A 72,089-nucleotide genomic window follows, 5' to 3' on the forward strand; every position below is an offset into this window, starting at 1 on the left:
ATATATATATATATATATATATATATATATATATATATATATAGGTTCTATGGAAAACAAGAAACCCTATAAAAACCCTAAAAAACATAAAAATGCATAAAAAATACTTAGACATCAAAAATCTTTTTATTATTTTATATTATGATTTTTTCGTAGCTTTTTATGTATTTTCGCTGATTTTTTTTTTGAAAAAAAACCAAAAAAAAAAAAAAAGAAATCGACTTTTTTATTTTTTTTTCGGCGAATTTCTAAAAAAACCTACAATTTTTTGGTATATAAATTTAAAAAAAAGATTTGTGATGTCTAACTATTTTTTATGCATTTTTATGATTTTTAGGGTTTTTTTAGAGTTTTTTTGTTTTCCATATAATCATTCCCTATATATATATATATATATATATATATATATATATATATATATATATATATATATATATATATATATATATATCAGCCCCATATAAGCTTAGGTGTGGAACCTATTAAACCACGTCGTTTTAGGGGTGATTTACAAATAATCAAACAACATCGGAGCTCAGAAGTTTTATATGGCGATGCGATTACTCAACTGCTACTTCTTCCCTAATAAGTTCTGGTTCAATTCTATTTCTCTCCCACACCAACATCTCCTACAATCCCCTCGCCAATATTCTACCCTTCAAAAAACCCTTTATCTCATAAGCTTCGGTGTGCTCGTTGTCCCCTGGAAAATAATATGACGATTGATTCCTCCTTACGATATCTTAATCACGGATTAACTAAAGGTTAAGTTCTCGTTATCCATGTTTCAATTTTTTGCTTTCCTTGATATGAATCATTTTAGTCGGTTAGGTTTTCAAATATGAATTACAGGAAAAGTCAATTGCATATTCATGCTTCCAAATTCTTGTTTGGTATTGGATTTTCCACCAAATTTGACCAATACACACAATTTGGTTGCAATTCAGACAAGGCAGGACCAAGCCATAGGCAATCTCTCACAGTATCTCTATCGGTCTAGTTGATTATTTGTATCTTCTCTTGCGCTCTATCGTTCCCTGATGCCCCCCCCCCCACCCAATTGCCACCTTGCAATCGTCTGCCTCTGTTCATGTCCTCAGACCTTTCTTCTAGCCCTGTACGATATCCTTCTCCCTTGAGTCCTCTATTTCTATTAATGTTTTCGTTTTTTAAGGACCAGATGCTTTTACAATAGTTGTATTCAGATCTATCAAGTTTCTTGAGGTATTATGATTTGTACATGCTTATCAAATTTAGGGTTCACATGTCTTGTTCAATTAATAAAAGATGTTTACTTTTATGTCGGTTTGAAGTTCTAAAACCCAATCAAATGATGTAGACTCAAGTAATGAAATGAATCTGATAAATTTGAAGTGTTTGATAAATTTTTAAAAAAGTAATGACAAATTGTGAAAGTGCTCTGATTACAAAAGCAGGTTAATAATTGGTGTGTTATCTTCTGTTTGTTAGAATCCTATAATTCTCTTGTCAATGTAATACAACTTATGTTGTTTGAAAAGAAAATGACTATGTGTGTATGTATTATTGATAATGAATTTACAGTTTAATCGTGTGAGATATATGTACATATTCCACAAAATTATTTTGATGATGTGCACTGAACATTTATGAGTTCTTGTTGTAGAGAGGTATTCACACCAATTAGCACCTATGACAGTATGACCTAAGCATTTATTTATAACCATTGAGACATGAAGAGGAAGCATTGTGAATTGCTTGTTTCACAACCACTATGTAAGTCCCCAAAATTGCTTGTGTATCAATCAGATCCAGTTGATGGTGCGGAATCCCGATCAATTGGATGATGTCAGATCAAATAGAAGAGAAGGAGAAGAAGATGATGAATCTATGATGTATTGAATGAATATGATTGATGCTCCTTACAATAGATCCACACACACACACACACTTCGTCTCTCTAACTTTCTCTCTCTTCTCTAGCCTCTTCTCTTCTCTCCTTACACTCCCACATGTACTCCTCTATTTATATGGACCTCCAGTCATACACATGTGTACAGCCGCACACCCTGTGTACGGCCGTACATACAAACCGCAAACACATACAATATTACATAAAAATATATTTTCCTAGAAAAGCAAAGTATAAACCATATTTTTGACCCAACAATCTCCCCATTGGTTTATAGCTTTCTTTTCTAATTGGCCCAACAAACTCCCCCTAAAAAGTAGCTGGCTTTTTCTTGTTAATCTTCATTGGGAGCTTGGCTTCAGCATTAATCTTCAAATTTCTTCACAGCATCAAGATGAACATATGAATCTTCAAGAATGACTTCATCTCGAGCGGTTGGGCTTTTCTTCAAGATTTGACTCTGACGCACATTGGGTGAGGAGGCTTGATGAAAAGATTCTTGAAAGATAGAACTTTCAGCTTGAGAATCTTCAGAGAGAACAACAGAGAGAAATAATCTTCTGGATCACTTCAGCAGGTTCATAGATAGCAGCAAATTGATTGAGGAGACTTCAATGCAATCTGTCACATAATCTTCAAGTACAACTTCACCTTGCTTCTGAGGTTGAAAGATTGAATGATGGAAGAATAGCCTTCATTTCTTGCTCCTTCGAATGAAAATTCTTCGATGCTCACGGATGAAGCCTTGGCTCAGAAGATCTTCAATACAGTCTCCACGAGTCTCATCTATGCCTGAAAACACTTTTCAAGACAAAACAAAACTAAAAGAAAAATTAGCACACAAAAAATATATTTTTGGATTTTTTTTTTTAATATTTTTTGGTAAAATAAAAACATAAACAAAAATATTTTTTGGATTTTCTAATTTTTCTAAACAAGAAATAACACTATTTTTGGATTTTAAATTTTCTGATTTTTGTTTGATTTGTGAATTATTTTTAATTCTCCCCCTTCCTCTATGCACAAATTTAACAAAAATACAATGATATCTAACTTTGAGAATGATTTGGGATCAAATTTTTTAGACAACCTTTATCTGCTTGTCGGTACCTTCCATCTTCACGTCTTTGTCTGGTCGATCGCCGGTATTATTGTCCACTTAAACACGAAAAATTGTGAAAAAATTAGGACACACTATAAGTGACAAGACAATGTGATCCTAAATTCCTAGATATTATATATGATCCTAAGTTTCTAGATACTATATCTTAAGGACCATTCATCTGACGACGACCAGGGATATTGTTGTCCACCTAAATTGAGCAGCGAGATCTATAGACAATCTTTGAGTGTTCAATTTTAATTGTACTGGAACATGTTTCGCGCTTCCAGATATACCCCGATAATCAAGGACTTCCAGAGTACTCCTTACATCGGATAAGCAGACCATCATTAGGGGAGAAGATAGATTCAGAGTATTATCATTTATGGTGCATATGCTGTGTACCAGGTCGGATTATTAGTCACGCAAAGGAGACAGCATATGGCTAACAGATGAGAGGAATTTCATATGTGTGTGTGTGTATATATATATATATATATATATATATATATATATATATATATGTATAATATGCAGAGAAATAGAGTTGAATATGTTACAGTCCAGGTCGGATCTCTTCCAATCACGCAGAGGAGGTAACATATGACTAACAGACAGAAAGAAAGAAAATGATTTTCTACAGACCTAATTTATCGGAATTTACCAGTTGCCCAATCAATACCGGAATTAAGGACAGAATCCGCACATGGAGGAAAAGTTAAACCACTGTTCCAGATACGGGTTCAATTAATGTGACGAGCAGATTCCCATATATATCTCCCTGCTCAACCTATCTGAGCGTCGTATTGTCAGGCTGAACATATCTAACTAGGTCAAGATTTTTCAAGTCTATAGATTCCTTAAGTTCATCTGCACCTAGTCATGTCCATTTAGAATCTTTCGTGCCTACCGACGCATCAAATCAGAGCATAGACCCTTCAACTTTGGGTACGTTACACAGACTTAGATTGCCTGTTATCACTTGATAATATCACTTCCCGAAACATCTCCTTCAAGCACATTCCATAACCGACATAATATTATTTTTTTTTATTTTTTTTTTAAATTTTCTAATTTTTGTTTTGTTTTTATTTCTCCCTCTAAATTTGTGCATAAGAGAGAAACGAAAGTAAATGCGCAAATTTAAACTATCCTAAAACAAAAATTTGTCTTTAAAGCGAATCAGCTTAAGAAAAACTCAGGAGTATAGAGAAGAAAACTCAAATCGTAAGTCACCGATTGAATTTGCATCCAGAAGGTCTGAGAACAGCACGCGTAATCTCATAACAGATCCGAAAATTCTTCATGTCATTAAGCACAAACCCCGTGAGTGATCACTTCCTGTCTTCCCTTCCCGCAAAGGACACATACTCTCAAACAAATGTCTGAATGTTGTACAGTTGAGAGATGTCCCCTATCAAGTGCCAGGAACAGCCACTACCAACAAACTGAAGTCTGATGATATGCCTCCATAGCTGCTCCGACATAGAGCGGGATTAGTTGGACTTTGGAACCCAATCCATTTTGAAACTGGGTCAACCTTTGTCATCTTTGCACGATACTCTCTCCCTGACATATCCTGTTTATCACAAACAGAAAATGTAGAAATATTAGAAGCATTAGATGATTTGGGAGATTGCACCTTCGGTACCCATCTGTAGTTGGGTTTAACCCATTTCTTTTTCGTGCGGATGGGTGCCTCGACACTTGATTTTGAACTTGAAGCCGATCGTCGAGATGACTTTGATTTTGGCTTCACGGGAGCATCTCTTGGATTTGGCTTCTTGGCCAACATTCCCTTCTTGACCTTGGGAGTTGATTTCTTGGCCTTGTGGGGTTGATTTTTGGCCTTCGTGGCATTGCAGTCGCTATTTTCTGAATGTGGCCTTGAGGGGTTTCTTTTGGAGTATCTCCCTCTTGGTGTTTTCTGCCAGCCATGTGCGTAGTAGGGAACGTATGCGCGATTTGGACAATTTTTGGCAATGTGTCCAGGTGTTCCACAGTGAAAACATGTCTTTTTCTTCACTATGGAGTTGTTTCTTCCTGCCCCTGGTGGCGTGTCCATGCCTTATCTCTTGTTGTTCCCACATGCACACTTGCAACAAGAACTTTGTTGCGTTGGAATTGGTGGCCTGTATTTCTCAACGACAGGTTGATCAGAAGCAGTTTAGTTCGAAGCAACAGATTCAGAGTTCAAGGGGATGTTGGTTTGTTCAATGGTGTTCTCCTTGTTCTCATCCTCTGCTACTTTACCTGCACATAAAGTAGAAGCATTAGTATCTTCAACTTGAATACCTCCAGACACAAATCCAGCTGGTTTGCCATACGAAGATGTGCCTCCCTGTCAATTTCGTCATGTGTCATAGGGATGGATGTGTAGTTATGATTGAAAGGTGGAGGAACACTATCATACCCTAGACCCTTGTTTTGATTTTCTTTGAATTTTAATTGGGTTTCATATAAGGATTCGACTGTCTTACTTGACACAGTGTAATTTTTGAAACTAACATCTGTTTTTCCACACTTTATTTTCAAAGCGTCAAGTTCTTCAGTTACAACATCAAGTTTTTCTTAATGTGATCATAATTTTCACACTTGTTGCTGTAATCTTCTTGTAATTTCCGAAAATCCTTGATTTTTGTTTCTAATTGAGCTTTTAACGGTTTCTGTCCTTTCCTAAGAGTATAGCCTTCGTATTTGAGGTCCTCATTTTCTCTTTTTAATAAATCAATTTGTTCACGAAAAAATTTAATCGTAGCTTTACAAGATGGAGTACATGAAACTTCATTTACCGGAATTGATATGGAACTCATTTTTTTTAAGAATTTTTTTTAATTGCCCTTTGACTTAAAAACCGAGAAAGTCAACCTTAAAATTCAAATTTAAAAAATCAAACTTAAAAGTCAAACTTGAAAAGTCAAACCGAAAAGCTAAATTTGAAAATTTAAAACTTAAACAAAAAAATAAAATTAAAAAAAAAAATCAAAGATTAAAGTCAAAGGTCAAATTTGAAAATCAAAAGCAAAAATTTTAAGGTCAAAAGTTAAAAATAAAGTCTAAAATTAAAATCAAATTTTTTTGGGTGAAAATAGAATTTTAAAATAAAAGATTTTGAATTTTGGGCTAAAAATGACAATTTTGTGAAAATAGGGGCGAAATGGAGTCGTTATGAATTAAATTTCGAAGGAAGTAAACATCTAGCAAGTTGTTCAAGATGGTAAGGCACCGGTTGTGTAGGGGGAATGCCCGGGTTCGAATCTTGGCAGCTTCAATTTCCGTTTCTATTTTTTAATACAAGGCTGCTGTGCGAGGTTGCTGCTTGGAGCCAAATGCGAGCCGAACACGCTGTTGATACGAGAGCGAGGCAGCTGAGCCAAGAATCCAAGGCGAGACCGAGCCGCACACTCCGAGGAGTACACCGAGACCGCAAGGCAGCTGAGCCAAGAATCCAAGGCGAGACCGAGCCGCACACTCCGAGGCGTACACCGAGACCGCACATTGCTGAGCCGCACACACCGAGGCTGCTGAGCCGCACACCTTCAAGAGCTCAACCGCACAGCTTCAATTGATTTGCAAAAAAACGACGTTTTTCACCCTTTTTTGCTCCAAAACTCGATCAAAAACTCGTTTTCATGAAAAATGCAAAGAAGTAACCCCCCTTATTTTTGCGAGATCTATCCAAAAATGCTATTATCTTTTCAAAATAAGATCAAATAAGCTCCAGATCTGAAAAAAAAAATTGATTGATACAACCAAGCTCTGATACCAATTGTAAGTCACCAAAATTGCTTGTGTATCAATCAGATCCAATTGATGGTGCGGAATCCCGATCAATTGGATGATGTCAGATCAAATAGAAGAGAAGGAGAAGAAGATGATGAATCTATGATGTATTCAATAAATATGATTGATGCTCCTTACAATAGATTTTCACACACACACACTTCTTCTCACTAACTTTCTCTCTCTTCTCTAGCCTCTTCTCTTCTCTCCTTACACTCCCACATGCACTTCTCTATTTATATGGACCTCCATCCATACACATGTGTACAGCTGCACACCCTATGTATGGTCGTACACAGGGTGTGTGGCCGTACACACGTGTACGGACGTACACACAAACCGCAAACACATACAATATTACATAAAAATATATTTTCCTAGAAAAGCAAAGTATAAACCATATTTTTGACCCACACACTATGAAGTGACATTTGTGCCTTGACTGAGAAATATGTTGTCTTGATCAACCGGTAAACAAAACTAGAATTCAATGGGTGGACTCATGGTGTTGGATCAATGGTTTCGTGAGAAACAGGTAGCCTTTGAATTCAATGGTTGGAATGTTAGTCTTGGTATGCAATGACAAAAGTGGTGGCCTTGGATGAATGGACAAGACACACTTGGGTTGACTTAAAGACCATCAAGCGTGAGTAGGTTAAAATCCAATGTTAACTAGAATAGCAACGTACTTTGATTTTCTATTAGAAATAGCAAAGTTGTTTGATTTTTTACGATAATTAGCAATGTACCATTACTTTTCATCAGAAATAGCAATCTATATACGTATTTTGATAGAATCTACTGTTTCTTTTTCCACTTAGATTTCTCTATGATTGATATAATCTTGTATATCTTTTTCTAATTGCAATATAAAGCATGACTCCTTCAATCCAGTTATGTACACAATGTGCAATCTTGCAAAGAAGATAATAAAGTTTCAATTTTAAATAATTATACAAAATCAGCAACGTACTTCTCGTTGTTAACCGGAATAACATGTTCTGACTTTTTATGGAAAATAGCAATTCATATACATATTTTTATAGAATCAGCAATCTACTTTTCTTTTTAAGCCCATGGTAGCAACGTACTTTTATTTTTACCCTATATTAACAACCTACCTATATTTGTAGCACATCTGTGTTAAAAACAAAAACCATCCAGATGTTTCATACACCATTTTTGTCCAAAATAAAATATAATTACCGCAATTATCCAAAATAGGTTTTCATACACCATTTATTTCCAAAACATAAAAAATGTGCCTATTTAAAACATAAAAAAAAATCAACTATCCAAAACAGAAACCATCCAAATTTCTCCCAACGACAAGACATATCACCATTGTTTCTCTTGCAACAATTCATCCGCCTGATACATGAAAAATAAAATAATTAATATAATTATTACACTAGTAAACTCATGACAATATAAAGTGATATTACAACTACCTTTCTTTTTGAACAACTAGTGGCGTAGTGACCCAATCCTTGACAGTAAGAGCAAGTTCTTTTCTTCAGCATTTCTAATGAAGACTTAATTCTTGTAGCATTTTTAGGCCACCCTTTTGTATTAGTTGGACCAATAGGATCCCGTACAAACAATTAAGGCATCGTATCTACTTGTGAAATTTCCGTAGAACAACCTTGAGGTGCATTTTCAAATGCTTTAGGCTTTTCCTGAATCGTTAGATCATCTGAAAGCTTTATCAATATAGTATTGACTTTATCTATTTTTAAAGGGGATTCCTTTGCTTGTTCAATAACTTTGGTAAAATTTGAACGGGCACACCACAAAGTGAATGCGCTCACCCCATTTTCATTATTCATTTCCTCTAGTCCGATACTACTATTACCCACCTTATACCTAGCATTAAGGGTCCACCGTGGTAAAATATAGTGATTCGGAAGTGTTTCAACATGCCTCTTCTTCATAACATACAAGCAATGCTTACATAAAATCCTACATATTTCATACTTAGCACATGAACATGTGACATTCATTTCACTCATAGAGCGGAAGGTAATAGTTCGCCAATATGTTTTATCAACGTCAAGTTGCCCAACTCGGTATATAATTTCTTCTTTACTTTTGCTTAACATCTCATGAGTTTAAAGTGTTAGTGGCTTCCATCCATTCATTTTTAAAAACCTCAAAAACTTTTCTAGTGTAACACTCACCTGCTTTTGCTTCGATTGGATGCACAGAAGAAAGAACTGCCCTCGAGTTCATAGTCTTGAAGTCTTCATCTTCTTCGGTGGCCCTTCGAGTCTCTACTGCTATTTCATATTGTAGTACAAATGCATTCAACATGGTGTTGGAATTGACAAATCCATCAAAAAAAGAATTAATACTCTCACTTCGTCCACTGGTTGTCATACTGGCCAAGAAACTATCTTTGAAGAAAGGTTTTGCCCAATGTATCCGTTGGTTATACATTTCACTTATCCAACAATTATGTTCCAGGTTATACCTACTACGCATAACTTCAATTTTTTTTTCATATTCTTCAATGGTGTCACTGTTTACCCAATGTCTATAAGATTCCTGAAAATCACTATAACGGGCAACAAATGGGCGAATGTGTTCCGGTTCGTGCCTTTCAATATGCCATTCACACAAGCGGTGTCGAGTGTTTGGAAACACTTTTTTTATCGCATTACCCATCGCTTTGTCTTGATCTGTAGTAATTGCATTTGGATGCTTGCTAAACATACACTTTAGGAAATTCTCGAATAAACATACAAATGTTTCTTATTTTTCGTTTTCTAGCAATGCTCCACCAAAAAGTATAGATTGCCGATGATGATTAACCCCTACAAAGGGAGCAAATGGCATTTTGTATTTGTTTGTCATATAAGTGACATCAAACACAACATCTCCAAACTTAGTATAGGCGTCTTTTGATCTTCCATCAGCCCAAAATATATTCCTAGGAGAACCATCATGTAACACCGAGAATTTCAAAATAATTTTTCACATATTATAAAAACATTTTCATTTAATTTTCATAAAAACATCAATGTTTTAAGACTCCAATCCATATCATACAAAAATCCCAAGATCACATATCATAAAAATTCCATGCGTGTGTAGAGATCAAGCCGGCGCCTTCCCACGGTCATCACTAGTACCTGAAACAAACAACACTAACACTGTAAGCACAAAGCTTAGTGAGTTCCCTAAAATACCACACATAACACATAATAGCCACTCGAGGCTATAACTCTGTGGGTCCGTAGACCCTACTCTGTGAACCCACTGGTTCTAACTCTGGGAACCTTCTGGTTCCAACTCTATAAACATGCACAGCATAAATCACATAGAAATAATGCAGCACAACACATAACATACATATAGCATACAAATACTCTATCACATAACACTGATTACATGCTCAAGGTAAAGTATAGTGAGAAGACTCACCTCGCGTATCTCGGTAACACGCAAATCCCGGAAATCACTCGCGCTCGATCCTCCGAGCTATAATCCTCCTATAACACAATATATCTCTAATTAACACTCTCTCAACTAAGGTTGACTACCCCCCATCAAGTCAACACTGGTCAACTCTGGTCAACGGTCAATGGTCAACTTTGACTGGACTCGGCGAGTGCACTAGAGCGACTCGGCGAGTCTATACGCGTTGAGTACTTCCCTGACTCGATGAGTTCCACCTGGCATGAATCGTGGGGCCACCACGACTTAACTCGCCGAGTCTCAAGAACAACTCGGCGAGTTCCAGCTTGACTCAATCCATCTGTCAACCCTCTCTAACTCTCCCTGACTCACTGAGTCAACCCCTTAACTCGGCAAGACCACTCGCTGAGTGGTTAAGGACAATCTTCATGCTACTCGCCGAGTCTGTTCTTCGGACTCGGCGAGTCCATGCCATGCATCAACTCAAACTCGCTCCTGAGGTCAGATCTGCTCCAACAACTCATAGATATAGTCCTCCCAAGCGCATTCATCACGTAAAGTCACAATCTTGGCTACCATGCAACGCCTACAAGGTTTCTTTTGATGAAATGTCATCTAAAATGGTAACCTAAGTCTCCAACTCAAAAGGAAAGGCATAAAGCATGGCATTTGGGACTCTTTGGACCTACTAAGGTCCAGATCGAGGTATCATTTTCCCATGGGACCTCTCACAATCCAAATATAAGGCAAACAAGGCATGAAGAAACCCTAGATTTGGCCATATCAACAAAAACACGAGAATAAGCTCTGAATATTACCTCAAATAGCTTCCTCTGCCAAAATGGGAGTAGATCCAAGCTCCCCAACTCTCCTAGCTTGGCCTTCCTCTTCCTTTCTTGCAAATACACACAAAAATGGTGAATAATGGCCTCTTATCTCACTCACAAGGACTCTCAGCTGCTCTGGTGCTCTCAAGGTCGAAGGTAGCCGCAATGAAGGGCCATAAGGTCCTTTAAATAGGGCTCAGGACCGGGAAATTAGGGTTTCATTAAACAGCGCGGACTCGCCGAGTCCATTCCTTGGACTCGCTGAGTCCAGGCGCGAACCCGCGTCCAAAACCGCGATCCTACTCGGCGAGTTTGAGCTCCAACTCGCCGAGTCCCTTCACGAAACACCAAAGATATATGAATAAATACATGGGAATCCGGGCTGTTACAATTCTCCCCCACTAGAACTAGACTTCGCCCTCGAAGTCTCGCTCTGCAAATAACTCCGGATGCTGCACACGCATCCCACGCTCCGGCTCCCAGGTCATCTCGGACCCCTTCCGATTCTGCCACTGAACCAAAACCAGGGGTACCTCCTTGTTCCTCAGAACCTTGATTTTTCGGTATTTGATGGCCACTGGTCTCTCAGCATAATTTAGGCTCGCATCCACCTGAATATCCTCTAATGGAACCACTGCCGACTCATCGGCTATACACTTCCTCAGCTGTGACACATGAAAGTGTCGTGAATCTGCCACAACTCTGTTGGCAAATCTAAACGATAGGCTACCCGACCTACCCTCGCGATCACTCGGAAAGGACCAATATATTGGGGCCCCAACTTGCCCCTCTTCCTGAATCGAATCACTCCTTTCCAAGGATAGACCTTCAGGAGTACAAGGTCGCCGACCTGAAACTCAAGCTCGGACCGGTGTCTGTCTGCATAACTATTCTGTCGGCTCTAAGCGGTCAACAACCTCTGTCTGACCTGTTGGATCTGCTCTGACGTTTGAAGCACGATCTCTGTACTGCCCATTACCCGCTGTCCAACCTCTCCCCAACAAATAGGGGTCCGACACCTCCTCCCATACAACAACTCAAAGGGCGGCATACCAATGCTCGAATGATGGCTGTTGTTGTAGGAAAACTCTGCCAAGGGCTAATATGCATCCCAGCTACCCCCGAAATCCAACACACATGCTCGGAGCATGTCCTCGAGCGTCTGAATCGTCCGCTCACTCTGACCATCTGTCTGGGGATGATATGCGGTACTAAAATGCAGTCTAGTACCCAACTCCTCATGAAACTTCTTCCAAAATCTGGAAGTGAAGCGCACATCATGGTCTGAAACAATCGAGATGGGCACCCCATGCCGAGATACCACTTCCCTCACATACACCTCCGCCAATTTCTCTGCTGAAGAACTCTCGCTGATAGCAAGGAAATGAGCGCTCTTCATCAATCTGTCCACAATCACCCAAATTGCATCAACTCCTCTGGCAGTCCGTGGCAATTTGGTGATGAAATCCGTAGTGATCTGTTCCCACTTCCATTCGGGAACCTCCAATGGCTGCAACTTACCATGCGGCCTCTGGTGCTCGGCCTTAACCCTACGGCAGGTCAAGCACCTCTCAACAAACCACGCGCCATCCCTCTTCATACAGGGCCACCAATACTCCTTTATCAGATCCAAATACATCTTAGTGGCCCCCGGATGGATCGAAAATTTCGACCGATGAGCCTCCTCCATCAAAATGGTACGCGTTCCTCCCACAAACGGCATCCAGATACGCCCCTGAAATGTCATAAGCCCCCGACCATCGGTAACGAACTCTGAAACCAAACCAACAACCCGTTCCCTCTTCTGCATCTCAGGTTGCACAGCCTCGGCCTATGCCCCACGAATGGCGTCCAACACTGGAGCTATCACGGTCAATCTCAAACATACATCCCGCAGAGGGGTGCTCTCCGCCCTGCGGCTCAATGCATCGGCTACCACATTAGCCTTGCCTGGGTGGTACAGGATCTCACAATCATAATCCTTGACCACATCCAACCACCTTCTCTGACGCATATTGAGGTTAGGCTGATCCATCAAATACTTCAAACTCTTATGGTCCGTGTATATCGTACACCGAACCCCATACAAGTAGTGACGCCAAATCTTGAGTGCGAACACCACTACCCCCAATTCTAGATCATGGGTGGGATATCTCGTCTCATGAGGCTTCAGCTGCCTCGATGCATATGCTATCACATGCCCTCTCTGCATCAGCACCGCTCCCAACCCCAAAATCGATGCATCACAGTATACCACAAAGTCCTCCATCCCTTCCGGGAGGGCTAACACCGGGGCTTCGCACAACCTTTGGCGAAGTGTCTCAAAAGAGGCCTGCTGCTCGGGGCCCCATGAAAAAGCAACACCCTTCCGGGTCAATCTGGTGAGTGGCACTGCGATCTTAGAGAAATCCTTGATAAATCTCCGATAATACCCTGCCAACCCTAGGAAACTCCTGATCTCGGAGGGTGACCTCGGCACCTCCCAACTCATCACCGCCTCAACCTTTGCCGGGTCGACCAATATCCCCTTCTGGTTAACGAGATGTCCTAAGAACTGGACCTCCCGCAACCAGAAATCACACTTGGAGAACTTGGCATAAAGCCTCTCCGATCTCAGAACTTCGAGAACCTCTCTCAAATGCTCCTCATGCTGCTCTCTAGATCTCAAATATACCAGAATGTCGTCAATAAATACAATCACCGACCGATCCAGCATCGGCCTACACACTCGGTTCATGAGATCCATGAACACTGCCGGGGCATTGGTGAGCCCAAAAGGCATCACCACAAACTTGTAATGTCCATAACGCGTCCTGAACGCTGTCTTCTGGGCGTCCTCATCTCGCACCCTCACCTGATGATATCCAGACCTCAAATCGATCTTGGAGAACCAAGATGCTCCCTGCAACCGATCGAACAAATCGTCGATCCTCGGCAACGGGTAACGGTTCTTGACCGTCAGCTTGTTCAACTCCCGGTAATCAATGCACATCCGGTGTGGACCATCCTTCTTCTTGACGAACAGGATAGGCGCTCCCCACGGCGAGCTGCTCGGCCGAATAAACCCCTTCCCCAGCAGCTCCTGAAGCTGCAAGGATAACTCTTGCATCTCTGGAGGTGCAAGGCGATAAGGCACCTTAGCGATAGGCGCAGCCCCCGGAACCAAATCGATACTAAACTCCACTTGCCTCACAGGAGGCACACCCGGCAACTCCTCGGGAAATACATCCGGGAACTCACGCACTACCGGAACCTCCTCAACTGAACTCGGCCTCTCGGAATCCACCCGCGTATCCATCACATACGCCACAAAACCATTACAGCCCTGCTGTAGACACTGCCTCGCCCTAGCGGCCGAACAAAACGTTGATCCTGAACGTGTACCCTCACCGTACACCGAAAGAACTCCCCCGCTAGGGTCTCGTATGGTCACTAGCTGTCGCTCGCAGTCGATAACCGCACCAAATCTGCTCAACCAGTCCATGCCCACAATGACACAGACATCACCCATCGCAATAGGAACCAGATCAATCGGGAACTCAACACCAAAAATCTCGACTACGCACCCTCAGAGAACCTCCGTGGCATATATCACCCTCTCATCAGCTATGGAAACTCTCAGAGGCCGACTCAATGCCTCACGACTAACACTGATATGTTGACTAAAAGCCAAAAATACAAAAGACCGACTCGCACCCGAGTCAAATAACACCAAGGAAGGTACAGTATTCACAAGAAAAGGACCTACGCATAACATAATATAACCATAATATCTCAACATCAAAATAAATACACGAAAGAATACATACCATCCACGACATCGGGCGCTGCGCGGACCTCTTCCGCGGTCAGCTGAAAAGCTCTCCCTCGTGCTCTCGGCGCCTCGGCCTTCACTGGCCGACTCTCGGTAGCTCTGATGGCGGCAGGGGCAGATCCCTGAGGTGCTCCCTGAGATGATCCTCGCAACTGCGGACAATCTGCCTTCCGGTGTCCGTTCTGATTGCAGTGAAAACACATCGCAAACCCCTTGGGGCAGTCCTTGGCCATGTGCCCCTCCTTGCCACACTTGTAGCAAGATCCCGCTCTACAGACTCCATCATGACCCTTGCCACACTTCCCACAAGTGCGGCGCTTCTGGCTCCCTGGTTTGGGATCAGCGGGCTTGGCCCGTTTGGCTGCCGGCTGAGACTGTGCCGGTCGCAGATCCCTCCCCTGAGACTCCGCCTCCTCTCTGGCCTGAGTCTCTAGCTCAATCTCCCTCTTCCGGGCATTTGCCTGAAGCTCAGCAAATATCCGGTACGAGGAGTTCGCCGCGAACTCCCGAATGTCTCGCCTCAAGATACTCAAATATCGACTCATCCGTGCCTGCTCAGTGGACACGTGCTCAGGGCAGAACATCGCCCTCTCATGGAACATCCTGGTAATCGCCGTAATAGACACAGTACCCTGCTTGAGGGTTAGAAACTCCTGGGTCAAACGCTCCCTCTCCACCTGGGGAATGTACTCATCTCGGAACATGGCAGTGAACTCTCCCAGGTCACTGCCGCAAGCTCAGCAGGCGTAAAGTGCGCCGTCACAAACTTCCACCAGTCCTTCGCTCCCAAGCGAAGCTGGTTCAGCGCGAACTGAACCTTCAAATGCTCAGGAGATAAGCAAGTGAAGAAACACCCCTCTATGTCAGAAATCCACCTCATAGTTGCCACCGGGTCCTGGGTCCCATCAAACTATGGTGGTTTTGTGTTGCTGAACTCCCGGAACAGCAACGAATCACCACCTTGCGGCCTCGCGGCAGCAATAGTTGCGGTGGCTGCTGCAACAGCCGCCTCAGAAAGAGCGGCATAACGCTCATCGAAGGTCTCAATCAGCATGGTCTTAATAGACCCGAACATCTTTGGTATCTCTGCCCTAATGGCCGCAGCCACCTCCTCATGGATGATCCAGCGGATCTCCTCATCACTGGTATCACTGCTCTCAGGCATCAAACGTGTCCTCAGCATGATCTACCTTTGAAATACAACATACGATAAATTAGAATCCATTCGAGCATACTCACACTCGACAACTCATCCCTCCTTGATCCTTGGTATTCCAAAGATTCTTACTTGGGATGTACACCGCTCCGGTGCTTTCAGTAGTACGGGCCCAATACTACTGTCCGCACCGTATCAGAATACACCCCAAGTCCTCCTCTCCGGATCCCAAATTCCAAGTACTCTATCATGCATAGGCCACTCTCTAATAGATCTCTCATAAGCCCCTCGCTGCTACCTACTCACTCTCAAGCATCTCATAGCAGCTTACCTCTTCCTAGGCTAAGGCATCACAAATCAGGCCACTCTAGTCCTAATAGGAATACCTAGCCTACTCTAGCATGCGAATACATCATATCAATATCAATATCACATAACATGAGGGTATTTTGGGAAATCACCGTTCAGGCGCGGACCGATCATACACAAACTCTGCTCTGCGTTTTTCCAAAATCTTTTACTCTTTTTGAAAATACTTCTCAAATCCTCAGTTTGAGTTCAAATACGCCCGAAGGTGTACTCGAATCCCTCAAACCAAGGCTCTGATACCAACTTGTAACACCGAGAATTTCAAAATAATTTTTCGCATATTATAAAGACATTTTCATTTAATTTTCATAAAAACATCAATGTTTTAAGACTCCAATCCATATCATACAAAAATCCCAAGATCACATATCATAAAAATCCCATGCGTGTGTACAGATCAAGTCGGCGCCTTCCCACGGTCATCACTAGTACCTGAAACAAACAACACTAACACTGTAAGCACAAAGCTTAGGGAGTTCCCCAAAATACCACACATAACACATAATAGCCACTCGAGGCTATAACTCTGTGGGTCCGTAGACCCTACTCTGTGAACCCACTGGTTCTAACTCTGGGAATCTTCTGGTTCCAACTCTATAAACATGCACAGCATAAATCACATAGAAATAATGCAGTACAACATATAACATACATATAGCATACAAATACTTTATCACATAACACTGATTACCTACTCAAGATAAAGTATAGTAAGAAGACTCACCTCGTGTATCTCGGTAACTCGCAAATCCCAAAAATCACTCGCGCTCGATCCTCCGAGCTATAATCCTCCTATAACACAATATATCTCTAATTAACACTCTCTTAACTAAGGTTGACTACCCCCCATCAAGTCAACACTGGTCAACTCTGGTCAACGGTCAATGGTCAACTTTGACTGGACTCGGCGAGTGCACTAGAGCGACTCGGCGAGTCTATACGTGTTCACTAACTCCCTAGGATCCTCTTTTGACACGTCGAGTACTTCCCTGACTCGACGAGTTCCACCTGGCATGAATCGCGGGGCCACCACGACTTAACTCGCCGAGTCTCAAGAACAACTCAGCGAGTTCCAGCTTGACTCAGTCCATCTGTCAACCCTCTCTAACTCTCCCTGACTCACTGAGTCAACCCCTTAACTCGGCAAGACCACTCGCTGAGTGGTTAAGGACAATCTTCATGATACTCGCCGAGTCTGTTCTTCGGACTCGGCGAGTCCATGCCATGCATCAACTCAAACTCGCTCCTGAGGTCAGATCTGGTCCAACAACTCATAGATCTAGTCCTCCCAAGCGCATTCATCACGTAAAGTCACAATCTTGGCTACCATGCAACGCCTACAAGGCTTCTTTTGATGAAATGTCATCTAAAATGGTAACCTAAGTCTCCAACTCAAAAGGAAAGGCATAAAGCATGGCATTTGGGACTCTTTGGACCTACTAAGGTCCAGATCTAGGTACCATTTTCCCATGGGACCTCTCACACTCCAAATATAAGGCAAACAAGGCATGAAGAAACCCAAGATTTGGCCATATCAACAAAAACACGAGAATAAGCTCTGAATATTACCTCAAATAGCTTCCTCTGCCAAAATGGGAGTAGATCCAAGCTCCCCAACTCTCCTAGCTTGGCCTTCCTCTTCCTTTCTTGCAAATACACACAAAAATGGTGAATAATGGCCTCTTATCTCACTCACAAGGACTCTCAGCTGCTCTGGTGCTCTCAAGGTCGAAGGTAGCCGCAATGAAGGGCCATAAGGTCCTTTAAATAGGGCTCAGGACCGGGAAATTAGGGTTTCATTAAACAACGCGGACTCGCCGAGTCCATTCCTTGGACTCGCCGAGTCTAGGCGCGAACCCGCGTCCAAAATCGCGATCCTACTCGACGAGTTTGAGCTCCAACTCGCCGAGTCCCTTCACAAAACACCAAAGATATATGAATAAATAATACCTGGGAATCCGGGCTGTTACACATCATCACACAAGTCCACAACAAAATACTGGTCATTATCCACTAATTCTTTATCTTGGAAATGCTTTATAAGTCCATAAAACTCCTTTCCCATATACTGTTTTCGTTGCTCGGATAAGACATCAGCACATTGCTTTGAAGTAACATCGGCTTCATCTGAATTTTTCATTGCGTTAATAGCCTTTTTAATTTAAGAAGGCTTCAAACCTGCTTGACCAAATTGCACCATAAGAGATCGGCATTTCATAGTACGGTGGAACTTCCCATGCGATCTATTCTTCATTACCTTTGTTGGTGTCAAGCTCAAGGCATGATTGTGTTTGTCATTAAACTTGTCCACAATCCATTTTTCATCCTTCTGTTTTGAAATTTGAATCATTGCTTTGCATCCCGTTCTTACTTCTCTACGACGTTTTATCACTTTTCCACTTGAATTATTAACTTTCAAGCATTTGAAACCTTCTTTGTTGCATACATATGTCTTCCGATAATGCTCATTTGTTGTCTTATTCTTAAATTTCCAATGAATACGTATACCAAATCCATGTAAAAATGTGTAATCATTATAAAATGTATACGCATCATTGGGTGTATCGAAAACCTTTCCAATAATACTTTGATCATTACCTGCACCTTCGTCACATCCAAGATTGACACCATCATTATTTATTTTCTCCAATTCAGATGTCGATCCTAAATAACCATTATTTGTATCAATATCTTCATTTATCTGTTTTTCAAAGGACTGATCTGCTTAGGACTGTTCACTAATTGGATAAAACCGAATTGTCCAATTGGACAATTTGGAGCGGACTATTTGGTTTGGATATTCGGATTTTTGGATTGGTTTTTAGCAAAAAACCGAATTATTATTTTGGATTTCGGATTGGTTTTGGTTTATAAAATAAAAACCGAATAGTCCGAAAAAACCAAATTGAAATTTATTATTTTGTTCTTTTTAATATATATCTTTAATAATATATATAAATTTACTAAATTGTTCTTCAGTATATTAAATTTTTTCATCTATTATAATAATTTAATATGTACTTATAAAAAAAATTGTCTATAAAGTAGTAAAGTATAATATATTTTTCTTGATAGTTATTTATAAGTTTTAATTCACAACTAATTAAACAATATTTTTTAGTTTATATTATAGAGTAAGTTAACACTAAAGTTATATATTTGTTGAAATGTCTTCATTCTTGAAAACCGAATTGTAAAAAACCGATCCAACCGAATTATAATTTGGTTGGATCGGATCGGATTTGAATTTAGTTTAGACTATTTGGATCTATATTTTGAAAACCGAAATTAATTTGGATTCACTTGATCGGATCAGATTAAACCGATTCATCCAAACGAACACCCCTAGATCTGCTACTTGCATTTCTGAATCTATAATGTGGAATGTGACCTGCACCAAGAAAACCACACATTAATGTCATTCTACAATTAAAAAAGAAAGAAACAATTTTGGGTAAAATGGATTTGAGATACATGTTATGTATATTTAACCGTAGAAGTATAAAGACAATATAAGAGATTTTATATGTTTATGTAGATTGCAAGTATATTACACAGTAATATGTTAATTTAATGGTTTATGAAAATAAAAGATAAAAAGAGCACATGTGTCGTCAACTACACAGCTGATATCAATTTATTCATAAGGATTCTGTAAAGCAACAATTGATATCAAATTAATCATAAGGATTCTATAAAGCAGACAATCAAAGAAACAATGAATACTATGATTTCTTGCATTGAAAAGTAATAACCAAAAACCCAATATATGTTTATTAAAAATTATGATTACATGTGATCGACCCCACTTTCTGCCACTAAATCGATTAAATATATTACTATAGTCTTGGCCAATTTGATTTGGATTTTTAATAAGGTCATCCGTTATACCCACCACTAACCACTATAGTGGTGGGTGCCACGTCATTACCACTAACCGTCACTAAAAGGTTGGTATAGTCACCACTATATCACTTATTTTTTTTATTTTAAATAAAAAAATATATACATTTTATTGAAGAGAGAGATAGAGACAAGAAGAGAGAAGAAATGAGAAGAAGAAATATGATTGGGCATGCTCTTCCATTCTCCCCACCACAAAAAACAACGACCACTAAGAACCACAAAGGTCCGGGGTGGTGTGCACTAACCACGATCGTGGTCACCTAGACCACGACCCATTTCGTGGTATGCATACCAGACGGTCTAAGTGAATCAACGGAATCAATTAGCAATTCTAAAAACAAGTAAAACATGTGTTTATCCATAATCTGTCGTGTAAAAGGCGATTGGTTGTGAGGTATTTAAACCGCATATAATGAAATTAGGTGTGTAAACTTATTGTGAATTGAATGAATACGGACATACGTAATACGCACCTGTAGGTCGCGGGGAAAAATGATGTTTTCTTCAATTAACGTACTTAGGTTTAAGAGGTGAGAAGAAGATGATGTTTTTTTAATTAACCTACGTGATCATGTAAGACATTAGATAATGTTCGGCCAAAAAAACAACGTGGTTTAATAGGTTCCACACCTAAGCTTATATGGGGCTGATATATATATTCACACAATATTTGTTTTTTTATAAATGATCATAACCCTATATATATATATATATATATATATATATATATATATATATATATATATATATATATATATATATATATATATATATATAGGGTTAGGATCATTTATAAATAAACAAATATTGTGTAAACGTGTGACTGAATAACAACCAATCATTTTAAAAGAATATTATGGTAATTTAACTCAATAATTAATTAATCATCTTTTTAATTAATCCAATAAATTAGGTAACTAATTAACTACTATCATAATTTATATCATTCTCTCTTATCTCTTTATACAAGACACATAAACTTTAACAAGCATGATACCTTTTTCTAAAGAAATGATTTTCTCTAGTAAACTTTTACAGCCATCGGTGCATAAAAAGGACCAGATTCACATTACTTTGATGATCGATTGAAGGAAAGGAGTAATCGGCTAATCGAATAGCAATAATAACCGACCTTGTTTTTTTCCTTGATCGATTAAATGGGTAAGGTAATCGCATATCAGGAAGAATATACCTCTGTTTGATTCTTAAAGAAAGAATTCTTATTATTAAAGAAAGAATTTTGATTCTTAAAGAATTACAAAGGCTAAAAGTGGCAGTTTGTGATGCTGAAGTCTTGATCGTGTGTTTTTATGTAGGTAGATGTCATGAGATGATGGTGATGCAGTTGGTAATCAATATTGATCGCATAAAGATGAAACATAAAAAGTTTTAGGCATTGTATAATTCAAATATTCTTTAAGAATGATTGAATTCTTCAAGAATTAGAGTCGTTCATGCTGGTGGTTTGTGACGATGATTAAAACGGAAACACAAATTTTTTTGGGCATTATATTCTTTAATAATTTTTGTATAAAAAATGGTGTTGTAGAATTAGAAAACTATATATTCTTCAAGAATTACTTCATTTGTATAAAATATTTGTGGTGTTATAGGTAAAACACTTCAATTCTTCAAGAATTTTTCAGTTGTATACAAAATGAAACATGTTAAATCATTTATTAATTATAAATTCTAGAGGAATATTTGATTGGTTGTTAAGTTAAACAAGTTATTTATCCTAAATTCTAAAAGAATATTCGATTTGTTGGTATGATCGACTTATTCTGGGTCCTTACTTCTTAAAATCAAGTTAAAGTGGAAGTTAGAACACTATATTCTTCAAAAAATTCTTATTAATATTTCTTTAAAAAATATCACATTATTTTTCCAAAAAAACGTTAGATTCTCATTGTCATATTATATTATCATTTGTATTAACTTTTTATTTGATTTGATTTTACTTTTTAATTAATTTCACTTAGTTGCCTACAATATAGCTAATATTTAATTGTCTTTCTTAATAAAATGTCAAATTTACTACTATAAATAATGAAGTGCAATTATCTAGTAAGTGACATCCCATGTTAATACAATGTATCCAAAATCACATCCATTCCATTTCTTTAATCCAATTGATAGAATTTGGCCATACATTCATACACTATTTATGATTCACATTTGATCCTAACCATATATAGGGAATTGTTCAAATGAGAACCAAAAAAGGTTAAGAACCGTAAGAACCTCTAATTTTATATGTTTATAAAGGGTTTAGGGTAACCCTAAACCCTTTATAAACATCCTAAACCCTAAACTATTTATAAACATCTAAAATTAGAGGTTCTTACGGTTCTTAACCTTTTTTGGTTCTCATTTGATATATATATATATATATATATATATATATATATATATATATATATATATATATATATATATATATATATATATGATTTCCTTATTCACAATCTTTTTTATTTTCTTAATTGAATTTACCTCTCTCTCTCTCTCTCTCTCTCTATATATATATATATATATATATATATATATATATATATATATATATATATATATATATATATATATATATATATATATATATATATATATATATATATATATATATATAATTGTATGCTTGTATGGATGGTTTTTGGGCGAAGATGGCAGGATGGGGCGGGGTTGTTTTGATGGATCCATATTAAATGAATAAAATGATTAAAAAATAGGACGATATAATCAAACTATAATGACTTAACAAGTTCTATCGATGCTAGGTAGAGATATCAAAACTAATTTAAAAGAAAAATATCAATAAAAACAACTATAAAAAAATTCATTGAAAGACTAAAACCAATTAAATAACAAATTGTAGAGATACTTTTACAATTTGTTCAAAAAATTTACATAGTTTTAACGTTGTGTATAAATAGTTTTAACTGATTTTAAAATAATAAAATAATAAAAACACCTTTTAATAGGAATAATGTTAAAAGAAACACTATATGTTAAAAACTATATAAATATATCTTATTATATCAACTAGTTGTGAGACCCGTATAATACACGGGTTGATTAAAACAAAATGTTAAACACAGATTATTAAACGGTAAGTTTATTTGAATTTAAAATTTAAAATAAGTAAAATTATGATTTTTTTAAAACATGCAAAAAAAAAATTAAAGTTATGTGTTTAGTTGTGAAACTCGTGTATTAAACGTGTTAATTATAACAAAATGTTAAATACAAAGGTTTCAACTGTAAATTTATTTAAAATTTAAATTTGAAATTAATATAGTCATTATGACATGTTTAATTTATAGAAACTAAATTAATGATATATTGAAAAATAAAAATGAATTAAATGACAAGTAGAAAATAAATATCTCAAAATTACGCTAAAACGACATATAACATAATGTATGAGAGAATTACATGGAAAAAATTATTTTCATTTAATAGGGACAAGAAGATGAAACCATGTATTATTTTGAACAAAAATCATAACCATAAACAAATGATGCATTTTTTTAACTGAAAATTTCATTTATATCCTTCTAAACTTTAAATATTACATCTATATCCTTGTTAAAATCAAAATTACTTCTATATCCTTATCAAATTATAAAATACACCTCCATATCCAAACTCATAATTTTATTAGGCTTAAATTAATTTAATATAAAAAAAGTTATCAAGAAATCACAATTCCATGTGATTGTACTAAAATACCCTCCTTATTTAAGATTAGCATTAAACCAAATTAATTTACATTAAACCTAATTAAATATTACAAAGGTTCATGCACGCCGTTTACTTGTTGCTGCCATTTATTCCTCGTCGTAGGTATGCTTAAATTGTCGACTAAACTCGTTATATTCTTCTCGATCGCAAACAGGTGTATTAATTCTTTATATCAGTTCTGGTTTATGTATTGATTAATTGTTGTTCTGCATTCATTTATTTGGTTCGCAAACAAAGAGTTTCTTCTCAGCCTTTTTGATGGATGATGATGATACACCGAGATGGGAGATAAGTGTTCACTACCCTATGATTGAGTAAGTTTTTACCAGCAAGATGGATTATACATTATGTTTACCTTCAATTTCATTAAATGTCTTTTTTTTTCATTGTGGTTATCAGACAATCAAATTTCAGAGTTCCTCGGCACCAACTCAATGGGAAACTACAAATCTAAAGATCTTACGACTTACGTATATTACTTATTCCTAAATAACAAAACCCCATATCAATTCATGAATTTCATGTTCAAAAAAACACATATCATATCAACAGACACCACTTGCATAGAGCTACAAAACCGCATTTACAAATGAGAGTGAATGTAGAGATGTTTAGTGTACGACAAAGATGATATACGAAAAGACAAGATACCTAGCCTAATCTTTAATTTAGGATTTAACTTGGGAAGGGTATTTTGGGAAACTTAATAAATTTTTAAAGTTTAAATAAGTTTTTTAATATTAGATTGATATAATTCAAATTAACATTTAAGTTTGGATATAAATATAAATTTTATAATTTGATAAGGATATAAAAGTAATTTTGATTTTTACAAGAATATAAAAGTAATATTTAAAGTTTAGATTCTTTTTAGAAAAAAGATATGAGAACTTTTTTGGAATGTATGACTGTAAGACCACAAAAAAAATGATGGATTGTAAAGGGCAAAGAAAATTACGTGCATTGGATGAAACCATGATTGCAATTTGCAAGAATTCTATCTTCCTTGAAACATCATTCTTGATCTGGCTAAATAAATTTGGATGTTACATAATAGAATTCATAGAAGCTTAATAAACCTAAAAAGCATAATATATATCAATATGACAACAGCAAAAACAACAACAACAATAACAAAAAAACCAACATCGACAATGCATATTTAATCGTAATAAGAAAAATAAATCTGTAGGAGTATTTAAAGGTCATCGTCACGCATAAGTTCTGAATTAACTACCCAAATTCATGCTATTTTTCCTATCATGTAACCACCAAATACAAAACAAAAAGGTAAATAATTTTTGGTGTTGTTTGGGTCGGGTTGTTGACCTGGGTTTTCTTTGTTTATTTCAATTTTCTAAAAACTTTAGCAATAAACAAGGTGTTCAAGTTGGACTACAAAAAAAAAGTTTTATATATATATATATATATATATATATATATATATATATATATATATATATATATATATATATATATATATATATATATATATATATATATATATATATATATCATAAACACCAATCGATTAAGCTAAACTTGGATCTAGATTTAATCAAATTAAACGTTGAAATGCTCGTAAGAAACAAAACTGGGCACCTTTTATTCCGATACACCACCTCATTTCGGGATTTTCCAAATCATCCAAAAAGTGGAATAAATAAGAGATAATTGCAAATTTTTGATTTTTTTAATCACCTGTATTCACTTTCAACATATCAATTAGATTATATAACATTATAAAAAGTGAAATCAATCACAATGCTTTCTGGAGTTTGGTGCATATACTTTAAAAAAGAAATCTATATACATATACTTGTACTTCTAATTTGCATTAACTAATAATTTTTTTTTTTGGATTTTAATTTAACTGTTATATTTTATCAAACTTGGTAGCCAAAGGCGCTCTCTTTGGTATGTTTCAAGGAAAAGAAAATTGGTCTAAAAATAAACGAAATCAAAATATGTTTAAAATAAAAATTAATCATTGTCATTATTTGTAGTTAAGTAACGATCAACTATCAAAAGGTCAATGGCCTAACGATAAGGAGTGACTCTCTCATATGAGAGATCATATGTTCAAGTTTCGATGGAGATATAGATGGTTATTTAGAAATAGGTTAGTTAATTTGTCGTTTCAAAAAAAAAAAAAAAAACAAACTAATGATCAACTTTAATTTTAACATACTATATACTTATAAGTATATAAAATAACAATATATTTTAATTTCATTTGTTTTAAGATGATTTTTATGTAAATTCCACAAAAAAATCACTAAGTTTATATAAAAATTCAATTTTGACGTTACGTTATATATATATATATATATATATATATATATATATATATATATATATATATATATATATATATATATATATATATATATATATATATATATATTCTTTGTCTCATTAAGACACTTTGTTTACAAATTTGTTTTCAATGTTGATCATTTGCTCGATCACCCGGTTGTCAGCTGGTATGACAATCTTTGATGATCTGGCAACATAGATAACGTAATGTATGTGACATTTCTTGGTAACATTATATTTTGGGTCTTAAAATTGAAAAGAAAAAAAAAAAAACTAAAATGTAGTGGCTTTTGTGATAGTTATCCAAAATAGTGTGACTTTTGAAACATTAGGTTCTTTCTTGAATCTAGGCATGCAAATCGGGATTCCTTCAAAAGCCATATGATCTTAACCTCAGATACATTTTTTTAGCCTTTTAAAGCCAACTGGCCTACTACTCTTTGAGCTCATTAATTAAGGTTCGGCTTAAAGCTCATTTAGTAATGAGCCTTGTATTTAGGCTCGAGCTCGGATCAGACTTGTTTAATTCGATCTCGAGTCGAGCTTTTAACAAGTCGATCCTGACTAGCATGACTCATTTACACTATATATATATATATATATATATATATATATATATATATATATATATATATATATATATATATATATATACTAGGTGTGAAACCCGTGTATTACACGGGTTTATTAAAAATAAAAATTTAATATTAATATATATAAACAATAAATATTTTATAAAATAATGTTTTTCCTTAATAAAATGTAATCTTTTGAAGTATTTATGAATGAAATCAAATCATTTAAAGCATTTATGAGAATTTATTATCAAATTAATGGAATGATAACCTTACATATATAACCCATTAGAATTTTTTGAAAAATTTATTTTAAGAAAATCAAGAATTCCCCAAAAAATGACAAGTGGAAAATAACAATTTTAAAAATCCTAGAAAATGACATTTGTCAAAATGAAGGAGAAGATGACAAGTGGCAAAAGTATTTTCATTTATTAGGTAGGATTAATATATATAAACAATAAATATTTTATAAAATAATGTTTTTCCTTAATAAAATGTAATCTTTTGAAGTATTTATGAATGAAATCAAATCATTTAAAGCATTTATGAGAATTTATTATCAAATTAATGGAATGATAACCTTACATATATAACCCATTAGAATTTTTTGAAAAATTTATTTTAAGAAAATCAAGAATTCCCCAAAAAATGACAAGTGGAAAATAACAATTTTAAAAATCCTAGAAAATGACATTTGTCAAAATGAAGGAGTAGATGACAAGTGGCAAAAGTATTTTCATTTATTAGGTAGGATATATATATATATATATATATATATATATATATATATATATATATATATATATATATATTACCGGTGGATGCAAACTAAACTTTGCATAATATAGAAAAAGAATTTAGCAAAAAAAAATAATAATAATAAAAATTAACCTCACATTGGAAACTCTATTTCTGGTTGAGGTTTTAAACTCAATTTCTCACTAAATTACAACTTTTCATGATGTTAAAATCTTTTGCAAATAAATTATAACTTAACCATATAAGTTAATTAATTTGGTTTAAATTATTAAAAGGATAAAACTGATACAATATTGAAAATCAAGTAATCTCATTAGTATTTTAATTTGAGGGTTGATTAAAAAAATAAAAAAAAATAAAAAAAAATAAAAAAAAAAAAAAAAAAAAGAAGGTTATAATAACCTTATATATAATTTGCATTATTTGAAATGGAGCATAGTCTTTTGAATGTGAACAACTGAACACTATAGAGGTGTATATTTATCGTCGTAATCAATTATAGTCCAATACTATTGGGCTTCAAAATTTAAAAACAAATAAACATATTGAACCTTATGGCCCAATATTAAATTGTGACACTTTAAACTTTTTATAAGGTCCGTTTAAAATACTATAACCTTTTATAGATTTGGAACAAAAAAACTACTTACATTTCATTGTTACGAAGCTACTTGTATTTTATTATGGAATAATTTATCAGACAGTTGATTAACAAACATATATTTTTAAAAAAAAATATATGTTTGCTAGATATTTGTAATTAAGAATTGAAATCATTTCTCTACACTTTAATAAATTCATACCTCGTGTTATAATCATCTAACCTACTACGAATAATTAAGACACCCTATGCCTAATTTTAGCTACAAAGAGTAAAGGGTCTACTGAGATAAATATAATTAAACAAGTTCCAAACAAAATCACATTCAAAACTATGAATCACAACAAAAGTCATCAAAAAAATATAGCATCCATGAAAAAAAAAATGTTATCCAGTACAACAAATAAATAAAAATCATCACCCCCCTAACTCAAACATCAAGAAAACCCCATGAATAATAACTTTAAAAAAAAAAAAAAGGAAGATTGAATCCATCTTATAAAGCAGAAAACTTAGGAACATGAACAGGAAACTGATGAATCTCATCAATCCAAGGATTCAAATTCTTTTCTTTTGAAGGATTGATTGTCTTCAAAGCTTTCCAAACAGCACTATTACACTTAAACCCTGATCCAAACGCAATCTGCCATGCTCTATCACCTTTTTTAATCCTTCCTTTTGCTTCTGAATAAGCTAATTCATACCATGGTGAACTACTTGAAGTATTCCCAAATCTATTTAATGTCATTCTTGAAGGCTCCATATGCCAATCAGAAAGCTGCAAATTCTTCTCTATTTCATCAAGAACAGCTCTTCCACCCGCATGAATACAAAAATGTTCAAAAGCAAGTTTAAAATCAGGAATATATGGTTTAATCTTCATCCTCAAAACTTTTTTTCCAACCAAAGTTGCAAAAAAAAGTAATTGTTCAGACATTGGTAACACTAAAGGACCTAATGTTGTGATGTTGGTTTTTAATGCGTCTCCTGCAACTCCCATTAAATCTTTTGATAATGAAACTCCGATTTTCCCAATTGGGTCTTCTAATTGTGTTACGCATGAGAAACATTTGTCGTCTGAGCCTTTGTGTGTTCTTACTGTGTGTACGAGTTGATATTTTGAGGTTTTTTTGTCGGATGATTTGTTGGATAAGAGAATCGCAGCTCCTCCCATGCGGAATAAGCAATTGGAAACAAGCATTGATCTTTCGTTTCCGAAGTACCAATTTAAGGTGATGTTTTCCATGCTCATGACTAGCGCGTATGAATTAGGGTTTACTTGGAGAAGATCTTTGGCTAAATCAATAGCGATTAAACCAGCTGAACATCCCATTCCGCCGAGATTGAAGCTTAAAATGTTGCCTCGAAGTTTGTAATGGTTGACGATCATTGAAGTTAAAGAAGGGGTAGGATTGAAGAGACTACAGTTAACTACTAAAATCCCGATGTCTTTTGGTTTGATACCTGTTTTTGCTAGGAGTTCGTCAATGGCGCCGAACATTACAAGTTCTGCTTCTTTTCTCGCTTCTTCCATGCATGGATTTGGGGGGATTCGAAGAACAGCTTCAGGTAGGTAAGTTGATTCGCCAAGACCGGATCTTTCGAGGATTTTTTTTTGAAACTCGAGACTTTGATCTGTGAACGTACCTGTTGATGTCGAACATTGAAGGAATTTTTGTCTTGTGCATTTTCGATCTTCTTCGGGTTTGTAGCATGAGAAGTTTACAAGGTAAACTGGGCGAGGGCGAGTTAGGAAGTAGAGAGTTAATAGAAAGACTAAAAGGGTGGAGCATACGACGACTGATATGAGATTGAATCGGAGATGATCCCAAAGAACGTGAACATCTTCGAGAGAAAATGTCGACAATTGAGCAGCGAGAATGACAACAAGAGGAGATAAGAACAGATACATTCCATGGGTTATCAGATAGTGATACCCTAATTTTACATACTTGAGCTTCACGGATTTTTTGAAATCGGGAAGGTTTGAAGATGATGATTGTGAAATCAAGGGTTTGACTTCCGTAACGTCACTCATTTTTAGCAGAAATTCGATTCCGATCACAGCTATTAGTAGAACAGAAGAAAAAAAAACAAAAACAAAAGCAAGATCTGATTTATCAGAAACAAATCAGGAACTCAAAAACCCATAATGACCTGAGATCTGGAACATCGAATCACAAACGAGGGTAGTTCCTGCAAACCGGGGATGAAATTCAACAAACAAAAAAAAAATCAAGCTTTAAAATGCTAAATCAACACTAAATCATCAAACATTACGACAACTTAAGTGAAACCCGTAACTGTTTAACCTAAATTAACGATAAATTACAACAGATGCGATGATGAAATTGGTAATTAAGAAAGAAATCTAACCTGGAACAAGATGAATGTTGGCGGAGTGATCGATGAGAAAATGAATTGAGTAGGGAATGTGTGGAAAACGGAAGTGCCGCCTAGGTATTTAAAATGTGAAACAGAGAGTCATATGATGTTAATTGTGGCTGTCAGAATTGAATTCGACATTTGTAGAAGTTGCGGATTGAAGTGAAATTTGACTATAATTTATGGAATGAAAACCCTAATCACACTGATCCGATTGACAACGCACGATCACGAGAAATTTAGATGAAGCTTCTTATTACAGTTGTGCGAGTAGCATCTCAGATATTCCAATTAGCTAAAAAGCGACAATAATTTTAGTGGATATATGCTGACCCCGGATTTCAAATTATTCATATATTGTTATTTTACTTTTCATTTTTTTTTTTTTTTTTTTGTAAATCAGATTAATTTTTAAAACTATTAGACATGGACAAATATCATGTTAATATATGTAAACATCATTATCCTAGTCACAATTTGATATTATAACATCCAAGATGTAAATGGACAACATCAAATAGCATGAGATAACACCTACTATTTTATTTTTATTTTTTTGGATGTTTTTAATTTCTATTATTCTAATTTATTTTATTTTTTTTATTTACTTCATATATTTCTAATTTATTTTATTTTTTTATTTTGTCATATATCTATAAAAAAACATACAGATTAATAAAACATAATTTCATTAAATAGTAAATTAAAAATATCATACAAACCTTAAAAAAACATTACAAAAAAAAAACACATTGACCAAATAACACATGATAGTCCTAAAAACACACGATAATTTAACAAAAAACACCGATAAACTATTCGTCGTCCAAGTATTTGCCCTCGATTTTTTCCTTCATCCTCCGTATAACTTCAGCACGTTTCGGTGACATATTGTCTTCGTTTGTTGCAAGAATTGTCAAATCCTTCGATATGTGATCTTGCTCGGCTTCTTGACAAAGAAACTCTAAATGCTGACGTTGCAATTCATATCTTTTATTTACGATTTCCGTGTGTGCGTCGCATTTTTGTTTCATTTCTGCATGCTCTCGAAGCCGGCTTTCATTCTCCTCCGCATGTCGTTGAGCGCGCTTTGTTTTGTCGTGCCCCATGGGTTGTCGTGGCGGAGAGATTTCCTTGATGTCATCAAAGTCGTCCGGGAGCTCATCGGTGTCCGCGTTGAGGTCGATGTTCATGTGTCTGTCGGAAACATCAACCAAAACCAAACCACGAGACATCTTTGATTGTTGTTCCGATGATGTTGGTGTTTTTATCCATTTTGGATATTTCCTCACGATCTCCCAAATTTTTTCGTGCTCAAATATGTAACCCATTTTGCACATGATATTCCTCCCTCGCAGCTGTAAACACATTGAACTCATTCGCACCACTTTGTCATTGCGAAAAAGTTTGTTGTAGATGAAATTGAATTTGGTGCACTTTCGGCTAATTTGAGTCCATTTGCCAGTAAGCATATCGTGATTGCGATATGTGTCATTCTTTTTCAAAATTGTGCAGAATTTGACAATCACGACTTCCCAAAAAGCAACTCTCCTCATATCGTTATCCAAAGTTGGTTGTTTTGAAGTCTCGCACCAAGCCACCGCCAATGCATGCTCTTCATTCGGTGTCCACCATACTAGAGGTGCTTTCGTTTGCTCCTCCCCGACCACGACCTCTTTCCCTTTCTTTTTTGATCTCCCTTTTTCCCTGATGCTTTCCGACTACCCCCAGCTTGCGTCTCGATAACCGTTTCTTGTGTGGGTGGGGGTTGTGTGGTTGTTTGTCGCATAAAAGGCGAGATACAGAATTGTAGTGGGGGTGAGGCGGGATTAAAAAAAGTTGGCGGAATATGGAATTTGTGGTGAATTTTGCTAGTTGAGGAGGTTTATGTAGCCCTCGTATGCCGCAAAACCTATTGGAGTGGATGTGTTTGTGTTTGTGTTTGGAGGAGGAATATTCGGTTTTTCATCCATAGTTGGTTGATTTTTGTGTTTGTGTTTTGAGTGATTAAGAGAAATAGAGATAGATATAAAGAAATAGATGTATAGGTAAAAAGAATGAGGTATATATATATATATATATATATATATATATATATATATATATATATATATATATATATATATATATATATATATATATATATATATATATATATATATATATATATTACATGTAATGTAAAAAAAATTATTAGTAATTTTTTTATTGAAGTTAAACGGTTAAATTTTGAATATTGTACCGTTTTTAAATGGTAAAAAGTTTGCAACGTTCAAATTTATGCACGTTTCACCCCGTTACCACAATAACAAATGATAACATAACGCGTAATAACGGGAGGGTGGGGTGGTGTTCGCCTGTTATGGCGCCGTTATAGCGATGTCACATCGGATAACGCCATAAGGGTGTTGCTCATGCACATCTATCTAAAAAAACTGTAAATTGGTAATTGTTGTTTATATAAAAAATAACGAAGTGCAAATCTTATGAAATGTGCCATTTTGTTTTAAAATGTCATTGATGTTTTTTTATATAGTTTAAGGGTTTAAAGTTAAAAAGATAATTTTGACAAATGAATGGGTGAATCTAACAATGTTTTGTCTAGTGAGCCAAACCTTTTCGTACCTCATGGGAAGAGAGATCCATGAAATTTAGGAGCCAAGGGGTACTATTTATAGCTAGGGAATCTCCAAGATAAACCTTGATTTGATTAATAAAACAATCGGATTTTATCTATTTAAGGCAGACATCCTTATCGGTTATAGAAGACTTCCAGAAACCCTAAAAACCATCTCAAACATGTCCATATCATGAATGGTTCTGGAATCGACTTTCCTTGCTCAATTATAAACAATTACAATTCAGCTATTGCACCTTTAGTTAAATCCAATTAATTTTGATTAGTAATAAAGTAATTCCAAACATTTCTAATTAATTCAAAATTAATTATTAACTGTTAGCTATTTTTTAATTAAAATATTAACCCTATAATATATTTAAAAAATCATTTTATCTCTCTCCTAATATCAATTCTAGCTATTTGTATATTTTAAGGGCAAACCAAAATGGACTTTACTTTTATTCATTAAGATTATAACAATTTAGTTAAGAACTTAGACACCTTAGCCTAACAGTCTCTCACTTGGATAAGTCGTCAACTACAATTGCACATATAGACTTTGAATAACCAGTAAAGAGTGTTTTCTACAGCCACTGTCGAACTTTTATAATCAAATGTCAGCATAAGATAAAACGATCAACTATTCCTTCATTCTACAAGATATCGTATGGAAATGAGACATAAATATAAATCAATATCATAGTCCAAGATTCTATTTCCCAATTTCCGATTTATGATGACTGGATTCAGACTACTAGTTCAACACGTCAATTTAGTCCGGGCAAGGCCTTGTATATGAATGTCAACATCAAATCATCAAGGGGACCAAAGATATCTCTTTTCCTATTAATGCAAAAGGAACGAATAAAATTTGACTACATAATTATAACTTTTACTCATTACATTTTATAACATCAAGTTGCGGATGCATTAATGTAAGACAATGCATAACAAATTTGCAAACTATAACTTTTGTATCTCTGTTTGAAGAATATATGATATTATCGTCTTAGAATTGCCCGTGATTGGATCCATGAAGTTATCCCTAAGCGTCGGTTTAACCAATACTTAGAATCCCTATTTCCAAGTACTCATGAATACTACAAAAATCCATATGCAATGTCAAATCACCATGGACAATCTATAAATATTTCCATGACAATTTTAAGTCATTACTTACTTCCCAAAAGTATGACTGATTATGGCATTTCCAATAAATTAATATTCAGGAAGTAACATGCAAAATGAAACACAATAATAAATTAACTGTCTATGGTATCATACTCCTGAATATAAATAATTCCATGTTATTTAATCACCATACAATTACCGATTTATTGATTGTATAAATGTTATGGGGTAATCAACTTAATAACTAAACTTTTTATCATTTTTCATGCCTATGCTCTCATCATGAATATCGTAGTTTCTTTTGGTCATCACTATTGTGAACGAACCATCAGGAAGATACTCATTTCACAACTAGATCTCTATCCTCAACTTTATTTTGGATGTAGTGGAATTTCTTCCTCCTATGCATTGACCTTCTATGATCTCACGAATCCTTAGTCAACACGACTACACTTTCACAGAATATTTCTAGTAGAAATTTGTTACTCAAAACAATTCCAAGGTCAACTATGAAGTTTTTTAGTTTATGTACGCCCCTTGGACACTTCAGTTGCACTAATGTAGTCTTACTCACATTTTGAATCTACCACCATCTCCTACATGAAACCTTTTATGCTACAATTCAAAATGAATATCTATTTTGACTATGACTCAAAGTCAACCCTAAAAATTAGTGTTACATAGCTTTTCTTAATCATGCTCTCTACTGTCTACAAGCAACTAGTCTTTGGTATCTTTCAATACTTAAGAATGTTCTTGACAGTTTTCGAGTAATTCAGTCAAGCAAATTTTTGATACAATCTCACGATGCTTAAACCATCTGAGACATCAAAATGAGCACCAGTCATAGCATACAATATCGATCATATATCCAAAGCATATATGATTCGTCTTATTCTATCATTTTCATGACCAAAACTAAAGACTTTGAGATTCACTCAAGTCCTTCTCATGATGCATATGATCAATTTTTTTTCTTGGAAATTTCCATTTTGAAACCTTTCAACACATTGTTCTTAGACTGAGTCCTTTTAAACATTTTGATTTATACTCTTAGATCCAATGACCAAGTATCAAATATTACTTCCCCTATGTCCATCATAGTGAAACAAATCCCGAGCTTTTGCACTTTGCAAATTAGGGAAAATGTTTCCTATAAGCATTATTGTCATCAACATGCAATATCAGGAAGAAAACGACACTCCCACTAGCTTTAAAATGTACTCAGAACCCATTTAGACTTCTAGAAAAACAATACTCTTTGACTTTCTCATGGAAGCACATATTCTAGCTACACGATGCTTGTCTAAATCTACAAATAAACTTCTGAATCTTATACACCTTTTTTGGATATTTCATATATTTAAATCCTTTTAGTATGTGTCAAACATCATTCAAATGTTTCCTATTAAGGAAAGTCGTCTAAAGATCCATTTTACCATATTTTTAAATCAAAGAAAGTAACAATGGAAACAAACAACCAAATAGATATTTTCTCAGCTACTAGTGATAATGTATCCCCATAATCAATTTATTGAATCTGGGTGAAACCTTTTCCACCATACTAGCTTTGAATGTATGTACATTCCTATCCATCTTAGTCCTTATAATGAAGATCTAATTGCAACCCACTGTAACGAGACTAGACTTCATATCAACCAATTTCAAACTTTGTTATCCTTCATGGATTAAATTTCACGATCCTTAGTCCCTTCTCATTAGTAGCCTCAGGGCCTGCCATTGCTTCCTAATAGCTATTAGCTTGTCCAAATTGATCAGTAGTTTTATCACTAACCAACATGTTACTTTTCGCAGTTAGATGAGATTTATAAAACTCGACATTTTCACTAACTCTACTAAATCTGCAAAGAGGTAAGGTAATGTCATTTGACTTAACTGGTATTTGAACCTCAAGTTGAGAGTTGGTGCCAACTTTAAGTTCATTGTCAGTCATACCTCAAATTTCTTCAAGGTTAATATGACTCCCACTGACTTCTTGATATATATGTTCTCTCTCAAGGAACATTCCTATTTTTAGCTACAAGCACCACATTCTCATGGGTCTTTAAACAAATATCAAAAGTCTTCAATGAATACCCAACAATGTAACACTTCTTAAATCTCAATTCAAGTTGGTTATTGATTTCTCATCCAATGAAAGACCTCAAAACACCAAACCTAAATGTGAGGGAACTTTCCAAGTCCACATTTCATGAGGTGTCTTCAACCTGCTTACTTGGTTACAAGGTTCAAAATATGCTCTACTATTTCAAGTGTATATTCCCAAAAAATTAATTGGTAGCAAAGCACGACTCATCATAGATCGAACCATGTAGCATTTGATTCTCCCTTTCAGGAATACCATTACATTATAGTGTCCTTGAAGAATCCAATTATGGAAACCATTTCACAATTTCTAAGATGATCATAGAACTCAATACTAAGGCATTCTCCTTTCCTTTTGGATCGGAAACCCTTTTATCTTCCTTTCAAATTGATTCCCTAATTTGTTTCGATACTCTTTGAAACTCTTCAAAGTGTCATACTTATATTTAATAATATAAACATGATCACATCTACTAAAACTGTCTGTAAATATGACATAGTAGTGTTTGACATCCCTTGTGGTGGATCTAAAGGGTGGTCCACACACGTTAGTGTGTATAAGATCCAACAATCCTTTGTCTCCATTACATGTCCATGTGAATGGTTATTTAGTCATCTTGCCAACAAGTAAGACTCGCATACCTCATCCAACCTAAAATTCGAATGATTCCAAATCTGGTCCAAATGGAGCTTGGTGTCATTTTGATGGTTGTTTTCCTCCCTTGCATGTGTATTATCTCCTTTGATGAATTTGTAGAGCTAGGGCTTAGTTTTTGGACTCGTTGAGCCATGCAAAAGCTCAAAGTTAATGACTTTATGGATTAAGGTAGTTGTTAATTTGATGTTAGTGAAAAGCTATGTGGGTTTAAATAGATATTATGAAATCATTATTATAAAGAAATATGAAAAGAAATGGAAGTTTCAAATGATTATGGTGATAATGATTCTTATACCATCGACGAAGGACTCCTCATGGCAAAGATGTGCTAGACAGTCATGAGAAGTCATCCCATGCCCGTTCAACAAACCCTAATCCTCATTTGATGATTCTAATGTATATAGAAAACCTACCCGATATCTGACTTATCCAAACTCACTCACAATCCCAAAGCGATACGTATTCCCAACATCCATCTAATAGTAGTAGAAGATGGCATATCCGTAACATCTGGAGGAATCCTGATCACCTTCTGCTGACATGACCAACCCCGTCGGGTCTAACACCGTCGTTATGTCTCGCCCTTGTGTTGAGCCGACAACTAATAATGTGGTGGATAGTAAGGTCAGGATCGCTGCCAACGTTCGTCGGGTTGCGGAAAAAAGGAAAGTTGTGCAGGCGATGTGCATTGTCAAATCGCTCATTTATGTGGCAAAGCCAATTATGCCACAAGCCCATTCTTATCTAAACTATTAGAAGAATCAATATTAAAGTTAACCTTACTATTATTAGAAACACAAACTACAATTTCATGAATGCCAATTGCAAGAAGATATTTTAGAAATAAAACCATCATCTTTATAAACTAGAATTGTCGCCTTTCCATTATCAAATGAAAATTATAATTCATGCTTATACAAAGCATAAAATGAAATTAGGTTTCTAAAAATTTCCTAAGAGTTATATCAAATAAATTGATCTTTCTTAACTCCACTACTAAGAACAAGCTCGAAATCCATAATTATCAAGACATGCGACACTCGTCCATTCCAATGATTAGGCTTAGCTCTCGATGCTTAAGCTTCCTTCTTTCCTTTAGATCCTACATTGTCATCCAAATGTGATGACCACATCACGAATCAAGGATCCGTGAATTGGATGTATTTAGAGTTGAATTATTTAAATACTTGATGTAGGTGCTGTTTGTTTTTTCTAAAAAACCACTTATTGTTGCGCCGCGCAGCACACGCGCAACATTTGGCCCTTCGCAGTTGTTTGTTTGTTTTTCAGAAGACTTCTGACTTAAAAGTTGTTGTGCATGTGCTGTGTGGCACTGCACTTGACCCTCTGCTTCAAACCTCTTCACATCTTACTTTAACTTATTGTAGCAGTCTGAAGATGTTAAAAAAACAAGCAAACTTTTTATTAGATGTTGCAGTCATTTGGTCCCCCTCTTCTACTACAGAGAGTTGTAGAGGTGGTCCGCAAACTTCAAAAATTTCCGCTTCGAAAAAACAAACGGCACCGTAGAATCAAATATTCGACTTTATCTACTACATAAAGTTTCTTATGTTCGTTGTCTCTGTATTAATTGCAAATCACCTCCTTTGAACCTTGGTTGCTAGAATAGAGAACATACAAGATCCATTCTCTCATAATGGGAAGGTCTGGCTGAAACGGTTCCTTTCCATTTAGGATTTGAACATTTCCTATTCTTTCCGTCAACATTCAGAAAGGCAACTAGAACTGGATAAGAAATCTAATCAATCCAGATTCCTCAGTTTGGAGAAGGCTTAAGAATTACATCAATTTTTTCTCCATACTATTCATATGATAAATCAATTTGAAATTATCATAAGAACTAGTGAGATAGTCAAGCACAAGATCTATAGTAAGACTCTTGTCAAGGAAAACATTGAGATTCCTGAATTTATCTATGTAGCTCTTATTGATCACATACAAAGCTCTCTCTTTTAGCTTGCACTATTTATAGTAGTACCCTCTACATACTCAAAATGTATAGTGTGACTAAGCTATCAAAGTACAACTCGGAAATGTACACTGAAATACATAGATATATCGAAGGACCTTCCCTTTGATATAGAGAACCTATGTGTCATACAAAGAGTAGCTGGGTCTTCTTAACCAAAAATGCCACATCATCAGATTCAATATTTCTTAAGTCAACACACACACGTAATCACATGATCATAAGCATAAATAATAATAGCATGAAGGAAGAAAATACGATACATACTTGTAAGTGCATCTGATAGAACTCTGGTCTCATCGGCCTGTAACTGAAATGCTCGGCTCCTCACCACTAGAGCCTCCACTCCTCACTCACGGCCATATGTGATCCTCAGAGTAGCTAGAGTAGGTGTCCTTAATGCTCCACTCGTCAACCTTGGACAGTCGTCCTTCTTGTTCCCCACCTGATTGTAGTGAAAACAAATCGGACTCGAACCCCGGGGACAATCCCTGAAAAAATGACTAGCATGGTCGCAACTAAAGTAGCTCTTCCCTTTCTCATGACTACTCACCTCGTGAGTTCTCCAATATTTGGCATAACATCCCCATCCCTAATGGCCTCGTGATCTATAATCTTGAATCTTAGGCCTCTTCACCTGGCACACTGCGGTCTGAATCTACTCCAGCATGTGCTTCGTTTGAAGCTGCAGCTCAATCTCCCGCTCCCGAGCTCTAGCAATCATGTCATCCAAACTCTTACAGCTAGACAGACTCACAAACTCTCGAATATCATCCTGTAGCATATCATGGTACCTTATCTTGTTCATCTCCTTATCCGCAACGTACTGCTGAACCAATAAAGCCATCTCCCTGAACTTGGTGGTGATCTTTGCCATAATCTATGTCATCTAGTGAAGGTCCTGAATCTCCTTTACCAACTGCTACACCTCAATGGTTGGTGCAAACTCCGCCTTGAATCTCGACACAAAATCTGCCCAAGCCTTGGCCATCATGTCCTCAGCTCCCAAAGAGTGACCAACCTCCTCCACCAGTCACGGGCTCCATCTCCCAGAAGGCAACATGCAAATCCCGCATTTGATCCTGCAGGGCAAACACTAATCTGATGAGTATTCTCCATGTTAGCAATCCACCGTTTACTAACAATATGGTCCTTCTTCCTGAAGAACTTTGGGGCTCTGTAAGCCTTGAACTCACGAAAAGAGAGAATTCGAGCCACCAATTGTCATGCCGCCATCTTAGCACAGAAAGCCCCAAGCCGCTCATCTAGTAGCTTCATGATCCCCTCCTTGATGGTACCAAAAATCAAAGGAGTCGCATCCAAAATACCGCGAGTGATATCAGACGAAACGAACTCATAAATCCTCTCATCAATCGGCTCAACACCAAAGCTCGAACCTGAACCAGAACCTCCTTCATGAGTTCTCATCACCATATTGAAAAGCAACTATACAAATGGTCAGAACATACCCAAAGAATCCTTATTCCACAGTCTTCTTAGAATCCTCGTGACTTTCCCTTATTCGAGTATGGATCCTGCGCTTTCAGTATTGCGGGCCCAATACTACCTTCAACACCTATCCACACTTTCCTCAAGGATCATCCTGAATCCTCTAACTCACCTTCTCAAACTGGTACTCCCCGTACCTGCTAAACAACATACCACTCATACTAAAACACATCCTAGGCTCTCTTAGGATCCCCACCTCACCCTGCCATCAGTTGTTGAAAAACTCCTACTAATGCCAGCCAACTACTACCTGAATACAATTATGTGCAACAAAAATTAAATAATTCTTCGACTAAAAGACTCAACCCTACAATGGTTGGACTTAAACGAGAATTGTGCAATATGGCCAAGTCAATCACTCTAAGATTATTTAACCTTCGCAACATGTAATTTAACATATTCATTTAATAGTTAACTCACATCAATATGAGTCCTACAAAGCACAAAACAAGTAGCATTCGAGCAGTAGAACTCTATAGGCCACAAAACATGAACATGCATCATTCCTAATAGGCATCTCTCCTAATAGGCATTCTAGAATGTAACCCTAAACATATCCTTATGCTAACTTCTAGCATGCAAAACATATAAAGTAACAACATGTATGAGTATTATGGGAATCACTTACTTGAGCTCGGTTGATTTCACGCATCTCACCCCTTTCTTTATAAAAATATTTTTATAAAAAATTATTTCCTTTTTAAAAAAAAGATTACCAGTTCCTTAGTTTGAGTTCAAACACACCCGAGAGTGTGCCTGAATCCCTCAAATCAAGGCTCTAATACCAACTTGTAACGTCCCAAAAATGTCAATTAAAAATTTCATTTTAAGCATCGAGTCATACAACCAATCGTTCCAAAACTGAACCAAGTAAAAATGTATTTTCAATCATCAGAGTATCTCAAAAGTAAACAATGTGGAAATAGTCATCAGGGGATGCTGGGATGCAGTGCAGTCAAGTCGGGCCCTTCCCTTTGAAATTGGAAGTACTTAAAAAATGTTAAACCACAAACCATAAGCATAAAACTTAGTGAGTTACCCAAAATACCACATACCATACAATGAGCCCAACCCAAAGTGCACACCAATAGGCCCAACCCAACATGTAAATAGGCCCGACTCAACATGCATACCAATGGGCCCAACCCAACATGCAAACTAATGGGACCAATCCAACATACACATGCAGGAGTCACAAAGACATCTAGCATCCTACATAACACAGTCTAGTGAGCCGACACTGGTGCCTTCGACCCACGAGCAAAAGGTGTCATCTTGGACTTAGAAGATTTTAGGATCAGGGACTCTAGGTTGGGTGTAGCCTCTGTACATAAGGTGTACCTTTACATTAGACATAGATTAGTTATGCAAGATGTAAAGAGGGTTGATTGTTGACTTTTTAACCAATTTGACTTTTGGTTAACCATGTTGGGACTTAGTATGGGAAAGGAAAAATGGTCTTTTTTCTAAAGGAGGTTTAATTATGCGTCTAGACCTTTCATGGGCCAATCATTTCCTTGATTGTTAATTAGAGTTTTATTATGGATATGTTTAGCAAGGGGAGGCTTGATAGCATCGCCTCAAGTGGGTGGTTTATCTTGTCTTCAGGGTTAAGGTGTCATAGCCAATATGAACACACAACAGAACTCTAAGTCCAAGATGACACCTTTTGCTCAACAACTCATGCATGGATGGATAAGAGTGCCCAATATCTCACTTTTATTACTCTAAAACCTAAAAAAAATCAGAATAAGGCATTCCAATGGTATGGAGTAACCCATACTCACAAGGACTAAGGTCAAAGGACAAAAAGCATAAAAACCCATGAGATAAATAGATCTAACAAAAGGAACATCAAGATGCAAACTTAAACCTTCTGAGATAAGTGATGAGTGTAAAGTATGGATCTACAAAGCTTGGAGCTCACACTTGCTTCTCCAATGGACTCCTTGTTTAATATTGCACACAAAATCACACTAAGGCTTCCAAAACTCACAATTTGTGGCTAGGGTTTCAAACAAACGATATGAGGTGATAGAGGCTGGTAATCGGAAGGATTCCAAGAAGTTAGAGCCCTTAAATAGGGCTTAAAACCTTATGGTTAAGGTTTTGGTCAGCAGTGTTTATGACCTGCGTAGCTTAACCTACGCCATGGGTAGGTTATTAAGTTCACGATCTGATTTTAGTATCTACGCCATGCGTAGCTCTCCTACGCCTCGCTTAGGGAAAAATTCCGAAATACCAATTCAACTCCAAACAACCATAACTTCTTCGTTTCAACTTCATTTTCGTCTTTCTTTATATGCATAGAAAAGTATTGAAGAACCTCCATGATCTTATCTAGTTACTTTTGAATTAAAACATATCGAACTATAATCCTTAATTCATGCAAGAAGCTTGAGATTTCACCTTTCCAATTTTACCCTTTTGCTTTAAGGAACAAATGGAGGGATTAGATATTATAACCAATATTATCAACCTTCAATAAGGTCTAAACTTTCCTTCCTCAAAGCCCAAAGCCTTTGCTTGGTCGAATTACAACCCACAAACCCTGAATTAAGAAATGTACCGAAACAGGGTGTTACATTAATCTTATAATTAAATCAAATTTACTTTATCTTTTAGCATAAAGGCTAGCTTGTATATGATTAAATTGAAAAAGATGAGCAACCAAAAATAAAAACAAATTTAGAAGAATCTGGAACTCCAGGTTCCACGACGTGGGGAAAGGTATGCTACGTCTTGGCACAGGAAACGCATGACCTAATTTAAATTATTATTTTAAGTTCTCAGCTGCAAGACATGACGTGGCAAAGAAGTGACCATGACGTGGAGACAAAGACAGTCGCGATCCATGTAGATACCACAATGTGGTGGAAGACCATCCACGTCGTGGCGAAGAGGCAGATCGACATAAATGTTGGTTTACATAATCAATTTCAATCAAGGAAAATTTTCTAGACTTTTAAAACAATTTAAAACAGAAAAATCCTACACATACAAACCCCAACATACTCAAAGGACAAAGTCTAAGTACAATAGACTTGAGTTGACCACACTCTGATACCACTAATGGGTTTCAACCCTCTTTAGATCAAACAAATGGTAGCGTAAATGATAAATAATTTTTATCTAAACTCGAAATCTGTAGGATCTAAACTCACTATTCTATGCAATTTAGTATAACTCTAAAGAAAACATACCTTTGATTTCTTAGTTGGTTTCTTCTTTTATCGAGTTGGTGGATTGAACTAGAGAACCCAAAAGAAAGTTCATCTTCAGTGATCGCACCCAAGACGCAAACAAGAAGCAAATCAAAGTAATCCTCAAACTTCAGACAGAAACATAATCGAAGTACCAATTATGTTCTTCAGCCACATCGTAATGATTAGATAGTCATAACGTGAGAACGACAATTTTTTAGTATTCCAAAATTTTTCATCTAAGAGGTATATTTCTTATGTGCCAAAACAAGATTTGGAGCCCACTATTTATAGGGAGGTGATTTGAAACACTATAGATAAATACCAAATATAATAGTAATTATCTATGGTATTCAAATCATTCAGGAATATTTCATATTCCATTTATTAACCATTAATTAACTAAATTATTAATTAATTAACAAAACATGTCCCTCAAAATAATATATTTGCATATCTGCTTCATTTTGTTCTTGCGTGTAACCCAAAAGGACACTGCTATTTATAATAATATTACCAGACTTTTTTATGGCTATGGGCACTAATCTTTATATATATATATATATATATATATATATATATATATATATATATATACACACACACACACACACTAGTAATTATCTATGGTATTCAAATCATTCTTGAACATTTCATATTCCAGTTATTTAGCATTAATTAATTAAACTATTATTTAATTAACAAAACACAAGTCCTTCAAATAAACATATTTACAGATTTGCTTCATTTTGTTCTTGTATGTAACCCAAAATAACATTGTTATTTATAGTAATATTATTGAGCTTTGTTATGGCTATGAGCACTAATCTGCATCACAAACACACACACACATACACACACACACACACACATATATATATATATATATATATATATATATATATATATATAAGTCATAGTATTTTGAGGCAGTTTACGAGATAGTCCCAAATTAATTTTTCTACAAAAAAGTGCTAAAAACCGGTAAAGGTTGCATTCTGACCTTTTTACCCGGTTTAGCGGGTTACAAATTAATTTGGATATATTTCGTAAACTAACCCAAAATAATGGGACTATTTTGTAAACCGACCGAAAATATTAGGACTTTTCTGCAAGAACCATTATTTTCATTTTCATTTTTATTTTAATTATTTTGTTGAAAACTCAAATAAGCATATTACTTTTTAAAATTTTTATTATTGGTATTATTAAATAAATACATTTATAAATATTATATATATATATATTAAAATATATTTATACATAAAAAATACATACCAATATAGTAACTACGTATGAAAAACGTATTTATATATTTTTATACATTAAAAACGTTTTTAAAGTTCTTTTCATTTAAACGTGTTTGTACGTTGTTGAGAAAAGAACCGGATGATGATAGAACGATAGACCATGTTTAAGTATATAATTTGAGAATATTTCGTAAACTGACTCAAAATGCATGTATTTCATAATATATATGAAAAACCTCTCTCTCTCTCTCTCTTTATATATATATATATATATATATATATATATATATACACACACACACACACAATTTTAAAGTTCTTTTTTTATTTAAACATTTTTATACATGTAAATATAAGTGTTTGCTTATACGGAGATTGTGTGGGCTTACGTGAAGATTGTGATGAATATTGATATAAAGACACTCTTGACCTTACATGTTTTAAAGATTGATCCTTGGTATTCTCTTTACCTTAAATATAGGTTTAGGTTATTTTGTTTTTACTAACTATCGTGTGCCAGAATGCAGAGATCTGGACCACCGATGGAATAAAATCAAAGGTCATGATCTGAGGGTCTATGATATTATAATAGGGTAACACGTACCATATAATTACACAAACTTCAGCATAAGGACATTTTAGTCAGTTAACCTATATAAAAAAAGAAATTTTCAGATTTTTAAGGATAATTAATTCCTTTATTTTTAAAAATCTGAATATTTTAAATTAATTCAAATTTAAAAATCCGATTTTATTCTGTCAGAATGACAGAATACCGACCATAAACTATTAAATATATTTTCAATTTTATTCTAGCAGAATATATTTCGATTTTATTCATATAAATCTAAGTTGGGTCTGTAATTTTACTCTTAATACACATCCGAAACAAAATACAAATTCATACATATTCTTACAGACAAATATCCTTATACATTTTAATATATTTATACATATTTTAACAGAAGATCATCAAAAATGAATAAAATTCTTAAAAATTAGCATTCTTGAATATATAATTATTGAACAAATACACTTGATCTTCTTAGTGGTCCATATAATCCACTTGATCTTCGCATATATATACTTGTTGTTGAACTCAATTCCAAATATTTCTCTTGTATGATCAATATTGAATTCATTCTCCATGCAATTTTGAAAGAATAATATACATTACTCATTAGTATTACCAGTCAAAAAAATATGCATGTTGTTAACAAACATTCTCAAAAGGCATTCTAATAGAATGCATATATATAAATAAAATTCTAACAGAATACATTACAGAATGCACTTAAAACATAGTCTTTTCTTCTATATGCATAAACATTTTAAAGCATGTATAAATGTATTTTGTCAGATTTACTAGCAACACATTTAGATTCTCTTTCAGGCATTTCAACGAACATTTGTTAGGCATTATAATAAAACAAGCCAAAATTCATGTCAAACAATTATCAGTCGTTGAATAAAGCTTTTTTTTTATCAATCATGGAATAAAGCGATTATTAAATAATCAAACCCTAAAAATTTGAGAAATTGCATGTAAATTTTACTGTAGATTCACATTCATGGGTCATCCATCTATATTTTTTCAAATAGTAAAACATAATGTTTCCCAGGTTAGAATTGTAAACAAAAAATATATTGATTTCATTAAGTTTGGCTCTACTCGACATGCAATTCATTTCTACAAAATAAAAAACAAATAAATTTTATTGATTTCTAAATAGTGAAAAACAAAAAAAAAAACAAAGATATCGATTTAGAGAGAAATCACAATTGCTAAATTGATTGTTATCGAATTCCAAAATCAAATAATTTACTTGTTGGTAACACCACCATAAGAAGGGCAATGATATAAAACTTGTCATATTTATCTATCCAAACTAATTTCAAAATTAATCATCATCTATCCTAATAAATAAAAATGATTTTCCCACATGTCATTTTCTCATTCAATTCGCCACATGTCATTTTGTCTTAATTTTGAAATATATATTTATTTTCCACTTGTCATTTACTTTATTTTTCAATTTTAATATATCATTAATTTGGTTTCCATAAATTAAACCTACCATAATGACTATTAATTTCAAATTTCAAATTTTAAATTTCAATTTCAAATTTTATATTTCAATTTCAAATAAATTTACAGTTTAAACATTTGTGTTTAACATTTAGTTATAATTACACGTTTAGTATATGGATTTGATAACTAAACATATAATTTTAATTTATTTATTTTTTGCATTGTTTTTCTCATAATTTTCAGTAATTTCAAATTTCAAATTCAAATAAACTTCTCATTTAATCGTTCCTATTTAATATTTTGGTCTAATCAACCCGTATAATATATGGGTCTCACAACTAGTAAATTTACAAATAGTTATTTTTATATAATGTTCGATAGTTGTTTAAATGTTAAGTTTCTTCACCACCCAATAACTAATATGATATAAAAATCCACTTATGATAGACTATATCCATCTTTACCCTTGTTGTGCTAAAACCATTAACTTGATACATATCATATGTATGTTTATAACCTTCTAAATAGGTTCACTTCCATGAGCACTTAGCGTTAACTCACCAATTTGAGTAATTATTCATTTGCCCTTTGATGACTCTAAACTTGCCATATATATATATATATATATATATATATATATATATATATATATATATATATATATATATATATATATATATATATATATATATATATATATATATATATATATATATATATATATATATATATATATATGGCAAGTTTAGAGTCATCAAAGGTATATATATATAATAGGTGTAAGACCCGTGTAATACACGGGTTTATTAAAAATAAAAATTTAATATCAATATTTAAACATTAAATTTAATATCAATATCAATTTTAGAGCTCTCATTAATTATGACATTTATTACATTTTAAATATATCAATTCTTTTTCAAGGAAGCATTTATTTCTCTCAATATTATAACCGAAATAAGTTATGATATGTGAACAAATCAGAAAATTACATGTGGAAATAAATAAATTCTAAAAATCTATTAAAATGCCATATGTCCAAATCAATGAGGACATGACATGTGGCAGAAAATGGGTTTTATTTATTAGTATATATATATATATATATATATATATATATATATATATATATATATATATATACAGAGAGAGAGAGAGAGAGAGAAAATTGCAAAAATGGTCCTTGTGGTATGCACTTTTTAGGAGTTTTAGTCCAAACCTTGATTTTTTTTGGATTGTTGGTCCTTTTGACCATGTTTGCTTGTGATTTTGATCCATCGGAAAATTAAAAAGACTAAAATGCCCTTTTTGATATATTTTTTATATTTTTTCTGTTTAATTTTAAGGAAAAGAAAATAAATAACTAATTTGGGCCCACATCTCTCTCTCTCTCTCTCTCTCTCTCTCTCTCTCTTATTCCTGGTACAAAACCTACCATGAGACCACCACAACCCACCATCTTTGATTTCTTTTTTTTATTGACCGGAGCAACCCCAACTGTTGTTGTCACCGACCACCTGTTAGCGGCCACAACAACGTCATCACCACCCCTTCGGATTTGTACAATGACGAGAGGAAGATATGGTTATGAGCTCATCGATTGCCAACACCATATTAACCCACCTCCATCTTTGACCACCACAACATCACCATCATCGATGCCACCTCCAGTGACCCCACTTCTACCGATAAGTCCAACCACCACCGAGGAGTGTTGTTGTTGTTGTTGTTGTTGTTGTTGTGACCACCGAACACCAACGCGAACCACCTTCTCCACCATTTTTGCCAATGAACAACAACCCAAACAACCTCCACTGCCATTGCCATTACAACCTTCCCCTTCTTTCTCTTCGTGAACCGCAGGACGCCAAAAGAACCGGGAAACACAACTACCACCCACCGTTGGCAAAACCCACTTCACCACCCACTACCGTTGTGACTGCTGGAACGCCCCTACCCCGACCATCTACCAGATGACACCAACCGTCGTTCTTCCCTCTCGTCATCCCCACCGAGCAGAAGAAACAGAGGCTACTGGAGAACCTCCGACCACTACTACAGTCGCCATCTGCTGCTGCTGCGATGATTCCAGCTAGCCACCACCTTCTACTACTGCAGTAAGTCTTTCGCCACCATCACCTTTCATTCCTCATACTTTGTTTTCTATTCGAAAAGCTGATTAAGAGGATTGCAGATTTTTTTCCTTTCGTTCGTTACCTGTGTGAAACAGATGATGAAGGGAGATGAAGTATGGCTCGGGGGGAGGGAAGGGTACCGATTAAATGACGTGGAGAGAGAGATGTGGGCCTAGTTTTATATTTAATAATAATAATAATTTTAAAAAGTGAAAAAAATGAAAATTAAATTCATTAAGGGTATAATAGTCTTTTTAGTTTAGACAGGGACCAAAACTACATGTAAACTAGCTCAAAAGGACCATCAATCCAAAAAAGTCAAGGTTTGGACAAAACTGATGGGTTTTGAGCATTCTAACACTTCCTAAGTGTACATGCAACCCTAATAACCTTGGATCTATGTTTGTCTAATTATCATGCAAATTTGAATTTCCAAGGTTATATTCCTATCTAGCATACATGGGGAACAATTTTAACTTGAATGATAGATAGAATAACTTACCTTGTTGTTGCTTATGTTCCTTGAAACCTTGTGAGCCTAGCACCCCAAGTGTGATGCCTCAAATGCTTCACACAACACCAAATGCTCTTGGAAAGACTCTTGAGATAATACACACTTCTTCAAATCGGCCAAGCCCTCTAGTTTCTTATGTCTAACCGATTTTGGTGGAGAATGGGACTCTTATATAGTGTTGACACATCTAGGGTTACACCATGTAAACCCTAATGTGTCATGACTCTTCATTTCCATGACCCATGGGTTTGTAACTCCCATGGAGCATCCTATGGGTAGAACCCAACTTGATAATCCATGGAGCCTCTTAGCCCACTATACAAGATATGAATGATTTACATAATCAACCCATATATTTAATTAGTTATCCTTTGATCACTTAATTAATTCCAAATTAATTCTTTGATCAAACTAATCAAATAATATTATTAATATATTAGAACTTATAATATATTAATAATCTCCAAGTGTTATTTCTCTCATTTTGTCTATCCAATTGCATGGTGCCATGCAACCCAAATGGACCATGCCGGGTCGGGTCAAGTACACACCCGAAATAGTTATGGACTTAGACACCTTATCCAACAGTCTCCCACTTGGATAAGTCTAATAACTATAACTCTAGTACTTCAGGAACCGACCGGCAATCGTAGCTCTTTCAAGATCTCTCGGAACTGAGAAGATGATGGTACGCCATTTAAGATAAGGGATCATATAATCCTCCGTTCTAGATATCAGCCGGACAAATACATGGAACAATGTCTTACTTATTGTCCAGCAGTTTGTTTCTCGATTTCCGATTTGTTTGACAAAGAACTTAATTGAACACATCAACTTAGTTCTGATCGGGCCCGGTACATAGGTCAAAACAAAATCATCGAGGGGCCCAGATATCAGCTTCTAATCCAAGAAGGAACAGATAAACTTCGACTCATATGTTTGTTCTACCACTCATTGAATTACACACAAAAGCACGTTTTATAACATCGAGTTACCAATGCGTTTTCGTACAATCAATGCATAACCAACTTGTAAGTAACAAATCATATATCTAGGTTTGAAGACTTATATGATATTACCGTCTCACGATCACTCGAGATAGAATTCCATGAAGTGATTCCAGTGAGCGTGGGTTGAGTCCAATACTCAGAACTTATGAGCACTCATGATTGTTGTAGCCTTGTCCAACACCTTATACCTCTACAACCCATCATGACAGTCTTGATTCATACCTACTTCCGACATATGACCGACTGTGGAGGTTTGAATAATATGTTATACCAAACAAAATTATTCTGGAAGTCAAAACATGCAAAAGAAATATAGTAAACGATCGACAAGAGATAGCAACACTTTACTCATAAATAAAACACCTTTTATTCATCATCTAATGTCAATTACACTTTACAAATTTCTGGGTTATCTAACTACTAAATCTAATATCATCCTTCAGCCCTATGCTCCGAGCATGCTGGAGATGCTTAACCCGAGTCAGTCCCTTCGTGAGGGGATCTGCTGGGTTCTCATCCGATGATACCCTCTTTGCCACGAGGAGTCCTTCTTCTATTCGATTTCTGATAAAATGGTATTTTCTGTCGATGTGTCTGGATCTCCCGTGATCCCTTGGTTCCTTGGCTAAGGCAACAACACTTTCACTATCACAGAAAATCTCCATTGGCTCTTTGATAGCTGGTACAACTCCAAGGTCTCCAATGAAGTTCTTCAGCCATATCGCCTCCTTTGCCGCCTCGCTAGCTGCAATATACTCTGATTCACAAGTTGAATAAGCCACTGTCTCTTGCTTGGAACTCTTCCAAGAAATTGCTCCTCCATTTAGGGTAAAGACGCAGCCCGACTGAGAGTGGAAATTATCCCTATCAGTCTGGAAGCTAGCGTCACTATACCCTACAATTCTCAAGTCATCACTCCCACCGAGGGTAAGGACCCAATCCTTAGTCCTCCGTAGGTACTTGAGGATATTCTTTACCGCAGTCCAGTGTGCCTTGCCAGGGTTCGCCTGATACCTGCTAACCATGCTCAGGGCAAAGGCTACATCAGGTCGAGTACACGTCATAGCATACATGATCGATCCTACAGCCGAAGCATAAGGTATTTGACTCATTTCTGCTATCTCAGCCTCAGTGCTAGGGCTTTGTGTCTTACTCAATCTGGTGTTACTCTGGATGGGTAACTCTCCTTTCTTGGAATCCTGCATGCTGAATCTCTTCAGTACCTTATCCAAGTAGGTACTCTGACTAAGTCCAATTAGTCTTTTACTCCGATCTCTCAAGATCCTTATCCCTAGAATATAGGTAGCTTCTCCTAGGTCCTTCATAGAGAAACACTTCCCAAGCCAGGACTTAACTTCCTGCAGAGTTGGGATGTCATTTCCTATGAGTAGTATGTCATCCACATACAACACCAAAAAGCTAACTATACTCCCACTAGCCTTGACATACATGCAAGACTCATCTTCACTCCTAGAAAAGCTGAATTCCTTGACCTTTTCATCAAAGCAAAGATTCCATCTGCGAGGTGCTTGCTTCAATCCATAAATGGATTTCTCAAGCTTACACACTCTATTAGGGTACTCGTTGCTGACAAAACCCTCTGGCTGACTCATGTAAACATCTTCAGCCAACTTTCCATTAAGGAAAGCGGTTTTGACATCCATTTGCCATATTTCATAGTCATGAAATGCAGCTATGGCCAACAGAACCCGAATAGACTTAATCTTGGCTACTGGAGAAAAGGTCTCATCATAGTCCACTCCAGGAATTTGAGAGAAACCCTTTGCAACCAGTCTCGCCTTATATGTGTGTACATTACCATCCATGTCGGTCTTCTTCTTGAAGACCTATTTGCACCCTACTGTCTTACGACCTGGTACATTCTCAACCAAGTTCCAAACTTGATTGTCATACATGGAGTGTATTTCACTGTCCATTGCCTCTTTCCACTTGGCTGACTCAGGGCCTACCATGGCTTCCGCGTAACTGTTAGGTTCATCCAGACCTATCAGTGTCTCATCACTGATAAGTGTATCTCCTTCTGCAGTAATATGGAATCCATAGTAATGCTCAGGAGCATTTCTAACCCTTGTGGAACGCCTCAGAGGTACAGACTTGTCAATTGGCTCAACATGAGTTTCCTCCTCAAGTTGAGTGCTAGGGTTTGAAGTTCCTTCACCGCTTGACTCTTGAACTTCTTCAAGAACAACTTGCCTCCCACTGTTTCCTTGGCTTATGAACTCTCTTTCTCTAAAGAAAGCCCTCCTAGCTACAAAGACCACATTTTCACTAGGTCTGTAGAAGAGGTAACCAAAGGACTGTTGTGGGTAGCCGATGAAAATACACCTCTCGCTTCGGGGCTCGAGCTTATCATGAGTCTCACATCTCACGAAAGCCTCACAACCCCAAATCTTGATGTGGTCTAGTTTGGGTACTTTACCAGTCCACATCTCGTGAGGAGTTTTGGCAACTTTCTTTGTAGGGACTAGATTAAGGATATGGGCGGCAGTCTCTAAGGCATACCCCCAGAATGAGATTGGTAGCGAAGCTCGACTCATCATGGAACGAACCATATCTAACAAGGTTCGATTACGCCTCTCAACCACACCATTCAACTGTGGTGTTCTAGGAGGTGTCAATTGTGAGACTATCCCACATTCCCTTAGATAGTCAAGGAACTCTGAACTAAGATACTCACCACCACGATCGGATCGAAGCATCTTAATGTTCCTGCCCAATTGATTCTCGACTTCCTGTTTAAATTCCTTAAACCTTTCGAAAGTCTCTGACTTATGCTTGATCAAGTAGACATATCCATATCTACTATAAACATCGGTAAAAGTCAAATAATAACGATTAGCATCCCTTGTGGCATGTTTGAATGGTCCACACACATCCGTGTGTACAAGGTCCAACAAACCTTCACCCCTCTCACACGAACCTGTGAAGGGTGACTTTGTCATTTTTCCAAGTAAGCATGATTCGCAACTATCATCTAACTTTAGGTCAAATGACTCCAAGACTCCATCCTTTTGGAGTTGGCCTATGCGTTTCTTGCTTATATGTCCAAGACGACAATGCCATAATGATGCTTTATCCAAGTTATTATTATTAATAGAACCAATACACAAAACATTATTTCCTAAGTTATCTATAACAGATACAACTTCATACACACCATCACAAGGTAATGCTTTAAAATAAAGAACATTATTAAAGAAAGCATCAATCGAACCAACTTCATTATTAAATGAAAAGGTAAACCCTTGTTTGTACAAAGCATGAAAGGAAATAATATTTCTTGCCATTCCTGGCGAGTAACAACATTTATTCAAATCTAAGTTAAACCCACTACTTAGCGATAAAGTATAAACTCCAATATTGGTAACAGGTAAAACTTTCCTATTCCCCATGATCAAGTTTATTCTTCCTTGCTCCACATTCTCACTTCTTCTTAGTCCCTGCAAGTCACAGCAAATATGAATACCACAACCGGTATCAAGGACCCAAGATTTAGAATGGGGTGAGTTATTAGAAATGATAGTGTAAATACCTGCATGGTTGGGTTTAACTTTCCCATCCTTCACATCTTGCTAGTATTTTGGCAGTTCCGCTTCCAATGTGATTTTTCATGGCAATAGAAGCATTCAGCCTCTTTTGGGTCAGAAGAAGGAGTGATGAAACCTTTCTTGGTTCCACTTGAAGAAGAGCCATCAAGGGTCCGAGCCTTGGTACCCTTCGAAGAGCTCTTTCTTTTCTTCCCTCGACTTTTCCCGATTTCCAAAATCGGAGTAGAGTTTTGAGTAGGAGTGTTAACAACTAACTTCCCCTTAAGACCTGTTTCTGCGGTCTTGAGAAGTCCCTGAAGTTTGCTGAGTGTGACCTCTTCCTTATTCATGTGATATGTCATGCGGAATTGATCATAGCACGATGGTAAGGAGTGCAAAATGATATCTATTGCAAGCTCCTCATGGAATTTCACATTAAGCTTCAGCAAACGATCCACATACCTTTGCATTTTCTGCATGTGGCTCGTGACGGATTCCCCGTCCTTCATCATGGCTGTTATCATGGAGCAGATGATTTCATACCTCTCTTGTCGTGCACTTTGATGGTATCTTTCCATCAAATCTTGGTGCATTTCATAAGGGTAGAAATCCTCATAAGACTTTTGGAGTTCCGCTGTCATCGTGGCCATCATGATGCATGCCACTTTCGTAGCATCCCTTTCATGTGCCTGAAAGTCAGCGATCTCCTAAGGAGTTGCAGTGGTCTCATCAATCTCCTTAACCTCCTTGTCAAGGACATATTCTTTGTCCTCGTAGCGGATAATCATCTTGATGTTTCTGATCCACTTATTGAAGTTGGATCCATCAAAGGTGACTTTCCCACACAAGTTCATAAGGGTAAAGGAGCTATTAGGGTTAGAGCCAGAAGCAGCATTGTTTGAAGACATATGAAAGAAGAGGACAAGATTAGTTTAGATATTAAGAGAGTCCTTAATAAAACACCCAAATGTAATATTAAGGCTAGGATCCAATCATAATATATTATAACTTGGAAGAGGTATGCCGTAATCCAAGCTACAACATATTTGAAAGGTAGGCGAATGACGATTCACCAATTTCCACCACGAAAAACGAAATATTAAATATTAGGTTTTTGATTGGTTCTTAGAAATTCCCTGATTCTTTGAGATTCAATGAACTTTTCAAAGGCATGTTTCAATCTCGAGTGTGCCCTCCAAGTTTTGTGACTGGGATACCGAGGATCACAAAACGAGGTGTGAAGTAACCATGCAAATCACTTGGTACCCTTAAAGTTTATCACTCAATCGATGTGCCGGTAAACCACACACGCTCCATCGATACTATAATAAACCTTAAGTCACCCTTTACCTACCTTGTTAAGTCCAAGTTAGTGTGCCGGTTAACCACACACGCTCCACCAACGACTTAAACAAAGTGTAAAGTGTAATTTCATGGATTAGCACCTTATTCACATTTTTCCTAAAGTAACTAAGATTGGGAATTTAATAAAACATTTAGTTACTTTATAATATTCATCATATTTTTAATGAGAATTTATAAGTCCTTGTCTTACCCGTTCGGCTAACGACCCTCCACCGATCAAGCAAGCGGTGGGTGAGAGTGGACACCCATTAAGTTGCCATTTTATAGGCAACAACCTTATACCCACCTTATAGACCGGTTTCGTGAATGAGGCGTACTAGCGGTAAGACGACTTTGTTCTTATACATATATATATATATATATATATATATATATATATATATATATATATATATATATATATATATATATATATATATATATATATATATTAAATCATAATAATATAAGTATAAGGGTTGAATTTTAACTTTTAAAATTCTAAGGGTTGGAACTAAAGTTTTAACTTGACTTTACTTGTTCCAAAACTTGAGGGCAAGTTTTGTAAACTTTCAAAACTTTTCATTTCTTGTAACTTATGAGTTTAATAGAGTAATAAAATGAAGACTCTTCATTTTTTCTAACTCTTGTGTTCTTTTAATGGTTTTTAACTCAAGTGACTTTTGGTTTTCCATAACTTGAGGACAAGTTATGGACTTCATTAAAACACATTATGATCAAGAATTAAACTACCACATAGGTTACAAATAATTCCTATGATCATCTAAACATCATAAGATCAAGAACATGAACATAAGCACTTTCATGAATCAAAACTACACTTAAAACTTTGTAATTTTGATAACTAGTTGTTGTAAATGAATTAGCAAGACATTACACCATCTAAAACAAGTTTTCAAGTACCAAAACAGTTTAGGGTAATGTTTCTAATCCATTTCCAGCAACTAAAGTCGAAAATCTGCACTCTGTCGACCCTACTCGCCGAGTAGGTTGAAGATACAAGTGAACTTGACGAGTCCCCCATGGACTCGCCGAGTCCAGCAGTCAGACAACAAGTTTTTCGACTTTCTTCAACTTTTAAGCACAAATAACAAACAAACAAGCCTAGGCTCTGATACCACTGATGGGTTTTGAGCATTCTAACACTTCCTAAGTGTACATGCAACCCTAATAACCTTGGATCTATGTTTGTCTAATTATCATGCAAAGTTGAATTTCCAAGGTTATATTCCTATCTAGCATACATGGGGAACAATTTTAACTTGAATGATAGATAGAATAACTTACCTTGTTGTTGCTTATGTTCCTTGAAACCTTGTGAGCCTAGCACCCCAAGTGTGATGCCTCAAATGCTTCACACAACACCAAATGCTCTTGGAAAGACTCTTGAGATAATACACACTTCTTCAAATCGGCCAAGCCCTCTAGTTTCTTATGTCTAACCGATTTTGGTGGAGAATGGGACTCTTATATAGTGTTGACACATCTAGGGTTACACCATGTAAACCCTAATGTGTCATGACTCTTCATTTCCATGACCCATGGGTTTGTAACTCCCATGGAGCATCCATGGAGCATCCTATGGGTAGAATCCAACTTGATAATCCATGGAGCCTCTTAGCCTACGATACAAGATATGAATGATTTACATAATCAACCCATATATTTAATTAGTTATCCTTTGATCACTTAATTAATTCCAAATTAATTCTTTGATCAAACTAATCAAATAATATTATTAATATATTAGAACTTATAATATATTAATAATCTCCAAGTGTTATTTCTCTCATTTTGTCTATCCAATTGCATGGTGCCATGCAACCCAAATGGACCATGCCGGGTAGGGTCAAGTACACACCCGAAATAGTTATGGACTTAGACACCTTATCCAACAAAAACCCCTCAAAAAGTGCATACCACAGGGACCATTTTTGCAATTTTGTCACACACACACACACACACACACACACACACACACATATATATATATATATATATATATATATATATATATATATATATATATATATATATATATATATATATATATAGTTAACCTGTGATGCTAACTTTATAACCATAGACCACACAAGCGAAATTAAAAACCAAACACACCCAACCATGTTGCAACTAAAACCTAACTGTACATAAGTGAAGCAATAGAACAATTTTTACACAACATTATGTAAAGTATGTATGGCATGATCTGGTACAAAGCATGGAAATTGGAAAAATGCTAAAAACCGATTGATAATGAATATTAAGGGCCAATACAAAGAATAAAAATTAATTTTTTATAAGGTTTAGATATCAAAGAAAAACAAACATGAAAAACTGAAATACTCACTAGTGCTGGTCTCTAGTTGCTATAAACCTTTTTGGTGAAGATTGTTTTAATCGAAGTTAAGTACTAGGTCCAAATCAAATGCCAACTTAATGCATACATGCATCCATTTCATCAACACAACTGCCTATTCAAATGCTTATTGAGTTTTTTTTTCCTGGAGAGGGTAATCCTCAAGATAATGAAGTTCAAGATCTTCCATCATTTCAGATTCTCTGTTTACCTACATTTGCCAATCACTTAGCTTAGAAAAATTTATAGAATGCTATAACAAAATTTTCTAAGCTACAAATTGTGCAACATTTAATAGTCATGAGAAATATGGACAATTATTGAAGTTCATGAGAGATAACCAAATTATTTTTAAAACTAATGAAAATATATATTATTTTTTAACCAAATTATTTTTAAAACTAATGAAAATATATAATATTTTTAGAAAAATAATATATAAAACAGAACACAGAAGACCAACCAGAAGCTGAACCAATACAAGGCGTTTGAACATAAGAACAAAGGTTACATGAAAGTAAGCTAACTATCAAGACAACACACAACATAAATGGACAAAGATATTGCATGATTCATATTGTAGTACACCTATTTAAATATGTGTGAGGCTCTAAAAATCCAATAAAAGAAACAGAGAAATTACATCAAAAAGTAATAAAAGGTTCAGGAACTTATCAAACTAGAATATGAAAACAGTAATCAACAAAATCCAAAAAACAAACCTGAGAAAATGGTGAGCAAACACTTTATAGCCTTGACCCCTTTATAATTTCGTCATTCAACAAACCAATAAAAGCTTACATGATTATCTCTATTTATTTGCCTACAATTCAGTAGATCGAAAAGCTAATCTGAATGTAAACATAACAATAGAAACTATTTATTTGTATACAACATTAAAATTCCCAATACGACAATAAGCCAAGAAAAAACCAACATCAGGAGAATTTGAACAATCCATACCTAAAACAACTTGAAAAAGGGCATGTGAGTGATAAAATCCAACATGTAACAGGGCTAATCTCACCCTGATTCATTTTCTTTCCCAGAAAGAAATTAAGTTACTAAATCTAATTCCTAATTTGCTCCCTGAAAAAATTAACATAACAGTAGAATAATAAGAATTTTTATATTCAATGGAGTTAGGGTTTACACTTGAATACGAGGGGAAACAGATGAAATCGTTTGGCAACAAAAGGAGAGTTGTAGGGTGTGGAGACATGTTATGATTATCACCTGGTTCTTTGATTATCGTGTTCAACTTTAGAAGTGGAGTAGATGAATCATCTCCCAAATGTTCTTACATAGAAACAAATTGAAAGCAAATAAAACACAAATAGTTAGGCAAGCTAATAGAAAAGGAAAGAGAAATAAGAAGTTGAACCAGACTATGGTACACATTCTTTGAATGAGGGGAAGGCGTAGTCAAAAATACAAAAAGAAAATGAAGTAGAGGAACTTGAAAAATCAAAAACTAAAAAGAAACTTGAAATCGACAACAGAAAAGCTATATATATATATATATATATATATATATATATATATATATATATATATATAGAGAGAGAGAGAGAGAGAGAGAGAACCTGGGTGATGAGGGCGGAGAATTTGTGGTGGTATGTTGCCTGTGTGATGGATGTTAGTAAACCTGCAAATATGAAACCATTACAAGATATAATATTGTTAACTTACACCAAGACTAAATGAAAACAGATGCAATTGACAACGGATAGAGAAGGCAGATTTGACCATTGATAACGACTATGTTTAGTGGTCTAGGTTTTTCGCATAGAGTAAGGTTGAATAAGGATGAGGATTTGATTGAGAACATGATAGTTAATGGGGGAAGGGATGTTCGGTGACCTTCTATAGGTTGCAGCGGCGGCGGAAGGAGGGTGAGGAAGGAGGTGGTACGCTGAAGGTCCACCAGAAACTGAAGCGAGTAAGGAGAGAGATATAAGAGATGTGGGTTTGATGGCGTCTGATGTAGTGTCGATAAGGCGAGGGGTAAGATAAGGTAAAGATACGATGAGTTATACGATTGTAAGCTTAATATTATAATATTGTACATCATGTTGTAACAGGTATACCTCTTAAATTTCAAGAAATAGATAATATGTCTAATAAGATAGTATATATATATATATATATATATATATATATATATATATTTAGGGTATAAATGTTGTTTAAGGTATATAGGTTTAATATTTTCACAAAAAAAAAACATTTAGTTTTGGTGTTTTTGGGTTAAATTTTTATCTGTGGTGCATTAAATATTATATGTGTGTTGGGGTGGAATTGGTAGGTACAAATTTATTTTTTCACTAAACCGTGTATCGTACCAATTATAGTTGGTATAAAAAAATTTCTACCACTATCATACCAAGAATAGTTGGTACCAACTTCATTGGCTATCAATAAGTTTGGTTGGTACATGTTGGTAATGATATATACCTAGAGTATGGGGATTTTATAAATGAGGATTTTCATGTTCTTGAGCATTATGGATAATCTATTGACTTATGTTCAAATCCTGATACTATTCAGCCCATGTGGTCATAAAGGTTTGTCTGCAATGACTCAAGTGCATGAGACATATCCTTATCTTTGCAACAGAGGATGAGTCGGTACATGAAAGCTGACCCGGAACCCTTATTAGGGAAGTTCTTTTCCATATATATATATATATATATATATATATATATATATATATATATATATATATATATATATATATATATATATATATATATATTAACACATTTTTTAATTTGGTTTTACTTTTAGGCTACATTTATTACTTAATTAGTTTGTAACCCGTGAGAACCACAATTATAAAATTAATTAACTCAAAATTATTAATTAATTACTTTAAATAAATTATTAATTAAAATATATTTTTTAGTTATATAAAATTATAATCGTTGATTTAAATAAATATGTGACCTTATAATATGTATTAATTTTTTTTAATATTTATTCTAATGTTAATAATTTAATTTAAATTAGAGTAAGAAATTTAAAATTTGAAATTTGAAATGGAGAATCAATAGGTTAACAAGTGACATGAAATTAATTAGGAGACCTAACTGAATAACACATGACAAAATGAGAATAAACCTATTTTTTTATTATAATAGAGAGAAATGGAATCAAACTATTATCTTTAGATATACACGAAATGGAAAAAAGGTTAAAGTCGTTTTGAAAACCTTAATGTCCTATTTGTTGTATTTAAAAAAAATATTGAATAAGTTAACCATTATAAATGTGCATTTTAAAGAAAATAACCCCTTTTTCAATTTTTCGAAAAATGACTACATACTAACACCCCCTTCCGGATTTGATTTTGAAATTTTGGATTTCTTTTTTGTGTTTTACAAAAAAAGTTCCAAAGAAATCGTTATGCTTATGTTTGAAATATTCATTTCGGAGTGTTTATTGTCATAGCATTTCAATTTAATGTTTGATTTCATGCCCTAATATTGTATATAGTTCACATTAATATATATATGTTTAACTTTTTGTTAGATATAAATAAAAATGATTTTTTTTGCTAAAATTTCCGGAACTTTTCATCCAATTTCGGATTTGTGTTGGAAATTTTGGATTTTTCATGGGTAGTTGTATGTTGCATTGTCCAAAATTAAAAACAAAGATAGATTAAAAATATTAGTTTTAGACAATAACGATAAACTTAGCAATAAGACATCTGATGTTGAAGTATTTATTTACTCGTCATTTCTTTAAAATATATCAATAATTTTCTTTTATTAGTATAAAATTAAGTACTTAATTATTCATCATTTCGGTTGTATTTATTCAAAAAATTTACTTTAAAAATGCATAATGTTTAGACCTTTATATTTATATTTTTAATGAACTCGTGTAATACAAAGGTCTCACAGCTAGTATTTAATATGATAAATAACTTATATATTTGTTGAGTTTAACTATTTTTGGTGTTTAATGAAGAAGATTCGTTAATATCTTATGTGATGAAATATCATATTTTTTAAATTACGATAAAATTTTATTTTAAATCAATTATTGGAAATTATATTTTTATATTGGATAATTTAATATTTTTTCCCTTAATGACACAACTTTACAGGTTTTCTAGTTGTAAATAGGGTTAGTGTATTGCAATGATAGTTTTAGCTTAGAAAACTTTAAGTTATCTAAGGCCATACGTTATCAATACGCGTGAAAGGCATGCCACATCATCAAGAAACCCACTCTACTACATAGGTACTAGCTTTAGGGATGGTGTTCACTAGTGGATATGTAGTGAACAAGAGAGAGAAGGAAAAAAGAGATAGACAGGACCAGTCCTGAGGATTCAAATGCCCGGGACGAGCCAGAAAAAAGGCCCTTAGGACCTAACGTGTAACAAATTAAATTATATAAATTAAAGTTTTTTTAAAACAACAATAATATTTATAGCAACAAAATTTTTAGAAACAATTTTGAAAGTCTAATGACCAAAATAGAAATGAAGTGAAAGTATGTTACTATTTGTTGCATCATCGGATGCTGTAATTCCAGCTGTCAATACTTTCCGGTAGGCACGCTATAACCATACTTTTCCCACAAAGTTCGTATAACTACATCAAATAATCAAGGAATAATAGAGACATGATGATGATGATGATGATGATTGATGGACATCTTGACATCTAAGATCAGGATCAGAAGATACCCAATAGAACAATGCACCATCATGGGTAAGAGCCATGCTATATATGCATCATCTCTACAGCAATTGAAACCACATGAAGTTGCTCTGATCAGTGAAACATTAAAGGAGTGCAATACATGGAGGAATATAAAACCTAGAAAATTATAATCCCTACAACAATTTTCATTCTTTTTTTTTTAATTTTCTAACAAGGTACCTCTCAATCGACTCCTAAAACAACAATGTGATACTTGGCTGCTGACACGAGAATGAAAACTTTTCCTTTTAAATACTCAACTAGACTCGGGGTGTAATTTGAGCCTGAGTTTGAAGTTTAATTATCAAGTTAACCTTCTTTATTGCAGCCCCAAGTGAAAATATCACCTGAATCAAAAACAACAATAGTATGTTTGTCTGCTATAACAATAGAAACTATCTTTGACCTTAATGGGCTAACCCTTCTTAGGGCCGCTTGACTATCAACAAAAGTATAACCAAGTTGACCCTCTTCAAAAAATCACCATGAAACATAATCAATATAACATATAATTGATCACTCCATTTGTATTCCTTTAGGGTAAATAAGTAATTACATCGGTTAGAACCCTCTGTGACAACAATTGTACGATGTTTAGTTTAGCAGCTACTATTGCCTTAACCCACTTCATGAAATCACCAAAGGCATTTGCTAAGGATGAATTCACCACATAAATTATAATTTCAGATTTCTGATAAAGTGATAATCATAATCTGATAAGTGATAAACTGATACACATTAACATTACTAATTACAATTGATTATAGTGATTTCCGATTCAAGGCTGGCAATTGGAACAAAAACCCAATATTTGATTCAAGGCTACTAAACTGGAACAAAAAGAAAAATAGAAAATTTTTATCGGAATATCGCTGATTTCAGGCTTCAGAAGGCGCAACTGGAACTGGTTTTTCTAATTAGGTTATCTTTTCGACTGGATTTTGGAATATGACTTCTGGTGGTGGTGGTGCGTGGTGGACTGGTCGAAGACGATGATGAATTGATGATTCTGTTAGTCGATTAGCAGAAAGCAGTATAAAAAAATTAGGGCCTTTGTAAGAAATGGGCCCTGTGCACATGCCCATATTGCCCTTGCCTATCACCAGACCTGGAGATAGACACAATCAATCCCAAACACCTTCGTGACCTTCCGTGGATGCCACCACTCCACAAGACAACCACTAGGTCTTGGGGTGGTGTTTACTAGTGGACATCTTGTCCACATAGGATCCACATAGGATTCCCATGCGTGAGTATGCTTCCATACCGGAAGGCCTAAAATCATTTTGTATACTTTAAGTTTCGATGTACCTTTATATACGATATTTAATCAAGGGGAAATGAGTAGGTAAATGAACTCTTGATTTTGTTGACATTTAGTCAATTTTGTTTACATTATATACCATCCAACTTGTTGAACATGTTCACATATTACCTTTGTAACCTGCTGCTGTAGGTAAAAGGATAATATGTGAACAGTTTCAACAAGTTGGACGGTATATAGTGTATATAAAAAAAGACTAAATGTAAAAAAAAATAACCTACCTACCACCTCCTCCACCACCACAACCGTCACCACCTCATCTACCTCCACCACCACCTCTGCCTTCGCCACCGTTACCACCACAACCACCATTTCCACTTCCATCTTTGTTGACCGCCACTTTCACCACCACCGCCACCACTTTTATCATTGCCTCCGCACCACCGCTACCATCGTCTTTTCCTATGTCACCAATGTTAATCATGATGGCGATGAAGAAGGTAGAGGTGGCGGTGGTAATGGCGGTGTAGGTGATGGATGTGGTGGCAGTAGTAGAGGTGGCGGTAGTGGAGCTGGTGGTGACATAGGCAGTAGAGGCAACGAATGCAAAGGTGGAGGCGGTAATGGTGATGGAGGTAGTGATGGAGATGGGGGTGGTGGCGGTGTTGGAGTTGGTGAAGATGGTGGTAATGTTGGAGGTCATGGTGGAGGTAATGGCAGTGACGATGGCGATGGTGGAGGTAGAGGCGGTGGTGATAGAGGATGTGATTGGAGGTGGTAGGGGATGTTCTTTTTTTGTTCACATTTAATCATTTTCTTTTTGTACACTATATATCGTCCAACTTGTTGAAACTATTTACATATTATCCTTTTACCTACGATAGCAGGTTGCAAAGGTAATATGTGTACAAGTTCAACAAGTTCGATATATGATGTACACAAAAAGAAAAAGGACTATATGTAAACAAATCAATAGTTCATTACCTTTCTAAATCATTTTCCCTTTAATTGAGGAGAAACCTAATTAGCTATCTCAGTGGTTTTTCATTTGGTAAATACTAATCATTATATTTTGATTCGATTTGAATCATTTGGTTTATATATATATATATATATATATATATATATATATATATATATATATATATATATATATATATATATATATATATATATATATATAGGTTCAGGTTCATTTGAGACCATTCTAATTTTGTGAGACCGTGAGACCAAATCTAAAAATAATTTTAAAATGCAAAATAAATGAAAAAATCCAAATTTTTTTTTTAAATATTATTTTCGGAACTTGAATTAACTAAAAAAAATAAAAATAATAAAAAAAAATTCCGTTTTTTTTTTTGAAAAATAAGTGTAATATTCTAAATAGAATATTACACTGACATATTCTAAAAAATAATTTTAAAATGCAGAATAAATGGAAAAATCAAAAAATTCTTTTTTTAAATATTATTTTTGGAACTTGAATTAAATAAAAAAAATAAAAAAAAATTCCATTTTTTTTAAAAATACGTGAAATATTCTAAATAGAATATTACACTGTACATATTCTAAAAATAATTTTAAAATGCAAAATAAATGGAAAAATCAAAAAATTCTTTTTTTAAATATTATTTTCGGAACTTGAATTAACTAAAAAAAATAAAAAAAATAAAAAAAATAAAAGAATGCATCTCACGGTCTCACAAAATATAGGTGGTCTCAAATGAACCTAACCATATATATATATATATATATATATATATATATATATATATATATATATATATATATATATATATATATTGATTAATTGATTAGTATATAATGCTCCCACAAGTAACCTTCTATATTAATCAATTTGCTCAAAACATACATTAATGTATCGTACGTAATTATCTATGCAGAATGTATTCAACCCAAAGGTTGGCATAGTTTGGCCAAATAATGACATTTTGGTTATATCTCGAGCGAATTATCTATGTGGACAATGTAGTTTGACAAAATAATAATGTTCATGTAATAAATGATTATGCATTTTATGTATTTTTTTCTTATGGTCAGTTATGACCATTATTTATGAGATAATCATTTTGCTCTTGATTTATGAATAATTATAGTATAATATATAACCATTACGGAGTAAAAATCAAGTCCTGACCAAATTCAATGAGATGTGTATTGAATACACTTATGTAACTTTAGGAACTCGTTGACTTTAACATTTTTCATAGGCATGTTCGACACTATAGGTAATCTTTCGAAATATTTTATTACAATGTCGTGTCTATTATTTTAGTTAAATTAGTCTAAACAAAATGTTGCCAAAGTAACCTCTTTTACGTACATTGGTTTATCAAATTTAATAGATGTTTGTATGGGACTATTCATGCAAACTATGATTGGCCCAAAAGAAGACGTAGTTTTAGTTTGGCCAAATTAATAACAATGCACATGTGATGGTAGCTACGTGAAAATTATAACGTTTTATTAATATGACTTTCAGTTAGTCCAAATACATCCATTGTTTCACTACGTGAAAATTATAACGTTTTATTAATATGACTTTCAGTATTTGATCATTACATTGAGTATACCAATTACAATTAATTTCTAGCTCCAAGGATTCCGATTCATTTCTTCTGCAGGATTAATAGTCTTCAAAGCTTTCCAAACAGCACTATTACACTTAAACCCTGATCCAAAAGCAATCTGCCATGCTCTATCACCTTTTTTAATCCTTCCTTTTGCTTCTGAATAAGCTAATTCATACCATGGTGAACTACTTGAAGTATTCCCAAATCTATTTAATGTCATTCTTGAAGGCTCCATATGCCAATCAGAAAGCTGCAAATTCTTCTCTATTTCATCAAGAACAGCTCTTCCACCCGCATGAATACAAAAATGCTCAAACGCAAGTTTAAAATCAGGAATATATGGTTTAATCTTCATCCTCAAAACCTTTTTTCCAACCAAAGTTGCAAAAAAAAGTAATTGTTCAGATAGTGGTAACACTAAAGGACCTAATGTTGTGATGTTGGTTTTTAATGCGTCTCCTGCAACTCCCATTAAATCTTTTGATAATGAAACTCCAACATTCCCAACTGTGTCCTCTAATTGTGTCACACATGAAAAACATTTGTCATCTGTGCCTTTGTGTGTTCTTACTATGTGTATAAGTTGATATTTTGATCTTTTTTTGTCGGATGATTTGTTAGATAAGAGAACTGCAACACCTCCCACACGGAATAAACAATTTGATACAAGCATCGATCTTTCATTTCCACCATACCAATTTAATGTGATGTTTTCCATGCTCATGACTAATGCGTATGAATTAGTGTTTACTTGGAGAAGATCTTTTGCCAAATCAATCGCGATTAAACCAGCTGAACAACCCATTCCACCGAGATTGAAGCTTAAAATGTTGCCTCGAAGTTTGTAATGGTTGACAATCATTGAAGTTAAAGAAGGGGTAGGATTGAATAGACTACAATTAACTACCAAAATCCCAATGTCTTTTGGGTTGACACCTGTTTTTGCTAAGAGTTCATCAATGGCGCCAAACATTACAAGTTCTGCTTCGTTTTTTGCTTCCGCCATGCATGTATTTGGTGGGATTCGAAGAATAGCTTTTGGGAGGTAAGTTGATTCACCAAGACCAGATCTTTCCAGAATTTTTTTCTGAAACTCGAGGCTTTTTTCTGTGAACTTTCCTGTTGATGTTAAAAACTGGAAGAACTTTTGTGTTGTGCATTTTAGATCTTCTTTAGGTTTGTAACATGAGAAGTTTACAAGGTAAACTGGGTGAGGACGAGTTAAGAAGTAGAGAGTTGATAGAAAGAATAAAAGGGTTGAACATATGATGATTGATATGAGATTGAATCGGAGATGATCCCAAAGAATGTAAACATTTTTTGGAGAAAATGTCGATAATTGAGGAGCAAGAACAACCACAAGAGGAGATAAGAATAGATACATCCAATGGGTTATTAGATAATGATACCCTAATTTTACATACTTGAGCTTCACAGATCTTTTGAAATCAGGAAGGTTTGAAGATGATGATTGTGAAATCAAGGGCTTGACTTCTGTAACTTCACTCATCTTTTGTAGAAATTCAATTCCAATTACAACTATTAGCGAAAAAAAAAATCAAGCTTTAACATGTTCAATCAACACTAAAGAAGTCGGAAGCTAAAAGTTGGAGTACAAAGGTTATGTTTGGCGCGATACAGCTAGCTTATTTTTTGAGTTTTTTTTTATGTTGTCGTGTTTGGTAAGCCAAAAAGTAGGTTATAAGCTAGCTTTTTGAAAAGCTACTTAGACTAGTTTTTTAGGAGCTTTTTTAAAATTTTCCAAATACACCCCTTAATTAATTACAGAAACACATATTTTTACATGTCCTTTTATGTAATTTTATATATTTCAGCTAGTTTTTCAACTACTTTACCAAACGTTATTTTTTATCAGCTAGCTTTTCAGCTATCAGCTAACTTTTTATTTAACAGCTAGCTTTTCAGCTATCAGTTAGCTTTTTAGCTAGTACGCCAAACATAGCCAAAATGTTGAGGATAAATAATGGAAGCTTTTAAAATATGTATAAGTACATAAAAGGGCATATGGATATAAACTAAAATTTAAATACAACTATAATAAATTAATTTATCTAAACTGTAATTATAAAAAGTTAAAAACCATCCAAATTTTAATTTCAAGTGCATTTATTAAGTCTCTCAATTGGTTAAAACTTTTTTCATACATATTAGTAAATGATGATTTTTTTATAAATAAAATAAATAAAACTTTAAAAGTTTTTAAGAATTTGGACTATTATTTTTTAAGTTCTTTTTATATATGTTTTTATATATTATAAGTATTTTGGTGTTCTAAAAAAACAATATTATCGTATGGTGTTATTATTTATTTATAAAATCATATAATAAATATTTGTTTATTTGTTAGATGAAAATTAATAAATTTAAAATCCGTTAATATGGTTTTAATAAGGAAATGACAAATGTTAAATTATATTTATATTTAATTGTATAAAATATATTTTATTTCAAATAAATATATTATAATTAAATTATATTTATATTTATTGTATAAAATATATTTTATTTCAAATAAATATATTATAATTGTTAAAATATATTTATATATAATCGTATAAAATAATTACCATAAGTACAAATATGATTTATTTATTTAAAAGACATTTAAGTCAATTCGTTAAAATTTAAATTATTTTTTTTTAAACGCTAATTGAAGTAATTTTTGGATCTGTAGTTTTTTATTTAATCAAAAAGCTAAATTATCTTCCTGTCGAGCAAAGGTTTTTTTATTTTTAAATTTTTTTTTTCTGAAAAGTTATAAACTCCCAAAAACTACTTACCGAACAGGCCCAAATATTTCGACAATTTTAGTGACACCCATAACTATTTATTGCAAATTAACGATAAAATACATAAGATGCGATGATGAAATTGATAATTAGAAAGAAATATAACCTGGAGCAATATGAATGTTGGCGGAGTGATCGATGAAAGAATGAGTTGGGAATGTGTGGAAAACGGAAATGCCTCCTAGGTATTTAAATTGTGAATCAAGAGTCGTGATATTAATTATGGCTGTCGAAATTAAATTGATTGAAGTGAAATTTTGACTTAATTTATTTATGAAATGAAATCCAAATCACTGATCGATTGACAACGAACAATCATAGGAAATTTATAGATGAAGCTTCAGGGGATTTTATTGGCACCTAAAATTTATTATGATGATTTTATTTGACATGATAATGTTGACTATTTTACACGTTTAAATCCATTTTACTAATTCAAATCGTATTGTATTATATTTTCAATTTCTTTCCCTTTTTTGTTTATTGTAACTATAAAAGTAATAATCATTTATGCCTTTTTATTGTTTTTTTTATTTTATTATAAATTGTATTGTGTTATAATTTTATATTTATAGAAAATGACGAAAGTAAAAATGTTATAAAATATAAATAAAAAGAAAAGATAAAAATATTAACAAGATTTTTTAAATTATCATGTTAGAAATAGGTGGATAAGTTCTTTGTAAATCAACTTAAATAACGGATAATGATTTATACACAATATTTTTTAACCATACACAACAATCTATGCATTAGATGGTTGTATACAACTGTATAAAATATAAGTTGTTGACTTATTGTATATGACTAAAAAGTGTTTTATACGGATTCATCACCCTTAAATTATAGCAACCGTTATTAAGTTGCGTGTTTAGTGGAGTTATTTAAATTATACACGATTACAACGTATTGAGTTGTAGTTATGTTAAACGACAAAACCGTGATTATTATATACATTCTTTGTAAATAAAATTGAACACAAGAGCCACCGTAAATATTGACATTAACAACAAATATATGATATGAGATGTATTTAAGACCATGCAGAAGAGAAAAAAATAAAAGATAAAAAAGACAATGGTTAAGAAAATAAATTAAATAGTTATAAACTCATACTTTAAAGAATAAATGTTTTTATTTAGAGTAAATTACACTAATGTTCTTTATAGTTTAAGGTAATTTGTGCGTTTGGTCCCTAACTTATTTTTATTAACTTGGAAGGTCCATACTGTTTGTTTTTGTTACACGTTTAACCATGTCTTACCTAAAAAGACTATTTTGCCCTTGATTTTTTAATTTATTTAAATAAACACACCCCAACCTTATCCCCCTCACGTTACCTTACATACCGCACAATTTTTCCATATTTAAATAACAATATTTTTAGGTAAGACAGAGAGCAAGCGCGTAACAAAAACAAACAGTAGGGGCCAAACACTTAACAAAAACAAATAATAGGGACATCCGAGTTAAAAATATAAGTTAGAGACCAAACGCGCAAATTACCCCATACCATAGGGACCATTCGTGTAATTTACTCTTTTATTTAATATCAACTAGTGTAGTTCCCATGCTCCGCATGGGTTGGATTGATTTTTGTTTTGTTTTGTTTTTTTTTTTTTTTTTTTTTTTTTTTTTTTTTTTTTTTTTTTTTTGTTATATCTTATATAAATGTACTTCACATACACATTCGGAACTTGACAAGAGAAGTATACCTTCCTCTTATGTAAGTATGAAATAAATCTTAAATATTATTAAGATATAGTTTGAAAGTACAATGTTGTAATAAGAAAATCTAAATGTACAATAACATAGTAGGAAAAAGAAAAACACACAACTATTTCCTACATTCAACTCATTATATTTCATCAAGTAATTATTAAAGTACAATCCAATTTCACCGATTGGAAATCAGAATGCTATAATCATACCATTTGAGATATAAGGAATAGGTTGATAACAAACTTTGTGCATATCAGAAATTTATAGTGGATACAATGACTTTTAATATGCTCCTTACTCCTCTCGTTCTTCAGCAATCTATCATCAATGACCATAGGAGGTACAACCGATTTCACCATGATTTCAGTCGTGTTTGTGTCTGTCAAAGGAAGAAGCGTTGATTGGTCAATTGCAGCTTTCCCATTTTAGACTAATAGGCTTTCTTACAATTAATTACAAAAAATACCTCTGGTTAATCAATGTAATCTAACATCTTTTTTCACACTCGGAATTTAACATCAATTTTTACAAATAAAAGAATAATCATTAGACTGTAGAAGAAGGCTATGTATGTGCATTTTTTTTATAGAAAACTTTTTCTTGATGTGGCTTTGCGACTTGCTCTTTCTTAATCTTGATGTTTTCTAGTTCTGTTTCAAGAGGGGTAATAATGCAATTTTGATCAGAAAACCGATGGTATCATGGGTAAAGTTTGTGGTTGTGGAGGTTGATTGTTTGGGCATTCACCACATTATTTGTACCTGAAAATGAAGGAATTGAATATGGTAATTCTGTAGCATGTTGTATAATAAAATGTTTGGATGTCCTTAGATGAAAAATGTCACCAGATTAGGAACACCAAAAATATATAATATAAAAATAAAAATCAAATGT

General features: G+C 34.5%; 5 protein-coding genes and 1 long non-coding RNA gene across 7 annotated transcripts; all 6 read right to left on the bottom strand.

The window, feature by feature from the left end:
* Positions 1-8,139: 8,139 nt before the first annotated feature.
* Positions 8,140-9,443, bottom strand: LOC111883167 (protein FAR1-RELATED SEQUENCE 5-like). Its single transcript, XM_023879523.1, has 2 exons — positions 8,957-9,443; positions 8,140-8,147 (listed from the first exon to the last, which is right to left on the bottom strand). The coding sequence occupies exons 1-2, from the start codon at positions 9,441-9,443 to the stop codon at positions 8,140-8,142; spliced, it is 495 nt and encodes a 164-aa protein (XP_023735291.1).
* An 8,885-nt stretch (positions 9,444-18,328) lies between these two features.
* On the bottom strand, positions 18,329-18,993 carry LOC111883151 (protein FAR1-RELATED SEQUENCE 5-like). The gene is made up of 3 exons (XM_042896061.1): positions 18,961-18,993; positions 18,541-18,844; positions 18,329-18,489 (listed from the first exon to the last, which is right to left on the bottom strand). The coding sequence occupies exons 1-3, from the start codon at positions 18,991-18,993 to the stop codon at positions 18,329-18,331; spliced, it is 498 nt and encodes a 165-aa protein (XP_042751995.1).
* Positions 18,994-28,564: 9,571 nt separating this feature from the next.
* On the bottom strand, positions 28,565-30,967 carry LOC111883126 (3-ketoacyl-CoA synthase 11). The gene is made up of 2 exons (XM_023879484.3): positions 30,646-30,967; positions 28,565-30,465 (listed from the first exon to the last, which is right to left on the bottom strand). Exon 2 carries the CDS (start codon positions 30,305-30,307, stop codon positions 28,766-28,768), a length of 1,542 nt encoding a protein of 513 aa, XP_023735252.1. The 5' UTR covers positions 30,308-30,465; positions 30,646-30,967; the 3' UTR covers positions 28,565-28,765.
* Positions 30,968-58,005: 27,038 nt separating this feature from the next.
* On the bottom strand, positions 58,006-60,095 carry LOC111883166 (uncharacterized). Of its 2 annotated transcripts, XR_006184150.2 has the most exons (6): positions 59,834-60,092; positions 59,671-59,732; positions 59,321-59,383; positions 59,048-59,173; positions 58,807-58,907; positions 58,006-58,295 (listed from the first exon to the last, which is right to left on the bottom strand). It is a non-coding gene; the product is annotated as an uncharacterized LOC111883166 (long non-coding RNA). The 2 variants fall into 2 exon arrangements; XR_008224561.1 differs by having other exon boundaries at positions 58,807-59,173; positions 59,834-60,095.
* Positions 60,096-64,385: 4,290 nt separating this feature from the next.
* LOC111883165 (cell wall protein DAN4) lies at positions 64,386-64,772 on the bottom strand. Its single transcript, XM_023879521.1, has one exon. The coding sequence runs from the start codon at positions 64,770-64,772 to the stop codon at positions 64,386-64,388; it is 387 nt and encodes a 128-aa protein (XP_023735289.1).
* A 1,784-nt stretch (positions 64,773-66,556) lies between these two features.
* On the bottom strand, positions 66,557-68,622 carry LOC111883136 (3-ketoacyl-CoA synthase 11). Its single transcript, XM_023879493.3, has one exon. The coding sequence runs from the start codon at positions 68,171-68,173 to the stop codon at positions 66,680-66,682; it is 1,494 nt and encodes a 497-aa protein (XP_023735261.1). The 5' UTR covers positions 68,174-68,622; the 3' UTR covers positions 66,557-66,679.
* Between the last annotated feature and the right edge of the window lie 3,467 nt (positions 68,623-72,089).

Source organism: Lactuca sativa, chromosome 6 (genome assembly GCF_002870075.4).
Source record: "Lactuca sativa cultivar Salinas chromosome 6, Lsat_Salinas_v11, whole genome shotgun sequence".
Taxonomy (NCBI): domain Eukaryota; kingdom Viridiplantae; phylum Streptophyta; class Magnoliopsida; order Asterales; family Asteraceae; genus Lactuca; species Lactuca sativa.

Excerpts from the sequence above, each read along its gene's own strand:
- LOC111883165 (XM_023879521.1), bottom strand. The coding sequence starts at position 64,772 with ATGACCTCCAACATTACCACCATCTTCACCAACTCCAACACCGCCACC.
- LOC111883151 (XM_042896061.1), bottom strand. The coding sequence starts at position 18,993 with ATGGTGTCAATCTTGGATGTGACGAAGGTGCAG. Across the intron at positions 18,845-18,960 it reads TGGATGTGACGAAGGTGCAG|AATAAGACAACAAATGAGCA; the intron begins GTAATGATCAAA and ends TGGAAATTTAAG. Across the intron at positions 18,490-18,540 it reads GGTGCAATTTGGTCAAGCAG|ATGAAGCCGATGTTACTTCA; the intron begins GTTTGAAGCCTT and ends TGAAAAATTCAG.
- LOC111883126 (XM_023879484.3), bottom strand. The coding sequence starts at position 30,307 with ATGAGTGACGTTACGGAAGTCAAACCCTTGATTTCACAATCATCATCT.
- LOC111883136 (XM_023879493.3), bottom strand. The coding sequence starts at position 68,173 with ATGAGTGAAGTTACAGAAGTCAAGCCCTTGATTTCACAATCATCATCT.
- LOC111883167 (XM_023879523.1), bottom strand. The coding sequence starts at position 9,443 with ATGGGTAATGCGATAAAAAAAGTGTTTCCAAACACTCGACACCGCTTG.